Genomic DNA, 72,089 nt, shown 5'->3' with positions numbered 1-72,089 from the left:
GCCTCCGCTGCTCACACAAATTATTATGAAAGTGGTTGAGGGAGTGGAAGAGAGCTAGAGCTAGCTGTGGGCTGTGGCCATGATTCATATCTACCATCCACAACGTAATACTTTCTTTCGTAGTCCAAGGAATTCCAGCACAAGGTCACAATCACTTTGCAATGCCAATCCTTATGGCTTATGCTGTGTTCCCCATATGATTGTACCCCAATTAGAGATTGTAAATCACTATTGTTTGATGAATTCATAATTGAAGGCTCTGTACTTTTGATCAATAATTATGGGTTTCTGAGGGCCCATCCATGGGGCAGTGCCCTCCAATTACTCAAGCAGTGGGCCTTCTGGCCATGTTCATATATACGTACATATATATATATATATACAGGTTAGGCCTTGATCAGTTCCATTTCATCCTCAACACAATCATTGCAGCTGGCAGCCGCTTCCCAACCTCCTTCTCATCATTTCATGTGAGAAATTAAGCACGTACGTACACACCTCTGTATTTATTTTCTGCTTTCATGATTAGCAAGTTAAGTTCGTTGTAATAATCATGAGTCATATATAGTACTTTTGGTTCCGTATATAAAACATTTTCCAAGTGTTTTTACCTCCGTCCATCTATCCCTCTACTCTTTCCCTATCACTTTGAATTGATTTAACAAGGGTGATGGGTGGGCAAACCCTATCAGTCCTTTGTACCATTAAGTGTGCGGTAATTGGAATTGCGGGCATGCTTTATAGTAAACCCCAAATATGAGCTAAAGCCCCCAAAGAGGTTTCTTTCAACCTAAGAATTGGATTGCATTTAGCATGAAATGACAACAGATGTCGCAGTTTGAACCCAACTCCAAACCTTATCCGACTGGACTCGCCATCATTTTTAGTAACTAGGCCACATGGCATGCCGCACTGCCATAATTCTCGACCTTGCAGTGAGAAAATGGCCACAAGTTAGGTGTTTTGCACGTGGTTTTTTACCACAAGAAATGATCCACCATGGCTCCGTGACGATGACAGTGCAATAGTGGCACATGGCCGGAACATCCGATGCCACCTTCAAAGAGCGTTTGTCCCTGTACACAATTCTACCCATCATATTCACCTTCTTGCATTGCTGGTTGCCACTATGCATTGCACTGAATCGGACACATCAAGCGGATCGCGATCGCTACCTTCATGTGATGAATTATGCAATTTGGCGTGACTTCATGTCTGAGTATTGTCCAGAGAATGGAGTTACTGCTCTTTCTACTGCTCATATATGTCTAACTAAATTTGATATTCAGCAGGCAAGTTCGGCACGGCCTGTTTCTAAACCAGTTTTTTTTTTCTCTCTCTCTCTCTCTCCTTTCCATCGCTCTTTGACAAAATGTTACTTGTATTTATTAGTGGCACACCCAAGTAGGTAAAGCCACCAACTGATGCTTTTAAAGTGGTTTAGTGTAAGTTGGAAGGCTTTGAAAGGAGGAAAGACTAGTCTCAGAAATGTAACGTCTTTTAGGTTTGAAAGTACTGTTCAATCTACACGTGAAAAATGCCTTTCATTGTGTGTTCAACCTCTTTGTCGCAACTTCGATTAGGCTTTCACCAGTCGTAAGTTGGTAATGTAAGGATGAAGATGTTATCATTATTATTCAATTTTTAATTTATTATTATAAGGTCTAATCGGTTCGACTTTCGAGAAGACTCAAATTTTTTAAGCTTAATAAGAGTTTTTTTTATATGTTTAACTAATTTTATTTAAAAACCTTATAATTTAATAAAAGAGTTTTTTGACTTGAAAAAAAGTTTAATCTCTTTCGTATTTAGAAAGTATTTGATAAAATTTAATGGCTTAAATTAACTTTAAGTTAAATCATATTTAAATTGTTAATTTAAATTTATTGTATAATTCTTATTTTTAAAGTATTAAAGTTGTTTGATAAAATTAATTTAAAATTTATTTTAAATAATTAAATTGATATATTTAATATCATAAATTATAATTAAGGTAAAGGGGGTCAATTAACAATGAAAATCGTAAAGTAATGAAAGACATCATAGAGGTAATTAGGATAAATTATGATAAAAAAATAAAATAAAGATGTAAATTTAAGAATAATTTAATTATTTTTACTTATTACTTAAAGTTGTTTTTTGCTTTTAATTCATAACATTAAATTATTTTACTAAATATATTTAATGACTTAAATTAAGTTATTAAATCATATGTTGGTTTACCAAACACCCACTTAGTTATTATATTAAGTTTTTATTTTATAAAATAAAATATTTAAATACTAATAATTTGAAAAAAATAATAATTACCATAGTTTCAAAGATCCCAAAATACAATAATTTACTATAATAATAAGAATTTTATAATGATTTATTTAATTAGATAGAAAATTGGTAATTAGGTAATAATTTAGGTTTTGAATTATAATTTGTTGCTAAGAAAATGTTGCAAATTTTTAAAATTAAGTTTCAATGATCATTCACTAATTTTAGTGTAAAGTTATAATTTTTAATTGAAATATATATTATCGAGATTAATTCATTAGAGTTCTAATTTAAAAAATTCATTGAAATTAACAATAGTTAGTTTACTTTGTGTATAGTAAAAGGTTGAGTTTTGAAATTTTGTAATAAATTAAATTTTAATTTAAATTTTATGATTTTAGTATCATTGTTTTCATTTTTGAATGTGGAACATATACAAATTTATAAAATTTAATTTTATTAAGAATTGAATGAGTTATGAGGCAAAAATAATAGTAACATGTAGTATATTTTGGTTTGGTTTTGAAAGTTTATAGATTTATTTTAGATTAATTTATTATTTAAATTAAGTGATTTTTATATTATCATTTTCTTTTTTCTTTCATTAATAATTCATTAAAAAAAATCATACTTAATTTTTCTTAAAATAATAATAAAAAGGCTAAACGATAAAATAAAACATATTTTAGTTATTTTGAGTTTTTCTTACTCGCCAACTTTCTTAATTTATAAGTTGCAGAAAATTGACATACTTTGATTTGTTTTTGAGAAAATAATTATTCAAAATTTTCAAAAATGAGTTTGATTCAATTTTATGTGAGAAATCAAGCTTTAGGTTTTTTAATTAAAAAAATAAATTAAAAAATTGACTTTTCTATTAAGATAAAAAAAGTAAAAAAGACAACAATATTTTAAGACATAAATTCAAAAGAAAAAAAAAACACTCATCCCTTATTTAGAAAGCCCACCAAATGTCATCCCACAATAACTCATTGTCCCACCAAAAACTAAAAGGATGATGATAATAATAACAACTGAACAAAGAGAGTGATGTCATCAAATCCCTAATATCGGCACACACGGTCTACTATTTCCTTTCTTTGAACAAACGCCATCAAGGTGTAGTCACATGAAATGTCTCGATGCCGGTTGACTCAAAGCTCTTTGCCTTGGGCGAAATGAAAAAGGCTACGTTGGTAGCTAGCCTCGAGACGCTACTAGTATATCCATATTAAAGAGAGCAAAGTTACCTGACCGCATGGAGCAATTTTTTAAAGCACGTGGGAAACAAGCTTTTAATCCTTAGGACTTGATGGAGTTGGGTTGGGTTGGGCCTACGCCTTCCTTCCTCCGTTGCTTTGGACGTGTACGTCGAGAATGTGGTGGTGATGGAGTCACTTTAGACGGCCAGGAGCGTGCTGGGTTTGGGAGATGGTCTTTGAAATGAAATCACATCATTGCTTTCCTTTTCCTGAATTTGCATGGGCAATGATTTCCCTTCCTCTCTGTTTTGTTTCTTCTACTTGCATCTTTCTCCACTTTCCACTCCCCTCCTATTCCCTAATCATACACATTTTTTCTTTTTTCTTTTTATGTACGTCCACGCCTTTGCATTTAAAACAATGATTTTTTTCTTAAATAACAAAAATTAATTGTGTAGTATCACAAAAGTCACTTGCACATATCTCTTTTTCTTGTATCTTCCTTATTTTCAATGCCTAGTAGTAAAAGCTTTCTGATATGATAATAGATGTTTGGTAAATCAATTTAATAACTTAATTAATAATTTAATTTAATTCATTAAATAAATTAAATATGTTTGATAAAGTAACTTTAAGTAATAAATACAAATAATTAATTTATTTTTAAGTTTATATTTTTATTTTATCTTTTAACCCTCATTTACCCTCATTACATCTACAATTTTTCTTTTTACTATTTTATGACATTTATTGTTATTTAACCTTTTTTGCTTTAGTTATAATTTATGAGGGTAAATATGTTAATTTAATGCTTTAAAATATCTTTTAAGTTAATTTTATTAAACAAGTTTAATACTTAAAATAAGAATTAAGATATAAATTTTAAGTTAATAATTTAAGCGCAATTTAACTTAAATAAACTTAAGTTATTAAATAATAAGTATTAAATTTTATTAAACACCCAACTTATAATTGAAAATTATATTTTTTAGAAGAAATTTCCTGATCATAATGTTATCATGTTTTAAAATTAACAATACAAATAATTTTAATTTTATTAAGATAATATATATATATATATATATATATATATATATATATATATATATATATATATATATATATATATATATATATATAACCAAGTATATATATTATGTTTTCTATTTCTAAAATAAAAAATAACACTAACTTTTAGAGTTTACTTTTAAAAAATATTAATTTTAAAAACGGTTTATTATTTTAAATTTTAAATTTTAAAAATGATTTTTAAAGGCAAAATAAATTTATATTTTTTAAAGAAATATTTAAGTTTAAAAATAAAACATATTTATTTTTTCTATAAAATGTTTTTTTTTGAGGTAAAAGTTGAAAAAAAAAAAAAGAGAGAAAGAAAATGTATCTAAACATATGTTAAATAGTTTAGATGATATTTTAAAAAATTCAACGATGTATTTATTAAAATGGGTGGGACGTAAAGAGGAGTTGCATATGGAAACAAGAAAAGGTACCATTATTTCTAACTTTACTATAAATGGATCTCATTAGTCATTTCCTAATAATCATAATCATCACAATCATTAACAAATGAATCCCATAATACCAAAACAAAAGCTACAAACCCCGATTTATCAAAATCCCATCCAAAATACCGGCAAACGATAAAATGCACTTACTTTTGGACATTGTATGTGTACTTCCGCTAGCTAAGGCTTCAGAAACGCCACTGCCCCTCTAAGCGCTACGTCTCCTGCAATCAACAACCGTTCAGACTCCGCATTAACCGCGTTGACCAACTGCTGTCAGTTGATCAAAGGGTGGGAGAAGAAGGGAGACGTACTCACGAGATAGAGGGCGAGTGAGCTAGTGTTGAAGCGCTGGACCCTCCGAGAAAACCTCACTCGAAGTCACTTCTTTTCAACTCCCGAGGTCGCTGTCTCTCAATAGCGAGTGGTGGTGGGCACCGTGCGCCAGTGGGCACAGTGCGCACCAACCTCCACTGTCCAGGGAGATCACACACTGATAACAAAAGAGAGAGAATGGAGAACTCCTCTCTCTCTCTAGCTCTCGCTTTCCTTGTTCAACTTCATCAATGGTCACTTTCACTCCCTTCCTTTTCGAAGCTACTTAAGAGCGACTGAGTTACCAATTCTGTAAAAAGCTTCGGATGAGTTTATGGCGATTTAGTCCAGCTAGGGTTTCCAATTTTGAATGTGCGATTAGTTTGGATGAGGAGTTGGTGGTGGTGACATGGATCCTCCCACGCTCATAAACCAAGGGGCGTCTTATCATTTGGCTGAGATCTGGAACTATCCGATCAGTGGTGGTGGCGCTGGGGAGGCTGGAGGTGGTTTGGAGCTGAGGGGAGGGCATCTTGGACAGAATTTGGGGCACTTTGGGGATAATGCTGGCGTAGGAGGCGCGAATCGTGAAGCGTCTGGTGGTGGTGATGATCCGATGGTTTTGGAGCGTAGTGGAGGGAGGAAGCGGCGTGATGCGGCGACAGAGGATGAGGGGGGGAAGGCCGTGTCAACCAGCGGCGGCGGCAATGTTGCGGTATATGTTGATTTAACTGAATTTGGAACTCTGGTTGAAATTGAATTGTAGAATTGTGGATGGGTTTTAATTCCTTGCTTCCATTTGCTTTTGTGTTTCTTTTCAAATCGGTTTTGTTTTTTTGATAGTTTTGTAATATCGATGAAGGAAAGTTTTCTTGTAGTTTATGATTTGAATTCTGTTTTTCGTCTTTAGATTCTGATTTGTTGATGCCGAAATAAATTTAATATGTGTATACAGGAAATTTTGTTTAGGCGGACGACGTTGTATATTAATTTGGATGGATCATGGAGTGAATTTCACCTTTGTATAAATTTATACATAATGTAAAATGCGTTTGGGATTCATTAGACTAAGATTTCTGTTTTCAATTGAACAGAATGATTGTGATGGCAAGCGTTTAAAAACTTCGGGATCCAGAGATGAGAACCGTGATTCCAAAACTGAAGTGGAAACCAGTTCAGGCAAGCCTGTGGAACAAAACCCTCAATCAGCTGACCCACCTAAGCAAGATTATATTCATGTACGAGCAAGAAGGGGTCAAGCTACTGATAGCCACAGTCTAGCTGAAAGAGTAATTTACTTCCGTCCTTTTAATCTTGTAATTTGGAGTAGTTTTGCTAAGAGTTTGGATTATAATGAGATATAAATGGAAAGGCTGGGATTTGAGAACCTGCTACCCATCATGTTAATCTTGTCTATTTATTTATGGTTGTGAATTCTGTTGGAAATTGATAGCTAAACAGTGTGCGTCTGGAAATTTTGAACAATTTCTTTTTCTTATGGAAACCATTTGGCTGACAGGCTAGAAGAGAAAAGATCAGCGAGAGGATGAAAATTCTCCAGGACTTGGTCCCTGGTTGTAATAAGGTGAGTATTAGTGTTCCATTTTGTCCGGTGTAACTTATGTAGCAAAGAAATAAAAAAATGTTGGATCTCTTCTATGTTGTTAGCTATTTATTTACCGATAGCCTTAGTCAGAAAACCAGTTGAAACTTGGTAGCATACATGCAGCACCATTGCAGTTGAGATATATTGTGCTTCCACTTAGCGTGGTGATCTTTTCTGAAATCATTTGTTTTCTTTTTGAGTTCAGGTTATTGGCAAAGCGCTGGTCCTTGATGAGATTATTAATTACATCCAATCATTACAGCGTCAGGTTGAGGTATGCAAAAATATTCTATTCAAGATTGCAGCACTGTTTTAGTTATACCTTTCTTCTATAGGCTGAGACTTGAGTCATACATTGGATTTGCAGTTCCTGTCAATGAAACTTGAGGCTGTCAATTCGAGAATGAACTCTGGCATTGAAGGATTTCCTTCAAAGGATGTAAGTCTTAGTTTTACCAATTTCCAACAAAAGTATATGGAGTTGTAAAGGTTTTTTTTTTTGGTCTTTCTCTGTTTAATGTATGCATACCATCAACGATGCACCTTTTTCTTCTTCTTCTTAATGGTGCCTATTATCTTTTGAAAAATATTGTGGGGTTTCATATCCTTGTTGAAACTGTTCATCATATATGCTGTAAACCATTTTACAAACCTTGCCCTTTCAGTGAGTGAACTTCTTTGAAAATTAGTAAACCTAAAATTAGAGGAAAAGGGTCCCAAACTGCCTGAGTATTTCATAACCATGCGTGAGATGGTTAGAAGATGCACTTATCCATTTCAGTTGAGGTAAACCAAATGAACGGCTTGGAATAAGGTTTGTCGAGGATGGTGGACCATATTTTGATTCTCTAATTTGGTGGGTTTTTTCCTTTGGGATTTTTTTGTATGGCATGGATGATTTTGTTATTGCTGGCATGGTCTCTTTGGTTTCAGGGGGCCTTTTTCCCTTTTCTTGCGTACAACTTGCACACTTGGGTTTGTCTTCCTTGTTCTTTGATGCAATATTCACCTATTGTTTATCGTAGGAAGTTGATCCTATTACAAAGAAAAGGAGCCGTGCTAGCACACTCAGTTTACCATTAGAAACAAAAAAACTCATTGTAAAGACACTGAAAAATGCAAGAAATAAGAGGATTTTCTGCATGATGTATGGAACTATGTGTTTTTCTCAAATATATACTTGCCACAGAAAGAATGAATTGAATGGAGCTTTCAACTGTTGTTTGACGTGTGACTTTTCTAAATTTTCTTTGGTGTTGGATTGGTTGCTTTATGCATACAAAAATATGTACTTAAATAAGGATAAGAGTGACATGGGGTTGAGCTAATGGTTAGGTGACAAAATAAATGTACTTAAAAAGACAGTGAATTTACTCTTGTATTTCGCTTCTGTTGAATTCTTACAAAAAGTCATTTGGTGTTTCAGTTTGGTCAGCAAACATTTGATGCTGCTGGTGTGGCATATAGTTCACAAGCAACAAGAGAATATGGCCGGGCCTCATCGCCAGAATGGTTGCATATGCAGGTTGGTGGTGGTTTTGACCGAACATAATTTACATAATCCTAGTAATTTGGTAATAAGAGCATTTAGAAGCTGTTCTTCCTCCTTCAGTGACTTGTCAAATACTATCATGTTGTTTTTAAGTTAAAGAGAGATCTATTTCCATTTTCGACATTGGGCATGGAGGTGTAATTTCTGTCTATAAGACTTCTTTGATTTAAAATCTGGACATCTCCATTTCTGTGTGTTAGAAAATGATTTCTTTTATCTCAAAATATGTTGCAGCAGCTTGATGTTCTTCTTTGTACTAATATCCAAACAGAACCCCCCAGAGTAGGTATTGTTCTTGTAAAAGATTACTGCTTGTTCAGAGTTTGTAATTCTTAAAGAGTTTAATCCAGCCGGTGTTAACCTTGTTTAGCGTTGGTTACTACGAACCTGAAGAAATCGATGCCAGTTTAGCCCTATGGTTAGTTAAAAGCCCTTAATAAGTCGATAAAAGGCATTTGCTTGGTGGGATTGAAGCATCCAGTCTCTTGCCAAAAGAACGACACCAAGGGTTCATTCTGAAGCATTTTTTTTCTTTTTTTGTCCAAGTCTTGATAGGTTTAAAATGTTCATGTATCCTTCCATTTTACATTAAATTTTATTTTTAGATATAGATATGCATTTAAAATGTAAAATGTTAAAAGGTACAACTTTTATTTTAAATTTTAGATGTGAATTATATTTTTACATTAATTTTTATTTAAATTTCAAGTAAACTCATATCCATTCAAACTTTCCCCAAAAAAAAAGTAAATGCCCAAGGAAGTGTAAAACAGCTATGTATGTCCCGTCTTAGCCATCTTTGCCTCTCTTCAATCTCGAAGCTGTTTCCAGATCTTCAAGGACGGTGTCAAAGGAATATAAATATATAGTACTCAGTACTGAAAATGCCTTATAAAAGGTGTGATGCTGCCACTGGGGTTTCAGTCTAAATGGTTGCATGGGCGAACAGCGACTAACCACGCGCTAGGGCTTCCATCAGGATGGCAATTTCTATTGGAGTCACATGGGTTAGTTCTGAGTCTTCTGACTGCCACCTCTCACAGAACTGTTTATTTATTTATTTTTGTCGAACTTTTTTTATTAGTTACCACAAATATGTACAACTAGATGCATCCTTTAGGATAAGGATGAGGATGAGGGTGAGCATCCTCTGACCAGGGCGCTGCTACGACTAGGCATAAAATCAGGTATTCGAATGTATGTTTCTATACACGCAAAGCACAGTATCAAAACTCAGAAGTGGAAGCTAGCTAACTATTTTTCTGGTAACCCATTAAAATAGCTTCCAACTCACGTCTTGGGAGACAAGGCAACTATGCATAAAACAGCTGTCCTCGATTGTCCCATCATTGCCAGAGTTCAAGAGGAGGATTCTATCTGCACCTAATTCAAGTTTTAACTCTGCAATTAAAGGTGGATTCAATTTCCATTTTAGCAAACAACTCCCTCCCATCTTCCTTACAAACCTCAAAACCGAAATCTCCAATGATTTTCCCCAATGTCCACCACGACGAGGAAGCCCCCCTGAATACTATGGTTATTGGACGTTTCTTCCCTTACACTCACTCCCGGTCCAATCGTCGCCATTGCTAACTAATCACATACATGCAGAAAACATGGTTTTCCCTAGTTTTTGTAACGGAGAACCCAAACATACAATATCATTTTATTTTATTTTTCTCAAAATTTATTATAAAATACCTAGAAGTACTTCAAGTTTATTTGAAAAAAATAACTTATTTTTATAAAAATTTCTCATAAAATTATTTTAGCTTAAAACATTTGTCAAAGCTGTTTTTTAACATTGGATAACTACGTACTTTTAAAAACAGCTCCAAACAGATACACGATGTCTTCATTTTTTGTTTCTCATTGAAAATTTGAGTAAATGAGAACAGACCTGGTTAGTCGGTTTCATGCCTTCCCCCGACAACCCACCCTTTCATTTTTGGTTTTTTTTTAGCCTGTAATTCACTGCCAAATTCTGCATTTGAGTCATTGAAACAAAAATAAAACTCTGGTAAGAGGTGATAGTGCTGCAGGGGAAGTCCAAGTGTCCAACGGCCGAACCATATGCCAAAGCGGCCTCTTTACCAGGTTGGATGTGGCCTTTCAGTAGAATGGGAAGTTGAAAATAACAGGAAAAAATAAAACATAACCAAATAAATTGAAGGGGAAAACCCAAAAACAAAATGATGAGCGTGCCTAATTAGCTGTTCAACCTCAAATTTGATTTCATAGATTCACTTACTGGACGGAGTTTCTAACTATAATTCCTACCTACGCTTCTAAGATAGACATTTCTTTCACAAATACCACTGGATGTTGCCAGGTCTTTGTATAGGACCTTTTTTGATAAAAAAAAAAATACCCTTCAAGTTAGGCGATTGATGTTGCGCATTGCAAAGCAAGGGAGCAAGGGAAAAACAAGCATTTAAAAGAGTCTATAGACATCAGACCTTTCAATGATTTCTCTTTGATGTCCGGAAGGAATTTACTTGATCAAAATTATCCAGTGGTATGTGGCTTGAAGTAAAGAATACGCCATTGCTTTCACAAAGAAAATGGAAGAAAATACTAAGATGAAGCGTTCCAGAATTAATTACAGGAGGAAACAGGAAAAAAAAAATGGAGAGGTCTCTAAACAATAATGAAATCATGTTATTGGTTGTGTTGTACCAAAGGAAGTTCCACCCTGGCTGAAGCCATTCCCACTCGTTTGGAAATAGGAAACGGTTGCCCAGATCACACGTAGGAGTAGGATTACCACAAATACAGTACCTCCAAGGGTGCAAAACACCTGCAAACAACATTCACTACCAGATCAGTTGTTGTTACCACACTTTTATCTCGCTTGCCTCCTGTCCAATTATGAAATAAACAAGAATGCTCCAAATAGTATTACCAGGAACTGCATTTGTTACAGATCATATTAAGAATTTTATCAAATACCGGATTGCAAGTAATAAAACTGATACCACTTGGGCAAGGCTTTTCAACAATCATTATTCCCATGCAATAGTGAAAGAAAAAGAAAACTCAGCTGGAAAAGCAAGCCATTTCAGAGTGCCCCATTACATTGAGCATTGTTTACTTCAAGCTAAATTTTTCCAGGAATCATGTTTGACTGGAGAACCACATCAAATGTTTGTTTTCTGTTGGTGGGAAGATTTGGACTGTATTTGGAACAGCTTATTGTGCTAAAAAGTGCTTGATGAAAATGTTTTCATGCAAAATCATTCTCATAATTCATGTTAAAGAGTAGGTGTTTAGTGAAGGTTAATGTTTTGAGAAGCAAACATCAGTAAGTTCAAAAATGGGCATCAGCAACTGTCTATCTTATCATCAAAACAATAAAACAAGTCTCTTACTAACAGAACCAGTCTTCTGTTCTATAACCTCACAATTAATTTATTAGAAAATTACCAAAGATGTAAATAACAACAAACAAAACACAGGTGACAGAAAATAAAAAACAAAAATATCTAGAGAATGAATCTAAAGCAGTAAGGGCTCCAAAAGCAATAAAGACCCGAGTTGGATGACAAACTTGTGCTTCAGAATCCCACAGAAGTACATTGCTCTTCAGAGTGAGATTTTATTCATATTGGGAAGAAATTACTGTATGTGTTTCATCTTCTAAAAACCTAAAGAAAGTGAATCACAAATTTCAGTCTTTTTAGTCATCATTATAAATTTGAACTTTGAAATATCCTGTGACTATGAGGACTTAAGAAAAATCAGGATAGCCCCTACAGTTACTGTTGGAAATAAAATAGGATTTGTTATTTTCTCCTCGTAGCAAACACAGAGGATATAGTTGTCTTTAAGGGTAAATTTAATTTCATTTTTTTTGCATCCTCATCTTGACTTCCAAAATGCATTTCAAGAAGCTCCCTTTGTCATTGCTTCTCAAGATGGACCTTTGGAGAGTGGAGAATTCTTCTGGAAGCCCATCTGATAGACCTCACCAAACACAAACCTTTTAGCATAAGGTTCTGTGTGTCTTAAAAAAAAAGCCCATTTAGATTCAAAAGCTAAGCAAAACAATAACTTATATAAGATCAGATGATCATAATAATGCTATAATTATGGCCTAGCGATCTTGGATCTGATATATGCTTGTGAAATGTCTCCAAAGTTGTATTTTGAGGCAGTAGATGGCATCTACACTAGTCAGAATTAGTAATGACAAAGCAGTACCTCAAGAAGTGCTTTAATAATCGAAAGGGACGCCAAAATAAGAACCCCATCAACTGCAAAGGACACCTGCAAACCCCAGACAAGGGGGAAAAAAGGGTTATAGAAAACAACTAGCAGCTACTTGGGAAGATAAGAAGGCATCCAAAACTAACTTGTGGTAACATTTTGAAGTAGAATATGACAGAACAGAGATATTTGATAGGAAAATAACAGATTCTCCGCATAAACCAAATACAAGAAGCACGGTTCAAAAGTGTCATTATACAGAACCCGACATAAGCAAACAGAAGCATAACAAAAACTAGCATGATGTCAAATTAACCTCCCAGCCAAAAATGAAATTAGCAACCAAAGAATCCTGAACAGACAGAAACAAAACCTGTAGCAGAAGTGCATCAGATGAGATAATTTACACAAGATATATCTAGAGGACCTCAATATTATTTCCAAAATTGCCTTAAAGAATTCCATTAAAATTAATTACAAAAAACCCCAAATCTCTAAATCAGGTATTACATAATATTGCTTCAGCTTGTTTCTTCAGTCCTTATTTGTTGATCCTATGTACTTAAAGGCCTTTGGAGATTTTAGGAATTTTCTCAATCCCGTCATGTTTTACGGGGTACTCAAAACGCAGGAATCCATGATGAAATTCAGGCTTTGACAGAAGATAATAGATATGGCAAGAAGATGAATTTTCACCTTAAGTGCAATGGAAAACAAGATGGACCGTATTGATATGCGTTCAACAATCAAATGCATCCTCGAATAAGTACAAAAGTATGGATTTCTCCAGAAATATGAAGAAAAAACCACTATAATGAGTCCGTTTTCATGAAATTCTAGGCGTGATGAGGAAAAAAATTTTTAAAAAGGCGAGAGCAGTGAAGAAAAGGAGACACACCAACTGAGGGGAAATTGCCGCCGGTAATACAGAGCGTGAGGCCTTCTTGGCATGCTTTGACGCCTTCTTAAACATGCTTTGAAGGAATTTGATTAACAAATCTGCACTGCTCTCTGTCTCATCCTCTTCATCACTCTCAATTAAATCCTCATCCTCAAAGAAAGATTCATCAATCTCCTCTGGCGCTTCGCCCGCTGAACCGCTTAACTGCCAATACACACCTCATTAGGTAATTCCTTCCGAATTTCAACCTATTTTATCATTACTTTCTGTTTTCTTTTCTTGCAGAGAAAACGAAAGAAAATAAAAGCAAATGAACCGCTAGTAGAATTGAGCTAGAAGGATAGCTTATTTGTAAGAAAAAACAAAACAATAATACTAAAAATCTCTTTTCTTTTCCTTTTTTTTTTCCCGCATTTTCCCCGTAGCCAAACGGAGCCCCGGAAACGCAAGTGTTAAAAGTTGAAATATATAACAGCATATATATATATATATATATATGTAGAGAGAGAGAGAGAGAGAGAGAGAGAGAGAGAGCGCGAAAAAGAGACCCTGGCATGGGAGGTGAGAGTTGTAGGGTTTCCAGTGGGTGAGGTACGGTGACGGAGATGAAGTGATTGCGGGGGACATGTGAAATTTGGAGATGGTGTGAGGTTGAGGTTGAGGTTGAGCTTGGTTGTGGCTGTTGGATTGAGATTTATGGTAAACCCTGATAACCTTCCCACTCCAGCCATCATCTGTTGACAGCTGAGTGGAGTTTCTTATGGAAAAATAAACAGAGCGCGCACACCACCCACACGAATGGGGGCATTTCTTAATTTAATGAAGATAGGGCATTGTTGATATTACTTAATATAAGATATTAGGAAAATTAAATGGAGGTGCGGGGGATCGAACCCCGTGCCTCTCGCATGCAAAGCGAGCGCTCTACCATTTGAGCTACACCCCCATGTCATGAAATTTATATCTAAATAATAATATTTATAAAAAAAGTATTTTATAAAATACGAAATATATGACTTTTAATGTCTTCTTTTCAAAATGAGATTTTAATATGAGAAAAATTTACAAACATTTTATAAAATATTTATAAAAATATATCATTATTTAAATTATCTTTGAAAAAATGATTTTGACATATAGTTATAAGGAAAATTTATCTTTTAAAACACAATTTTGATGTGAATGTAAATTTTGTATTTTTGAAAACGGTTCATTTCATTCACTTCTCTTCAGGTTTTTGCTAAGTATGCGAGACTCTTATTAATTTGAAATTTCATGAAATATCTTCCCTATTTGAAGTGAAAAGGAAAGTGATTAAAAATGACAAATGAAAAGAATAGAGGAGACATTTAGGCTATGTTTGGTTCTCGAAAAATTTGAGAGAAAATGCAAAGAAAAGAAAATAGAGATGAAAAAAAAAGGAAAAAAAAAAGTAAAAGAAAATAAAAATATAGTTAAAGATAAAAAATTATTTTTATTTGTTACTTCAAACTCATTTTATTTATTTTAACTCATCAATATAAAGATTACATAATTTTAAAATGTTTAAGTTTTTAACTAATTTTAATTATATTTAATTTTCTTTGAAATATTTTATAGGATAACCAAACATGAGAAAATCATTTTCCTTAACATTTTTTTTCTTTCTTTTGTACTTTTCGAGCACCAAACATAACCTTAATGAAATTTCAAATCAATACATGTTACATGTATTTAGTCAAAATCTCAGAGGAAGTGAATGAGGTTAACTTTTTTCGAGAATAGATTCATAACTATCATTTTAAAAAAAAAAAAAACACATGTATTTGAGCAATAAAAACCCCTCATGCCATCTCATTGTTTCGAATTCCGTTTTATTTCAATTTCTCATTTCTTTTTTGTTTTTTCTTTTGGGAAGATTAGTGGAATATTAAGTAGTTCTTTTTGTTTAAAGATTATAAAAAAATTAAAAATATAGAGACAAGTTTTAAATCATAGAGAATTTAAGAAAAATATAAAAAGAAAATGTAACATAAATTTAAGATGAGTATTTTTAAATTCAATCTTTAATGAATATAAAGAATTTGAAAATTATTATAAAATATGGGTGTTTATGATACTTGTAAATAATCATCCATATTGATTTAAATATTTTTCTAACTCCATGTAAAAAGAAAGACTTGCTAATAAAAATATATTCATTTCTCTCTAAGCATTCCAATTTATTCTTTTCTCATTTCTTTTTCTAATTCTTTTATTTTACAACAAAATATAAATTTTTTCTCTAAATAATTTTTTTATATGTTATTCTTTAATGAGGATAGAGTGAAACAAAATTTACAATCTTTTATTGAGTGAATCATAAAAATGATATTTTCACTATGTCTTAGTTTAATCTCTAAACATTTTATTTAAGTAGTATTAATCTTAAAGCATGATTGCTAAAACTTAATTCTAGATACTTAAGTACATAAGGTATATTTAAGTTAAATATAAGTTTAAGTTAAGTCATTCGATTTATGTTTGGTTGGTTGGATATAATATTAAATAAAATATAAGATATGATAATTTATTTTATCTCATATTTAATTGACAATGAACATCCATTATCATAACTCATATCCAATCAAACATGAGATAGAATAAATGGTGAGATATATTAACTTTTATTTATTTATTTATATATATATTTCCCTTCTACATTGAATATAATAATCATAGGTTATATATATATATTAAATTATTAATTTATCCTTCTCATTTATTTTCTTCATTTTGTTTTTTTTTTTTCAACTTTTTATTTGCTCATTTTGTAAATAAAGAATTTTGATTAAAATAAATAAATAAATTTGTAGTCCCAACAAAAACTAAAAAAATGTATAAAATATATTATAAAATAATACTAATATATCAATTAATTAATATGACATATATAATTTTTCATATATTAACAACATAATATAGTTTTTTTATTTATACATTTTAAATATTTTAATCATGATTATTATTAAAAAAAATACAAAATTACTTATTAATATATATTGTTACAAATGATTTCCAAATAATATTAAATATAAGAGAGATTTCATACTTTTTTTAATAGCAAATATTGTAATACAATATAATTTTTATTTTAAACAAATATTTAACATTGAAATGCAATATGCTTTCCCTTTAATATTTTATTCTTTTTAATGCAAATAATGTTGAAGATAAAACAATTTATATAAAAGTATAAGATATTTTAATATGGTTCAATCAAATATGTTTACGTTGACTTATGAAAGAGAATCATGAATTATTCTACTATCTCATAGAGAATATCATAAATGACAAAAATCATATATAACTACTAGGTTTCTCAAACATTTACAACTAATGGGCTCCTCAAAGACCCTATATTTCCTACTTTTTATATCTACATCCTGAACGATAAATCTGCTTTCCTCATCAGGTGTCGTCTATAATTCCTTTTATCTCTATCCATCTTGTATAGTTTTTATACGTTCATCATTGTTTCATAACTTTTTCCTTTTCATGAAATAGAATATTTATAAAAATATAAACCAATACCAATTAAGAATTTGGGACACTTTATAAGATACATGTGAAATGAAATGAAAATAGAATGAGAAAAAAGGTGAATAATAGATCTGTGTAGAAGAGGAATAAAAATTATAGTGAGAGCAAGATTTATTTTTTGTGCTAATAAATTTTGGTTCTCAATCTCATTTTAAAAAACAATTAGAATACATTAATGGGAATTAAATTGATTTTTGACTTCCATCCTTTCTTCCAATGTTCCAAATATTACCTAAATGTATAGCGATTTTGATGTATAACATTCACATTTCTATCAAAAACACTTTTATAATAGTTAGAGCATTTAAAAATATTCTAAAAATTTCCATTTTATAATAATAAAATTGATTGTTTTTTAAAAAAGAAAATCCACCAAATATTAATTTTAAAACCATGCATGTTAAGCTATTTTCTAGATTAAAATTTTTCTAAATATTTAATTTTTATAAAAAGAAAATAACTTTTTTCCAATTCTTTAAGAATAGCTATAAATGAATTCTTATTTATGTTTGGCATTTTCAATGTGTTTAATTAGTTTTTGCCTTGGTTGACTTATAACCACATCACTGTTGAGGCAAAATATATTTAACTTTAAAAGTTACTTTTTAATAAAATTAAAAATACGTCTTTGAAAATTTAAGGGCTTTTTAAGAAATGTTTTAAAACACAGTCTCGACAACTATTTTGAGAATAATTTTTAAAAACAATTCTCTTATGTTTTCTAAAACAAAAATATGTTTGGGAACGTGAAATATCCTCAATATCATTTTTACGTTTTCAAATGTGTTTTAGAAATAATTTTTATCTTTGATATATTATTTTCAATCATTCTTCGTATTTGTATAATATTTTTTTTAAATCAATCCTTAAAAAATAAGAAAAAACAATTGAAAATAATTCTGGTATATTCTTAAAAAACAATTATTTTCAAAAAATGTTATTAGAGAATTTTTTTTTTTGTTAAAAAATTACTAAATATGTGTTTGAATCTAGAAAATAGTTGCCAACACATGCTCTAAAATTTGTGTACTTCTTATTTTCTTTATTTTCTCTTTTTTATAATATAAAATTGAAAATTAAATTAATGTTTTTTTGTGTTAGGATATGTTATCTCTCATGGAGATGTTGTCCATTTTGACCCAAATTTCAAAATATATCTATATGATTAAAAAGAGTTTATACACATATAAAATTATAATTTTTTACTTCTATTTGATACAGAGTCTAAATCAAAAGTAGATAATTTAAATTAGGTTTAAAATATAATTCCAGCATACTGTTTGGAGAACTTTACACACGGTGAGATCATCTTCTAATCCTTTTAAGTAATTGACTCTCATCCATAAATAATTAATATTTTGCATATAAAAACATAAAAAAGTATATTAATATATTTAATAAAACAATATAACAAAATGTTTTATAAAAGAGCATAAAATTTTAGTATGAAAATTAATGTGATAAAATATTATAAATAATTTACACTGACAAGCAGTCTAGGAAACGTGGGGAACCCAACAAGGCACTTGAAAGAAAACCAACACTAGCCGCGTGTCCACGACCAACTCAACAACAGAAAGAAGGAAGGAAGGGCAATGAAGAAGAAAAGAAGAAATGAACTTCTATGGCTACCATCACAGCCCTTCTTCTCTTCCTTCCATTCCTCTTTCATTCCCATTTCCTGCTTTTCTTGTTCGACCTCATCTATGGAGTCAGAGATGCTATTACCTCCTTCAGAAGGACCAAAAAATCTTGCTATTTTTTCTGATACAGTTTGTAGGTTTTCATCAAATGATCTCTCATCTTCATCGTAATCATCATCATTTTCGAAAATCAGATGAATCCCAGATTTCTTCAGCTCTACCCCTTTAACCATCGGTGGATTTCTCATTGTCACCTGTATCTTATCGCCATCTTTCAGCATAGAGACTATGGGGTGAAACTCACGATATCTACACAAGTATAGATGATCTTCATCCGTCTTTGGTACTCCTGTTAAGTCCAGCATGGTGCCGAATATCTGTCTGTTCATTCTAAGGATCTTCGCTTCGATGCCTGGGACTGAGGGAAGTTGATCTCTTAATTCGTCCTGTATGTGATGGTTGAGAGAGACCACAACTCCTATAATCACAGCTTTGATTACAAGGTTTTTGCGCTTTGAGAAAATGGCAACATTGCGAGAAAACCAGTCTGGGATATTGCTTCCAGGAATACTTAAAGTGCGCAAATTCTTCAAAGCAACCTGCATTTTGTAATTGTCACAAACGAAACCTTCAGTTTTTCTCCAAAACCTAAGAGCTTGCAGATTAAGAAATAGAAAGAGAAAGAGAGGGAAAGAAGTACAACCTTACTGAGTCTTCTCTTTACCGTGGAAGAGCATGAACTGCAACCACTCATAAAGAAACCTTTCAATGACTTCAAGCATTCAACGCCTGGAATATCCACTAATTTCTTACAGTTTGTAAGATTCAGCTCTTGTAAACTCTCCAAGTTTGACAGATCAGATATAACTTCCAAAGCATAACAGTTTGCAGCATTCACCTCCATCAAACTTGAGGGAAGTGGAGGGAGAGCCTTGAGCTCTTCACAATGGGGCAAAAGAAGCTTTCTGAGAATGGAAAGGCCCCTCAGACTAGACGGAAGACTGCTGAAGTTATTACGACCAAGATTCAAAATCTCCAACGATGACAGCTTATCAAAATCATCAGGAATTTTACCAGATATTTTCCAAGCGCGAGCATCCAATTCATACAACAAGGAGAGATTTGAGAAAGAAGTTGGAAGTACAATGGGCTCCGAATTCTCTTCTGCACCAAGGACTTTTGTCTCTGTTGGTCCAAGGGCTTGGGGCAGCTCAAGATGAGGCCGCTTTGCCATTAACAATCTCATTAAGCTTGTGAGCTTCCCAAAACTTTCAGGTAGTTGCCTAACAGCAGTTTCCTCCATTTTCAAGTGATGCAATGACTTCAAATTCCCGATTGAATCTGGCAATCTGCGTAGCCGTTTACACTTGTTCAAATTTAACATGATGAGATTTTCTAACTCCCCTATGGATTCTGGCAACTCAGTCATGGGGGCATCCACAATGATCAAAGTATTAAGAGACCCCATGCTTCCAATTGCTTCTGGCAATGATTCAAGACGTTTACAGAACCTCATCTCAAGCCTCCTAAGTGTTTTCAATCCACCAATCTGATCTGGTAGGTCCATGATTGATGTCCCATCCAACTGAAGCTCAACCATTGAAGCTAATCCTTCAATTGAAGCAGGCAATTTGCTCAGAAATCTACAATGACCAACTGATAAGTCCTTCAGATTGGATAATGAACCGATAGAAGCAGGCAATTCATTGACTGGGCTACCATTCATTAAAAATTCTGTCAACAATTTGAGATTGCCGACAGAATCAGGAATTGCATAGATGGATTGACACCTCATCAAACTTAGTCTCTCAAGGTTTGTCAAAGATCCGAAGGAATCAGGTATTGCTTCTAAAGCAGAATCATTAAATGAAAGTTCTCTAAGGGATTCCAGCTTGCCTATGCATGTAGGTAATTGCTTTAATGACTGGCAATTATTTAGACTAAGCCTTTCAAGTCTTGTGAGACGGAGTACAGATTCAGGTAGCTTCTCTATAACAGTTCCATCAAGAAGGAGTTCTCTTAAAGATTTCATGTAGCTTATGTTCTCTGGTAATTCCTTCAGTTTGGAGCAACCAGAGAGGATAAGGGTATGGAGATTTTTCAGCCCAGAGACATCACTTGGAAATTCAACAAGGTTGTTACATTCGCTCAGGTCCAAATGAAGTAAACTAATGACGTCCCCGATTGACTTATGAATCTTAACTAGGCCATGGCAGTGCTGAAGAATCAACTTTTCCAAGGCTTGATTTCCAGATAAATCTGGAATGGCAGTTAAATTACAGCAACCATGGAGATTCATGACCATCAAGTTCTCACCCACCTGGTAAACAAAATAAGGATAAGACGAAGCACCATCAGTAGCTTTAGACTTTAGTGTGATATGGAAATAAATAAGTTGAAAACAGAAAAATTATAAGGAAGCATCCATTCTTGCAGTTTCCAATCACAATCTACCACATCCTAATAAGGAAGAAGCAATGGACTGATATGAAATCCAAGTAGCGGAACTTGTTCTTCATACATGGTCAGGGGCACTCTGATTGGTATGGGAAAAATACCATGTTTGGTAACACTGCAATAGAGAATGGAAATGGGAAATCCATTCCATTCCTTTCCATTCATTATTGTGTTTGGATCATGATTTAGGATACGAATAAAGTAAACAATTCATTAATATTGAAATCAAATCTCACTCTTATTAATGTTTTGATTCTACTCTTCTAAATGATATTATAATTTAGCTTCATTCCCACTTTATTTTCATTTCTATTTTCACTTACCAAAAGTGTCAAGAAATAAGAACCGTAATAAAATTTAATTTCTATAAAAATCATTTTTTTATTCTTATTTTTAATCTATAATTCAAACATAATAAATGAAAAATAAATTCATTTCTCATTCCCATTCCCCTATTCTAATATAACAAACACACCCTAACAGATGCTTTCTATCACATGGATGGATATGTTTGAAAACCTTGACTGAGGACATCAGTAATTCCTACGGACATGATAAAAGCTTTATCTATCACTGTGACCAGTGTTTTATACCACACGGAGGGTCGTCGTGAGTCGCGACTACTTCAAGTTCACATGAAGGGGACCATTAGGATTGTCAAAGTGAAAAAATACTTGACCAAGTCAGAACCATGACGACCCATTATAAGCTTAAGCTCTTGGACTTCTGTTTTCTAACGGTTTGACATTTTTTTTCTTTCTCAAAATAGTTTTTAAAATTATGAAAAATATTTTGAAAAATTTGACATTATATATAATAAGTACACATTACCTTTATAGTGAATAATTAAAAAATTAGTTTTTATATTTAAATTTTGAAACAAAAAATTGTTTCAAACTGATTTTCAAAAGCAATTTTAAAAAACCCATTGATTTTGCATAACATTGGAAATTCTAAATGACAAGGCAAAATTTGAAGTACGTCAAAGCAGCTCACAGTTGACATTAAAATTCAAATTCACAAAGGTTAATGCTGTGAAGTGTTCTTGTAGTTAAAATTTTATCAATTTCTTTGAAAAAGGTTGGTGCTTTTCCTTTGCTAGATCCTTAACATCCACAATTCAATTACTACACACAAAAATACATTAATATAATACCCTCCTCTCTTATGCTTAATTAGGGATGATAGTAAGATAGGTTTGGGATAAATCACCCTATGCTTAATTAGGGATGATAGTAAGACAGGTTTGGGATAAATCACTTGATTTTGACCTCGTTATGTTTGCTTAAGTAATTTTCATTCTCGTTTTTTTTTTTTTTAAATTAAATAGAATTAGGCTGGGTGGGATGACTATAAGAATTTCCTATCTCTATCCATTTGTATTGTTTAATTTTTTCTTTTAAATTTAATTTTTTTAAAAATTTAATTATACTAAGAATAAATATATTTTATAATTATTTTATGTGTTAAAATAGGAAAATAAAAAATTTAAATTGAATTATTTTTTAAAATTAGTTATATATATAATGGGGTGAGATAAAGCAATAGTCAAACCTTTCTCATGTTTTAGAAAAAAAAAAAAAATCCCAAATCTACTACCCTTATTATTTTAATTTCAAACTCCACATTAAGCCTAAACTCATCCATTACCATCCCTAGTATCATTAAGGCAACATCACATAACAATTTCCTAGGATTCTGATGAGCAATTACATCATCCAGTGCCACACCGGCGGAAGTCATCTACTGTCACTTTTAATACAACTGCAGCAGTCCAGGAACCATAAAGCAAACTGCCTCGACAGATTCTTTCCTAGGATATTCACCTTCATGATCACAAGGTGCAATTCTGCCATTTTAGTTCGACCGTCCATGACTGACAGCTGTCAACCTCACTCATTACCAAAAGACTTTTGGGCCATTAAAGGACTTTGTGAAAGAAAAACTATGACTATGATTTTGAATTAAAAAAATTCTTAATGTAATCCATCTTGGTCAGAAGACTCAGAGAACATCCGCATTGATTGAGAATGCAGCTCACTAGTGTAGTTACATATGGAGATAATTAGAAAACCACAACTCCAAATTGAAATTGGAATTATTGAGATAAAAAAGAAAAGCAGAATATGGTTTTACCTTAGACAAAAAGTAAAATAAAAACAATTTATTCGCATGACCATTGGCATGTAAGATTGAAAATTATTTGGGAGTTTAATCTACAGGTTGGTTTTTTTTCTTTTAATTTAACTATCTGGCCCAAAACTCCAATTATATGCTATGTATTCATATGCCATGTATTCATGTTAAAACCCATGACTCTCCACTACTGTGATTTTGGAACTGCAATAATTGCAGAAAATTTGGATAAGAATCAGACCATTAAAAAGAAATGAGCAAAACAATAATTGTAATGGGCCTTACTAGTGATCATACCTTGTTATTGTGCCACCTCCACCATCTGCCGCCCCACAGTCGCTCAATATTCTTGCTTTCGGAAAGATCTAGGACCCTAAGTCCTTGAGGGCAGAAATCAGAAGGAAGAGTTTTCAAAGGGCATCCTCTCCATTGTAGCCACTTCAGTTCTGCAGGCATGAGTTTGAATTCTCCTTCTAATTGTACATTATCGATTTGAAGCAGCCTTAGGTTAATCATGGATTCAAATGACTTAGTTTGAAGTATCAATTCCCTCTCTTTCTCTGCTGCATGTTGAAAATATTCCTTATATGTTTCCTTTAGCCATGTAACTGCTGTGGTGAAATTGGGTGTTCCTCTAAAGCGACCCCAAGCAGCAGCAGAATCCTTCATAAAGATATCACTTACAAAATCTAGGACCATACCTTGAATACATCTTGATCCCTGATGCCAATCATAGAGAGAGTATTACAAAATCAGAAATTGAACCAAGTGAAGATGAGGACAAATAATCAGCGGGATAAATATATTATAAAAAACTTGCTGCTGAAAAAGAATGGAAAAAAAAAAGATAAGGTGCCTTAGCTATGAATCATACCAAGTTATTCTGCAAGACACGCAAAATCTCACTGCGATCCCACAGCCTGCTACGCATTCCAAGATCTTCATGGTTTTCATGGAGAACGATTTGTCTTCCCATGTCTCTAAGCTGGTCATGCATCCACAAAGTATAGTCCTCTGCAATCTTAAGGAGAGATTTGTCAACAAGTACCTTTATTCCTATCTCAGCCCGGAAACCACAACCCTTCAATATATCAATGGCATCTTCTTTCTTCATTCCCATTTTAATAAACAAACATGCAATATCAAGGAATATACACTTCTCCTGTTCATCCAGCCCGTCATAACTTATCTTTAAGACACCCTGAAGATCCATGGGCCTTATCCATTTTAACTTTTGCAGAGCATCTTCCCATTCCTCTATTTTCCTCTTATCATACAAAGAAGAACCAAATACTTCCAGAGCCAAGGGCAGTCCTCCTGTAAGAGATACAATTTGTTTGGACAGAGGAAGGAAGTCTGGGGTGGGTTTCACTCTCCCTAATGCATAGTGACTAAAAAGTTGTAGCGACTCAGGGGAATTCAACTGTTTCACCTCATAGAGCTCGTTCTCATGAAGCTCATGCAGAACCTCTCTATCTCTAGTAGTGATAATGATTCTACTTCCTTCATAAAACCATTTTCTCCATTTTTTCCTGCCAGCAATTGCCGTGAGTTGGCTTGCATCATCAACATCGTCTAATATAATAAGTACTCGCTTCTCTTGGACTATGCTTTTGATGGCAACAAGACCAGCATTAACTTCATTTACATGTGAAGCCATACCGGAAAGATCCCCAATGAGTTTGATTTGGAGAGATAGCAGACCATTTTCTTGTGCCAAATATTTTTTGACATTTGAAATGAAACTGCGGTTTTCAAAGTGGGCGACAAGTTTATTATAAAGAGCCTTGGCAAGGGTTGATTTACCAACCCCACCTGGTCCATAAAGTCCTAAGACTCTGATGCTGTTGGATTTAAGGTCTAACAACTCCAACACTTCTTCTACACGAGAATCGAGTCCAACAGTAAAGGCAGCCACACCGCTCCACTTGCTCAATTCAGCCAAAACATTATTCAACAAAGTTTGAATCACATCTGCTTCGTCGCCAAACCTGCCAATAGACAGGAACTTTGATGATTAAATGACTCTGAGACGATGCCCGAGATATGAGAGAGTTGGAGGTAGCATTAATTGATAACAAATTTCCGCAGCAATATAATAGTTAAAAGAAGTGAAGATAATAAAAATTGTCCCCCACTTGTGTATAGACTCAAAAAATTCCGCAAATATGATTGATCAAAACTTGGAACAATAGCAAATTGCGAATAGGGAAAACATATTTCAGAATCAATTAATTTATTAAGATTGGTGCGAGGTATGTCTACTAAAGGAGTTCCGTTGCTGTTCCCTCTGGTCTTGGACCTTGTGCTCTGATGAACTATTGCGAAGGTGAAAGATCTTCTCTTTTGTCAATACCTAACTCAAGATCCGTGTAAGGAATATAAAATGAAAATAATTACAAAACCCAGATTAGTTTCTTTCTAAACTGCATTGTCAAAACCAGAATTAGGGCCGAATCGGATGAGGTTGTTCTCTAAGAACTGAATCTGAAAACCAGGATTAGATTTTTATCTCTTGAATTGAAATCGTGTTTCTCTCTCTAAACTAAAGGTTTGAAACAGAGAAGAGGAAGGGTTACCCATTGACAACAAAACCGGCGAGTCCGCCAACATATTTCATAGCTTTTCTCCATTTCGAAACATCCTCTTCATCAAACCGTGCCTCCAGGTCTTTAAAATGTTGAAGGAAAGGCCCCCTCTGTCCCCGGACGTGCGAAGGGTCCACGTTGTAGAAAACGGGAAGAATGAGCCGGTTGCACTCGCAGACCTTGGCGAGTTCTTCCAGGCACCAACGAGAGTTAGCGTAATTGGGTGAAATAATAGCAATGAAAGCCGCAGAGTCCTCGATGGCGTCGAGTAGACAACGATCGATCTTATCACCTCGGTTCAAGCCTTCGTTGTCTCGAAAGGCTCGAACGCCTTTATGCTGAAGACGGGTGTAGAGACGGTCGGTGAAGGTGCCGCGAGTGTCTTCGCCTCTGAAACTGAGGAACACGTCCCACCGGCGTCTGACTGCCGGAGTTGAAGCTGTCGGCGTGGATGAAACGGCGTCGGTCGTCATCTTCGGCTTTGGTAACAGTACTAACGCGAGAGTGGTATAGATCTTTCCTAAGAAATGAATGCTTGTATTAGAGTACTCGGTGGGTGGAGCCGCGGAGGTTCCTTTCTTGCCGCTGCGTTTTCCACGGAAAAGATTGATTCCACCTAAAACTTTGAGGCTGAATTTCGATTTTCAATTGTGCCAGTGGACCAACATCGTTAACGTTTGATCCGTCTAGAAAAAGATGACAACGAACTTTAGTTACTGTCACTGAAGGCTCTTTCTCCTGCCAACATTTGATTCCTTGGAGGTTAATATAACTAAACTTTTGTTACTGAAAGGTCTTTTCTTCAGAATTCATCCATCCCACCATAAATTACCACGTCATCCTGTATTGTTTCTCTTCGTATCCCAGATATTTTTTCTGTGTCTGACGTGTTTGTACAATCATTCCCGCTGATGCAGATGGCAGTATTCAGATTCAACCATATTCTTCAATAATATTCACCATACCATTTTTCTTTACTGAAGTAATTGGCATGATAAAAATATTCTATTCCAGCATTTTTGTCTGCCTTCCCACATGGCAAAATGTGTTTCTATCCCAGGACAAAGCGAGGAGCACAAGTTACCGTGGGTAGAATGGGCGTTGTACTTGCTTCAGCACAAGGACCATGTTCAAAGCAACACCATCTTTTTAGGCCAGCCCCATCCAAAAATTGAGAATAAAGTGTTTAACCCAATCACAGACGGTGGAAGTGGTGAAAATTTTGAGGTGAAGAGGCTAGTGGAGCACCTGAAGTTCTAAATATAAAAATACACCTCTGTTTGTTTATCATATAGGTTAATTAAAAGGACCCAAAATGAAGACAATAGGAATTTTTGAGGTTCTATTGTAGTAGTTTGTGATTTTAATCATGTATTATTAGTTAAAACTTGTCTCGTCAAGTAGGTGGGACATTTTTTTTCTCATTATTGCTTGTTTGGAATTTGAGTATGTCCGTATATGCAAAGAACACGTAAGAGGTTAATGTCATGCTACCAAAGGTTGAACGTAGTTTTGACCTTAATCCAAAAGATGGTGACTTGCATACCTGCATAGATCATTATTGTCACGCCCCAAAACCCACTTCAAGGGTATGACAGTCATTTCACATCTCAAGTCCAAAGGCTCAAAGTGAAAACGACTCAAACATTCGTATTATAACTGAAAAATTACCGATTATCAAATTCTTGTTCAGAGTAGTAGAAAAAAAATTCTAAAATATCCATATAACAATTTTTGAAACTAACACATCAAACCAAGTGTTGTTGTTCAAATAACTCCAAACTCAAATAATTCTAATGAAAAATAAATTTTAACATTTAAATAATGTTCAAAATAAAGAGAGTTTTGACAAAAGTTCTAACAAGTTAATTTCCCCTCCTCACCATCACTCCTCACTCTAACTGAGGGTACCTGAAAAGTTATCAACAAAGGGGAAATGAGTTCAAAGCTCAATAAAGAATATTAATACAATTTCATAGATAAAATATTTTAATTATACTTACAAATAGGAGATATAACATATACTTTATTTATAAAACTTTTGAATCAAACATGTGTGGACCCCGCATTTCGGCTCATGCGTTACCCCACTCGATGGCGAGCTCGATTTTTTGAAAAATTATGATTTTATTTATTCAAAAATGACTTGGAGTCGCCACTTATTTTTGTTTTATTTTTAAAAGGGTAAACAAAATAAGAAAGAAAAATCCTAAGTGTGACTCCTTATTTGGAAAAGGTGGTTTACGAAAAACCAGATCGGGTTCGGGAGTCAGGTTACTTATCGGGAAGGTACGGTAAAGACCGTAGCACCCCTCTAAGTCCCTAAAGTCAAGTCTCTACTAATAGAATGAAGCAATGGTGGCAATTAATTAATCGAGCATGGATACTGAAGGAATATCACTCAAAACAAAATAATTGAATGAATAGGAGAGGCAAAGAATGCACTTGAGTGATGAACCGGTTTACTTCAATGAAAGCGAATGTTAGCAATTAAACACAGAATAATCACATGCATGCCATAGAGTGGAATAAATCAATCGCGCGTGACAAACAAATCGATAAATAAATCAATCAATCATAAAATCATGTATGTGGGGCCCTCACCAAAGCTCGATTGATCTTGCATGAATTAATCTCACAAATTCCATTATTTTGGAATTATGAAAATTCATTATTCTTGCTTATGTAAAACCAAGAAAAACATAAGGTTTGAGAATCGGAGTAGAATTAAAATTGTTCAAGTGAAAATTGGATTTTTGGAATTTATTTGAAAATTGGAGCTTTGGGAATTAAATTTGAAAATTGGAATTTTGGGAATTAAATTTAAGAATTGGAATTTTGGGAATTAAATTTGAAAGAAATTAGAATTTTGGAAATTAGAAATTAAGTTCGAAAATTGGAAATTTGAAGAATTGTTTAAAGATGAAATTTTAAAAATAAACAAATAAATAAATGAATAAAGTGATAATGATTAAATAAATTGATATAAAAATTGAAATTTCGAAAATTGGAATTAAATTTAAAAGTTGGAAATTTGAAGAATTGTTTAAAGATGAAATTTTTAAGAATAAATAAATGAATAAATAAAAAGAATAATAATAAAAACGAAAATAATAATTAAATAATGAATGCGAATATTGGGATTTTTTTTAAATTGAAACTTCAATTATGAAAATTGTTTAAAAGATGGAATTTAAAAATAAATAAATAAATAAAATTTGAGAATGGAATTTAAAAATAAATAAATGGATAAAATAATGATAATAACAATAACAATAGTAATAATTACAATAATAATGGTAATTAAACAAATAAATATGGAAGTTGAATTTTGGGAATTAAATGAAAATTGAGGTTTTGAAAATTAGATTTAGAATGAGATTTTCGGTTGGATATTAAAATATGGAGACATAAGTAATAATATTAAAATATAAGTTGTGGCTTTGTTATTAGGAGTGGTTAGATGGCAAAGAAAGAAAATCACCCGGACCACCATATATTTAAGAGATTTGAGAGCAAAACATGTGGTCCCCACATATTAAATAGGTTTGGGAGCAAAACATGTGGCTGCATGCATAAGAGAGAGGATGGAAGGATATTTGAGTGGGGGAAAAGTCAAGGAAAAATATGGGTATTACGCATGAGAGAGAATAAGAAGACGTTTGAGTGGTAAAAGAAAAAAAACGCCCTGGTGACAATGCAAAGGACAACTTCTTCTCTTTCTTCAACCTTTCTACCTCAAGCTTCAGATTATCACCAAGAACTGGAATAACAAGGAGTGCGACGATTTTGGAACCAGAACTTCACTTGCCTAGTCTCCAAGCAAAGCCTTTTGCGGAGTCTCAACCCTTGCTTTTCACCAGGATGAAGACACTCCTGGAGCAGTGCTTCAAATTCTTGGATTTGTCGAAGAGCGTGTCGGTGGTATCTCTTCTTCCTTGGTGGGTTGTCAGCAGCAACCTGATCATTCCCAGAAACGTCGTCCATGTTATCAGTTCTAGATCTGCCCTCATGCTCATCTTTTCTCTCAAGCTTGTGGCTAGTTCTTCCTACAACTCCCTCTCTCTCTCTCAAAATCTCCTCACATCCCTCTGAGCCGAGACCAGTCCCACAAAAAGAAGGAGAAGAAGTCCTCGTGTCCCCAAGGAAGAAACAGAGAAAGAAAAAAAAGAAAAAAAAACAAAATGCAAACTTATGGAACCTCATTTTCATATGTGAATCCATGGGCCATGAACGAGAGCATTAACATGATTTGGATGAACCCATACGCATGGTAGCCCCAAACAAAAAACAAAGAGAATGAGAGAATAACAGAATAGTCACATCCGAGTAGCAAATGAAAGCTAAAAGAACTAACAAGAAATATGCATGAATAACAATGTAATCAGAAACATGAACAATAAAAATCCACAATACTGCACTTGGGAGAGCTCCTCTCTAGCCAAAATGAGCAAAGAAAACACCCCGTATGTACCTCCAGTCCTCTGTTTTTTTCTCTTTGCTTTTGCTCTCCTGGGATCCCCCCACAGACTTGCCAAAAAAACCTTCCCCCTTTTTTTCTTCCTTCCTCCGTTTTTTCTTCCCCAGCAAACCATCACCCACCTTCCTGTTCATGCATCAGCCAGCATGGGTTTGCAACCGCCCCCTGCAGTTGCACATCCGTGCCTAGAGAAGGGGTCCATCAGTCAGCCGCTGGGGGTCCCCTACCCCTTCTAAAATATAATGATAAGTCCTTGAGAAATCACTTCTCCCCGGGCCTTTTTCCACCAAAGGGGGTTTACAAATATGCCCATTTTCGGTAGAGTTCATGAGTGTAAGGAATATGAACATTAGAGTGATAAAGAGAGTGTGAATAGTGAGTTGAATGGAGTGAACTCTACCGAAGAACAAAGGAGACCCCCAAAAGGACACGAGTGAAACCAGAACTCACTCAAGCCAACAAATGAACAAAGGCTCTAATCCTAAGGGAAAATAATATCTCAAAATGCCTCTGAAGCCACACTAAGGACCCAGACTTCCTCTAAAACGTCTCCGAGAGTGACTCAAAAAACCATATCAAAGATGAGTAACGATTGAACCACTCTGAAGTATAGAAAAGACTACGCTCAAAGGAGACTGCCCTAGGCGAGCTATATGAGGATGTTGAGTGTAGGGTGCTCAATAACATGACCAAAGTATGTGTCATGAACTCAAAGAACTATGTCATGTGCAGTGGAAGAGGAAGTCTAGAAGAGCAATGACAATCAAGCAATAAGCACCAGAGTAGCCAGGTGAGGAAAGTGACTCTAAATGCCCAAAATGGATGATACATGGTGACCCAAAAATGCCTGGATGAGTATGCACAATGGCTCTAAATGCCAAATCTGGAAATGTGACTCTAAATGTCATACTGAAACAAAGGCCTAGACGTCGAACTGACTTGATAGGAAGAATGAATGACCGATCTATATGGGTGCGGTCCCGACTCAAACTAAACACAAACTAATAGGAAAATGACCGATTGATATAGGTGCGGCCTTGACTCAAACTGAACACGACGAATGACCGATCAATATAGGTGCAGTCCCAGAAACACAAACTAGTATGACAAGGAGATGGCCGATCGATATAGGTACGGCCCCGACTCAAACTGACACGATAATGACCGATCGATATAGGTGTGACCTCGACTCAAACTGACACGATAATGACCGATCAATATAGGTACGGTCCCAGAAACTGAACTGACATGAGAAGGAGATGGCCGATCGATATAGGTGCGGCCTCGACTCAAACTCAAACTGATAGGATGATGACCGATCGATATAGGTGCGGTCCCGACTCGAAAACTGACACGACAGGGAGATGGCCGATCGATATAGGTACGACCCCGACTCAAACTGAAACTGATAAGATGATGACCGATCGATATAGGTGCGGTCTCGACTCGAAAACTGACATGACAGGGAGATGGCCGATCGATATAGGTGCGGCCCCGACTCAAACTCAAACTGATAAGATGATGACCGATCGATATAGGTGCAGTCCCGGAAACTGAACTGTCATGACAAGGAGATGGCCGATCGATATAGGTGCGGTCTCAGAAACACAAACTGACATGACAAGGAGATGACCGATCGATATAGGTGTGACCCCAACTCAAACTGACACGATAATGACCGATCGATATAGGTGCGGTCCCAACTCAAACTGACACGATAATGACCGATCGATATAGGTGCGGTCCCAGAAACTGAATTGTCATGACAAGGAGATGGCCGATCGATATAGGTGCGGCCCCGACTCAAACTGACACAATAATGACCGATCGATATAGGTGCTGTCCCGGATACTGAACTGTCATGACAAGGAGATGGCCGATCAATATAGGTGCGGCCTCGACTCGAACTGATAAGATGATGACTGATCGATATAGGTGCGGTCCCGACTCAAACTAATACGACGAATGACCGATCGATATAGGTGCGGCCTCGACTCAAACTGACACGATAATGACCGATCGATATAGGTGCGGTCCTAGAAACTGAATTGTCATGACAAGGAGATGGCCAATCGATATAGGTGCAGCTCCGACTCAAACTCAAACTGATATGATGATGACTGATCGATATAGGTGCGGTCCCAACTCGAAAACTGACACGATGGGGAGATGGCCGATCGATATAGGTGTGGCTCTGACTCGAAAACTGACACGATGGGGAGATGGCTGATCGATATAGGTGCGGCCCCAACTCGAACTAAACTGAAACTAACAGGATGAATGACCGATCAATATAGGTGCGGTCCCGACTCGAAAACTGACATGACAGGAAATGGCCGATCAATATAGGTGCAGCCCCGACTCAAACTAAAACTGATAAGATGATGACCAATCGATATAGGTGCTGTCCCGACTCGAAAACTGATATGACAGGGAGATGGCCGATCGATATAGGTGCGGCCCCGACTCAAACTCAAACTGATAAAATGATGACCGATCGATATAGGTGCGGTCTTGACTCAAACTAAAACGACGAATGACCGATTGATATAGGTGCGGTCCCGACTCAAACTGAAAAGAACAATGATCTGATCAAGTGGCCCAAAGCCAAAGGATACTAAAATGAAGATACCAACAGACTCGGTCGGAGGGGATATGCCCCAGTATGACAACTCATGAGGATCAACAACTAAGTTGAAAGATAATGAAGCCTGTGAAAGGTCCAATGATCCTAGGGAAGGAAGGTATGCCCCAGTATGCAACTCAAGGGAGTCAACAACTAGATCAAAAAGCGAATGAAACATGTGGAAGGTCTGATGCTCTCGGAGAATGAGGATATGCCCCAGTATGCAATGATGAATAAACAGATATGCAAAATGCCTCCAAACCACTGTACTTTGAAATATGCTCATCCATCATGTAATGAAAATGTCCAACCTCAGATGGGTAATGCCAAACAGGACCATGTGTCACGACACCATGCTGACAAAACAAAATTAACTGATGGACAAAACAGTGATGACTAGTGCTCGAAATACAAAGAACAAGTAAAACAATACTCAACATGCCAACTGTCAAAGTGAAACCATCGTCACTAATAAGTCAACAATCTGTCAGGCCCTGCCATCATGGAAGATGTTGAACCTAAAGTCCAAAAGATGTATGAAAACATAACCAAAGTGATCGAGGACTGATCTACATCTCCTCCTAATCGAGAAAATGGTGAGGTCATGTGTCACGGTGGGATGTGTAGGATAAAAGAAGGTGATGATCAGGCTCTGGTAAGATAGAAAGTACAAAAAGTATCAAGGGTGAAATGTCTGAGTATGAAATGAAAGGTAGAGAGATATCCGAGATCATCCAAGTATGCCAAGAAAACTAAACCCGAGGTGTCGATAACTCCATAACCCATCGTAAGCAGCAATCACAAACAGGAAGTCAAGCCTGAATGTCAAAACCTCCAACAAGGTGGCTATGCCCCAGTATGCAACGAGAACAACATGAAATAATCTAATAATCTCCATATCACTCGTCGGATGCTCCAACGTCAAGAATCAATCTGATCTCCCTCCAAAAGATGGATATGCCCCAGTGTATAGGATCCAATAGGGTGGCCATGCTCCAATGAAAAATGCTCTCCATCCCGACTATGCCCCAGTGTAAAGTAGTGTATCCGAGTCAACAAATCAATCAATCTCTACTCCTGGTGCTAAAACGAAAACATCTCAACGTAATCCATATGAATCAAAATCCTCGGGCTCCATGAATGTGAATGTGGTGGCTATGCCCCAGTATAAACCATCTGAAGTGACTATGCTCCAAGATAGATCAAAGTCCATCACCGATGAGAGGGCTATGACTCAAAATAAATCGTGATCTCAAAAATCAACCATCAATGAGTAGAGTGATTGTATCTCCAATAAAAGTTTATTATTATTATATACTTTTAGAAATCATCCAATACATTGAAATCTTATAATTTTTTTCTTCTTAATATTTTCCAATCCCTTAAGCCACATATAATCATATATTTATTTACTCATTTAATTTTTGAAATTTCATTAGATCTAAGAAATTTTGAATTTCCCTATTTTCATCAATGGAACAACCTATATTTATTATTTCAATATTTTTAACTAAAATTTTTAAATAGATTAACCATAGCCTAAATCGAAATCTTCCAAATAATATTTTTTTTCACGTAAAAACTTAAGATTTCCCAATGAATCAACCCATAACCTTAGATTTCCAATATTTTAATATTAAAATGAATTAAAAAAAAAAAAACTAACCCAAATCTAAATTTAAAATTTTTAAAGAATATTTAGCGTGTTCAGAACTAACTAACAAATATAATATATTAATTTAGGGTTAGAATCTTACCTAAAAAATCTGAACTTCAAACTCTAAATCTCTAACTCTTGAACCTTACGATCTCCAATTCTCTAATTTTGGTTGATAGAGTTTTTTGAATGAAGAAGGCAAAAGGAAAAATCTAATTTATACCTAGGATTATTAATTGTAAAAAGACTCTTTCACCCTTAATGAATTTAATTAATTAATTAATTACTTGTAATTTACTATTTTGCCCATGAGTAAATTTTTGAGGTGTTACAATTATGCCATAAATAAGAGCATTTAACGTTTAGATGACATGCTAAATTAGTTGAAAGGTTTATAATTATTTTCAAAACATATATCTACAAAGGAGGTATCACCTAATTGATATAAATTATTTACTAATTTGAAGAAGTGTGGAATTATGGCTTGGATGTTGTTATTCCCTTGCTATTGTTAGGGCCAAGGTTTAAAATTGCTTCATTTTGGAATACAAATGATGTCAACTTTGATATGAGATATGAGATTGGATGCAATCTCATACCAAATATGATGTTTAATCCAACATCAACACACAAATCTGATAATGACCCAAAGTGAAGAATAGATATAAGATTTGATGCCTAAACGGAGGTGAAATACAAACTCATAAAAGTCAGTGCCAAATTTAGCATTAACAAATACAACATTAGGCAAGGGAGCACTAGTCGGTGCAAGACTTAACTCCCAATTTGATATTATGGTGAAACCGACAACAAATTTCACGTCTAATATGATACCACACAAGAAAGGAAAAGAACCCCCGATATAACATATAAACAAAAGAAAACAACTGATATCCATAATAATACCTTATCTGATATTGTACCAAGATTGATCTCAAATGTGGCACTAAAACTAACATCAAACATGTCCAATACCTAATCCTATACTAAATCCAATATATAAAAAAACCTCATTTCCCCATAATTGACACCAAAATCAATATTAGTCCTGTGGTATAAAAAAATTTGACCCCAGATTGCCATTTCTTACATTCAAATAGTTTTTTTTTTTCTCTTTTTTCACTTACAAGCATCATATAATGGAAAAAGTTTTGAAAATAATTAAAGCATGAAAATTAAAAGAAACAATTGATTTTCTTCATATCTAAATTTGAAAAACCAATTTGATACGTGATTTTCACTTAAGCCTTATGCATCCAACCCACCCATGGGCTACATGCAACTCAAAATACAAACTCCAATATCCATCAATGATACCACTATTTATAGTACCAATATTTACAAACAAGGATATTAAACCCATGGACTACATGCAATTCAAAATACAAACTCCAATATCATCAATGATACCGCTATTTATAGCACTAGTAGAAAAAAGTAGAAAAAGATGAAGAGGAAAAGGAAGAGGAAGAGAAAGAAGAAGATTTAATGAGAACATTTGTACTATTGTTTAATCAAGTTTAGTAATCCTTGAATTAACAATCAAATGGATGATACACCTATTATTAGCAAATATTTTATTAAGGGTGCTTTTATAACATTTTTAAGATTAAACATAAATTAGGCATATTATCATTTACCTCAAACTTGGTGTACACAAATAAAACATAACCATAAATTTATCTTAGGATTGAATTTTATTCGAAGTTGTACAATAGTGATAAAATGAGAACATTTTCTCATTCAATTTTTTTACAAGAATGATACATATATATGTTTATATATATATATAATCAGTACAAGGTTGAAGTTTTTGAAACTATATTATGCTAAACACTTTTTAAGACTAAAATATCGGTTAATCCTTGAAGGAAGGGATCTGATAACAAATAAAGAAAAAATTGATCCTACAATTTCTCCCATAGGTATAACTCATACCAACATTCCCCCTCAAGTTGGTGCATAAGTATCTTTTATGCCCAACTTGTCAAGTGAGTGGTAAAAGATTTTATTAGAAAAAACCTTTATGAGTATATTCGCCAATTGTGGTCTTTCAAATTAACAAATGAGAACCAAATTATCTTGGCTTCTAGGTTCTACTTAATGAAGTGTCGATCTACCTTAATATGTTTAGTATAATCATGCTAATTGGGTTATGGGAAATATTAATGGTTGCTTTATTATCACAAAGCAAGTTCATCTTAAAGCTAGGAGCAAAACCAATCTCGATTAGTAACCTCTTAAGCCATAGAAGCTCATAGAGACCTTTAGCCATTCTTCTTAACTTAGCTTCAACGCTAGACAATTTCACTACTTTTTGCTTCTTACTCCTCTAAGTGACAAGGTTACCTCTCACAAAGATAAAGTTGCCTAATGTGGACTTTCTATTAGAAATATCTCCCACCCAATCCACATCGGTATAGGCATTGATATTGAGGTGTTTATTCTTGGAAAACATGAGCCTTTTTTAGAGGAATACTTTAGATAATAAAGAATTCAAATTACTACATTCATATGGTCTTTACTAGGATAATGCATAAATTGACTTACTATGCTTATAACATAAGCAATATCGGGGCAAGTATGGGATAAATAGATTAGCTTGCCAACTAACTTTGATACCTCTCATTGTTGGTTGGTACCTGATTTGAATGCTCTCTAAGTTTTTGATTTTGAATAGTTGGAGTATTGACTGGCTTATAGTCCAATAGTCACACTTCTAACAACAAATCTAGCACATATCTTCTTTGAGAAAAGAATATGTATTTTCTCGATCTAGCTACCTCTATTCCCATAAAATATTTGAGATATTACATTCATCATGTAAGGTATGGCTATGAAAAGAGAAAAAAAGCGAGCTACAAGAAAAATTCCTTTTGCTACCATAGTAGCAACATTTATAAGAGCCGAAATAGGAGTAGGCCCTTCCATTGCATCGCGTAACCATACACGAAGGGGAAATCAAGCCAATTTAGCAACCATACCGACAAATAAGAATAAAGCACACAAATAACAGATTTGTCCCATTATTATAAATCAAGTTACTAAATATTTCAAACAAATCCTGAAATTTGAAACTACTTGTTACCCAATAATTCTTCATTTCAAATTTAGTCGCCAATTGCACCTAGAGTCTATCAATCTCTTGTATGTCATCCTTTGTAATAATCATGTCATCTACATAGATTATTAAAATTGACACCTTTCCCATTCGATGTTTCAACAATAGTGTGATTTAAGTTGCTTTGCCTGAATTTCATAGCCATGCCAAAATGCCCAAAGTAGGCACAAGGTGATTTTTTAAGCCTATACAATGCCCACTGCAACTTGCATATAACATCTGTTTTTTAGGATGCATATCCATGTGAACTTCCTTCTCAAGATTTTCATGAAGAAAGGCATCTTTAACATCAAATTGATGCAATGTTCAATCTAAATTTGCTATAAGAGATAACAAACTCTAACCGTATTTAGTTTTGCTACTGGTGAAAAAGTCTTCCGATAGTCTATGACATATACTTGTGTATAACCTTTCACCACAAGTCTTGCTTTGCGTCTTTCAATAATCCCATCTGCCTTATGTTTAATAAAGAAGACCTAATTGCACCCTACTATCTTCTCTCTTCCTAGTAGTAGAACAAGAACCCATGTTTTGTTCTTTTGTAAATCTCATGTTTCTTCTTATATTGCTTAGACTTACTTAAGTTTTAAAAATATTTTTTGATGAATGTTGATGCTTTGAATTTGTATCTTGCTAATACTATGCAGTTATATGTTGTTCCTACATTTTGTACTATACATTCATGTATCTATCATTTAAGTTTTCTGAATATATTAACTATTCTTATATGTTTTTCCTTGGATAAAACACTCCTTTCAAGGACAGTGCAAAATGCTCACCCCTTCTCCTCCTTTAGAGAATGAAGATGTACTTAGAGAATACTCAAGCTTGAAGATTACTTCCTCATTTCTTAACTTGTGGAACATGTAGGTGAATTTTCTTGGATTGGTGATCATATTTGGTATTTTATTGTAATTTACATAGTCTGTACTTTGGCTCTTGGTCATTGGAATTAAAATCAAATTTGAATTGCAATTTTGGCAAATGGGGGGTATGTGAATCATTTCGTATTATTTTGTTAAGATGTTTTTGGATTACTTCATGAAAGTTATAAGGTTATGTTTATTAGTTATGTTATTGTAATATCATTCATGCTAATGTCTTCAATGCATGTGGATGGTTCGGCATACATGTGGCATTGAGCATGATGTTGGGTTATTAGATATAGTATATCATGCACTGAAAGCAAAGGAAAAAGGAAAAATAACTGAAAGTTCTGAAGACAGTAGAGAAAAAGTAACAGAATGAACTCCACCATCACATGTTTTTGAGAAATTTGACTAGTCTCTCTGATATCGATTGTTGGGATTCATCCAACCCTTCTTCATCTTCATCTTCATCATCGTCATTTTCAAAAATCAGATGGATCCCATACTTCTTCAGCACAAGTCCATTATAACGTGGTTCGTCTCGCACAGCCACTTGTATCTTATCACCATCTTTCAGCATAAGGACTAGTGATTTGAAGTCCAGAAAACGGCACAAGTAGAGCTGATCTTCATTTGTGTCAGCAACTCCCTCTAACTTCAGTGTAGTAGAATGTACTGGTTTGTCCTCGTTACGTCTGAAGAGCTTTGCTTGAACATCCACTATTACTGGGACCTTATCACTGTAAGCATTATGCATTTGAGGGTTGACAGAGACACAGACCACGACACCGATGACCACACCTGTAACTTTAAGGTTCCTGTGACTTGAGAAGCAAGGGATTTCTTGGACAAACCAATTTGGGATTTCACTTCCTGGGACGCTCAAATTGTACAAATGCTTCAATGCAACCTGTATTTTCAAAGAAAACCCATGAATAAATGACCTTTTCTATAAGTGCATGCGGAAGAAGATTCTGTCAACACATATCAAACATAAGAACTACTTTGCATATATGACAATGCTAGAAAAATGAAACATAACTAGTATAATGCGTGGTTGATCTTCTCATGCTTCAGGGCAAAATCTCTATAGAAGATCCCAATGGAGTTGAGATATTAGGAAGATGAAAATGGGGAACCCGTACACTAGAGCCTGAGAAATGAACTTTGAGCGAGAGATGTATCTAAATGCAAAAGAACTAGCTATTTGAATATACGTATTAAGATGAGACTCTGTGGGAGTGTACAAAGGGCACCCTATCATAGGCTTATCTCGTCATGTATCCTATCAAAATGACTAGCTTAACATGTAAGATCCTAAAATATTCATGCCACCTCTTCTTAGTTGATGAGAACAAAGGGTAATTCAGGAAATTCAAATTTGGCTAACTCAATCACCATGCCCATCACATAAATCCCATTAGCCATTAACTCTTCATGCTGTGGAAAAGAAGATCGAGATGGTGGATTTTTCACTTTCACTGTTTCAAGCTCCCACTGAAGATGGCGGATAATGTAGGGTGAGCCAATATGCAATGCAAATGGCATGTGTCTAGTATTAAGATGAAGAGAAGGAAACATTGAACATCTTAACATTAATGAAAGAGAGAAGGATTCATTCCTGATGTATCACTAGCTCATTCGTAAACAGATTCACATCTAGCATCTCAAGACTATGCCATGTGATTTTCCTAGAGGTTTGACAAAGCTATGTAACTACAGCTAATTAACAAGAATCCAGAAGATTGAACATAAGCTGTGGCTTTCTTTGTATCTCTTGGACCCTTTGAAACAGGAAAAAAAAAAACAATATCTAAGATACATATATATATTTATATATGTTAAGGAGCATGATATGTATATTGAATCCAAATCTTGCAAGTCTAAGTTTTTAGGAAAATTGGTTATTCAACATGGTATTAGAGCTTGATTTGGCAGGAGGACTCATGTTCGAGCCATCTCTCTAGCCGCAAGTGAGGGAGGGTGCTAAGGAACTGTAATACTTATACAAGGGCCTTCTGTTTTGTTTGTTTTCAAAAATCTTCGCAAATAAATTATAAGCTTTAGAGATATTCTTATCTTCTGAATAAGTGTCTTTAGCAGCCTCTTGAACCTCCTGTGCCTTTTTTAGAAATATAACATTCACGGTTAATGCGGATTCTTGTGGAGGGGGATCTTTTAACAAGTGATTCAACTTTCCCATTGGTCTAATGTACACCATTAAAACGGTAGCCTAAAATAAATTGATAAGGCATTCAATTTTAGAGCAAGTTATCTGAACAGGAATGTTGTGTTCCTGCCGTTTTGTTTGCATCAATTGTGGACATAATCACCAACTAGATAATGAAACACCATATTCTGAACTTTAACACTGAAGGGGGTTAGAGAACAGTAATCTTAACATTTGGTACTAATTTCAGCACACAGCAATTCAGACAGATGGACAAGCACCATAGACATTGAGATCATGGCTTACAAAACAGCACAAATTGAAATCAGTGCCACACACCAAGAGAAACAAATAAAAATCCAGATTGATCATAGCAGAAACAAAACTACCACAGCCTCAGAAAACTGCAGTAACCACTGAAAGAGGGTATGATTGTGGCTCAGAGAAGAGGAGTACAACAGTAGTTAAGGAGAAGGAAGGGGAGAAATCTGGGTCTTGGCAGCAGCAAAGAGAAGGATCTTACTACTGCTCTTATAACATGTCGAAACAAAACAAACACACACACACACGCACACACAAGGAACCCCACTTTTCATACTTCTATTACAATGATATGTAAAGAAAATTGGAAATCCTAGAAGTTTTAGGGATTATAGAAATATTAGTAACCTTCTTATTACAAGAATTGACTATTAACTAAACCATTCTTAGTAGGATCCAAATACAATTACATGCAATGTGCGTGTGCATGGAGGAGGAGGAGGGAGGGAGGAAAGACCATACCTTAGTGATCCTACTCTTTAGCGCTGGAAGACATGCATTGCAACCACTTGCATAAAACCTTTTCAATGACCTCAAGCATTGAAGGCCAGGAATATCCATTATTTTCTTGCAGTTTGTGAGGTTCAGGTCCTCTAAACTCTTCAAATTTGACAGGTCTGACACACTTTGCAATGCACAACAATTTGAAACATTCAACTTAATCAAACTTGAGGGAAGTGGAGGGAGAGATTTGATCTCCTTACAGTGGGGCAAAAACAGATTTTTGAGAACTGAAAGGCCCTGCAAACTAGATGGGAGGCTGCAAAAATTATTATGACCAAGGTTTAAATCTTCTAATGAAGACAACTTCTCAAAATAAGAAATACTGCCAGATATTTTCCAAGCACGAGCATCCAGTTCTTTTAGCATGAAAAGATTTGAGAAAGACATTGGAAGAACAACAGGCTTAGGGTTCTCTTGTAGTATTAGATTTGTCAGCTCCATATGTTCTCCAGTGGCTTCAGGATCTGGACGTTTAGCCATCTTTAATGTTCTTAAGTTTGAGAGCATCCCAAATTTTTCAGGCAATTCTGTCACAGCAGTTCCTTTCATTAGCAAGGAGCACAAATTTTTTAATTTTCTAATTGAAGCTGGTAGTCTCTGAAGCTGCTTGCAGTTGTTCAGCATTAACATGTTAAGTCTTTCCAAATTTCCTATAGACTCCGGCAACTCCGTTATTAGAGAATTATCCAGGATCAAAGTAGTTAAACTCGACATATTATTGATCTCAGGAAAAGATCTGAAAATTTCACAATTCCGCATCTCAAGTGTCTCTAGCATGTTCAAGGAGCCAACCTGGTCTGGTACTCCAGTGAGTAACGTCCCATCTAGCTGAAACCTTGCCAAAGACACTAATCCTTCAATGGAATCAGGCAACTTGATCAGAGATCGACAATGACTTAATGAAAGGTATCTCAACTGGGATAGTGAACCAATTGAAGCTGGAAGTTCTTTGATAGAACTATTACAAATAAAAAGTTCTATTAATGATCTGAGCCTGCCAAGAGAATCAGGAATTGCAGAGAGCAATCTACACCTCATTAAACTTAGTCTCTCAAGGTTTGTCAGAGAGCCAATGGAATCAGGTAGTTCTTCTAAAGCAGAACCATTAAGAGAAAGCTCTCTCAGGGAACTTAGCTTCCCTATGCAATAAGGTAGTTGCTCCAATGATGAACAAGAATCTAAACTGAATTTTTCGAGTTTCTTGAGACGGAAGATTGAATCAGGTAGCTTCACTATTGCTGTTTTATCAACAAGAAGCTCTCTCAAAGATGTCATACTGCTCATGTCCTCTGGTAATTCTTTCAGTTTTGTGCAACCTGAGAGGTTAAGGATCTCAAGATGTCTCAATCCAGAAACGTCACTTGGAAATTCCAGGAGGTTCGAGCAGCCCATCAGATTCAAGTGGAGCAATGTCCTAAGGTCTCCAACTGATTTATGAATTGTAACCAGAGATAAACAACGCTCAAGAATCAACTTTTCCAATGCCTGATGACCAGATACATCAGGAAGATCAGTCAGACTATTGCATCCACTGAGATTCATAACCATCAAGTTCTCAGCCACCTGCCAAGGAACTTTATTTTCTTATGGTAAACAAAAGAATCATTAATGAAAAAAAAATTGCAATCTAAGCAGTTCTGTGAATTTGGATAAACATGAAAAGAAAAGACCATGATAGAACGGAAATTATTAAAAAGTGTCTGGCTGTAAAGGGCAGATCAAACAGATCACTTATAGCGAGCAAGCAACTATCATATCCTTGCAGTTACCAACTATAGGTATGAGAAAAAGAAAATATGTCAACATAAAAGCAAATGGCATAATTGACCTCTAACCTGATCTGGGCAGTGTGATGAGTACAGGGTAAAATCAGGTCTTTCAGCACTCTCCTGTGGTGGTCAACCCGTATCGACAGTACCTAGACTCATCATCTATCATGGTTACAGGTATTTTCAGGCACACGGAGGGTTCAAGAAAGGTTCACATAACCAACCATGGTTCCTTCCTGGTCAGATCAAAATGAAATCCCAAAAATTTTTCGAAATCACTAGACATTTTGTGGATCACTACAATAATTCAAGAAAGGTTCACATAACCAACCATGGTTCCTTCCTGGTCAGAATCAAAATGAAATCCCAAAAATTTTTCGAAATCACTAGACATTTTGTGGATCACTACAATAATTAGAGTAGGTATTAAAAGTTTTAAATAAAAATTTGTCGAAATTTAAAGAGATGGAGTATAGCTGCCATTAAAAATTTTATTTTCTTTTAAGAAAAAACTGAGCTATATGCGGTGGTTCAATCGTTCACATTGACTTCATAGCTGCCGTTAGTGCCTTAAAGAAAAACATAACCCTTTGTGATTGAACACAAGCCCCAATAAAAATTTCCTGGAATTCTGATTAGGACAAGCATCATGCAATGTTACAAAAGAAGATACCAGGTTGGCCCCTGTCAAGTCATTTATGGTTACTTTTTCTACAACTATTGCAGTCACCAATCATGTTACAACTTGTATTTATGGATTATAAGTATGGCTAATTTAGTCACAGAAACCTTGATTTTGCCCTGTGATTCTGGGATTGCAATGGTTGCAGAAATTTTAAAACCTTACATGATTAATTTCAAATCAATACTGAGTCATGCCATTGAAAAGTAACAAACAAAACAATAATTTAAATGAGCCTTACTACTGAAACATACCTTTTTATTGTGGCAGCCCCACACTCGTTCAATCTTACTTTCTGAAAGATCAAGGACGGTAAGTTTCCGAGGACAGAAAGTAGAAGGAAGAGTTTTCAAAGGACATCCTTTCCATTGTAGCCACTTCAGCTCAGCGGGTATATTTTTGAAATTCCCTCCCAATTGAACATGATTAATTTGAAGCAGTCTTAGAGTAACCATGGGTTGAAATGATTTTGTGCAGAGTGTCATTACCCTCTCTTTGTCTGCTTTGTGGTGAAAACATTCCTTGATTGTTTTCTTCAGGGGCAAAATTGCCCTGGTGAATTTGTGTTTTGTTTGAAGTTTATTCTGAGAAGAACTTTCAGGACTAGCATCCTTCTTCTTAAATTCTGGGACAATACCTTGAATGCTTCTTGTTCCCTAATAGTCATATGAAAAATATTTTAAAAGCTGAAATGGAGCCAATTGAAAGGAAAGTTTAGAGTACAAGACAACTTTAGATACCCTGTCCAAACACAAGTCTCAGTGTTTGTATGTGTACATCTATGTGCATGTATGTGCCAATGCTGTTTCATGACAGAGAGGTTTCATTAATCATTCCCTGAACCTATAATGCAAGAAAGGAGGCCTGAACACATGCTGCCCTTCCTTTTTTTTTTCTTTTTTTCTTTTCAATCTATGATAACTTATATATAGCCTGAAAGATCAGGTTTTCACCAGCTCACCTTCTCTTGATGTATCCCAAATTCCAAACCATGCACATACAAAATACCTTAACAGATTTTTCATTTTTTAATTTGTGATAGCATTGTAGGAGAGCATGCTGCAAAAATTATGGTGCAGTTAGTGCCCCATCTATTGGGGCCATGTGGATGTGGGTATAGATGAGGGTATGGCTGTGGGGGGTGATTGGTCTTATACAGCAATAAAAAAGTGCATCTCCAGGAATGAAGCAAAACTTCACCTATTGGACATATTTATAAACCTTCGCATAGACTAGAAAAGTAAAAGTTGCAGGAGAAAAATATAAATAAAAAGATGAGGTATGATGATACAACTCTTACCGTCTGATCCTGCAAAACACTCATAACTTCATTGTGGTCCCACAGTCTACTACGGCTTCCAGGATCTGAAGGGTTTTCATGTTGAACAATCTGTTTTCCCATGTCCCTAAGCTGATCATGCATCCACAGAATACCATCCTCATATGTCTTAATGAGAGATTTTTCTGTAAGGACCTTGATTGTTATATCCGCCCTGAAACCACAGCCCTTCAATATGTCGATTGCATCTTCTCTTTTCAATCGCATTTTAACAAAAAAACATGCAATGTCAAGGAATATATCCTTCTCCTGTTCATCTAGCCCATCAAAACTTATCTTTAACACATCCTGAAGATTACTTGGGCGTATCTGTTTTAATTTTTGCAAAGCATCTTCCCATTCCTTTATTATCCTTTTATCATACAGAAAGGAGCCAAAAACTTCCAATGCCAAAGGTAGTCCTCCCGTAAGAGACACAATTTCATTTGACAGATTCCAAAAGTCCTCTGTTGGTTTCTCTCTCCTTAATGCATGATAACTAAAAAGTTGTAGGGACTCAGAGAAATTCAAACCTTGCACCTCAAAGAGCTCATTCTCATGAAGGTCACGTAGGACTCCTCTATCTCTTGTGGTGATAATAATTCGACTTCCTCCATAAAAGAATTGTCTCCATTTTCTTCTGCCAATTACTACCTCTAGTTGACTTGCATCATCAACATCATCCATAACAAGAAGAACTCGCTTCTCATGCATTATCCTTCTGATTGCAACAAGACCAGCATTAACCTCACTGACTGGTGAAGCCTCACTCATGGAAAGATCATTGATAAGTTTGTTATGGAGAGAGAGTAAACTATCTTCATCTTGTTGAGCCAAAGTTTCTTTAACATTTGAAATAAAACTGCGACATTCAAAGTGAGCAACAAGTTTATTATAAAGAGCCTTGGCAAGAGTTGTTTTCCCAACCCCACCCATTCCATGAAATCCCAAAACTCTGATGCCGTTGGATTTAATGTCTAACAAATTCAACAATTCTTCTATACGAGAATCAAGTCCAACAGTATATGCAGCCACACTCAATGGAGTGTTGTTCAATTCAGCCAAAACCCTTTTGACTAAAGTCTGGATCAAATTTGGTTCTTCATCACTGGACCTGCCATCACTGAACATGATTATAAGTTCATTAGAGTTCAAATTGACATAGGGAAGGGAATTACATAACTTTGCTCAAATGGCACAAGTATGATGATGACTCAGATAAGATGTTTGCATTGCCATCTAGATGCTACAAACTTCATGGCATTCATCTATACCAGTCATTTAGATAATGGTCATTATTACCTAAATTAACTGCACATTTTCAATTTCTTTGAACACAGCCTGGTCAAATACAGGTGGAGGTAACATCAATTGATAACAAATATTGACAACCAGCAAAAAAATAAAAGAAGAACATTATTTCTTTAATAAAGCATACTAAATGATAAGGATAGTGGGACTAAAAAACTCCCCCAACTAAGGAAGTTAACATAGATGGAAGCTATCTTTAGACTAAAAATACTCCAAATATGGATGAACACAAGTGAGGAGCCATTAAAGAGCAGCAAAGTGCACATAGGGGAGCATCTTTCAAGACAAATTTATTTAATATGAAGTTTCAAAGATTCCTGGGTCATATTTATATTTCGAATGCCATACTGATTCCTCTTCCCAAAAGAAATATTAAAGATAACTTTGGAATTTTCAACCAATAAACACAGTTGAAAGAGAATGAATCTCAACCATAGAGGACCATTCCTGCTCCCTCTATTTTGAATGCCAAATTCAGGGCTTGTTTTTCAATAAACACTGCTGGAGTGGTCACGTCTTCTAGTTTGTCAATAAGCCCTGACTAATAGCCCATGTAAGAAGAATTAATATAAGATACAAGCAATTACATTAGCAGGCTAGTTTTTCCCTCTTAAGTTTGATCAGAATAACCTGAATTATGGTTTCAGTCGAGTCTCTCTTAACTGAATCTGACCAGATTTTGGCAGAGCTTCTCTCTAAAAACTGAATCGAAGGACCAGGACTGGAGTTTTACTATGGTTTCTCTCTCTAAAACTGAATCCATATCTCAAATACTAGTGTTTCTCACCAAACCTGAATGAGAAACCCATAACAAGTGCCTATCTTCCCAGACCATGGATCAGTTTAGATAAATAAAAGTAAATAAATTTCTTCCCGGTTTCTCCTACAAAGTCTCATGACCCAACCGAAGACAAATCGTGCGAAACGCGAAAAAAAAAAAGAACAAAGGGTTACCCATTGAAAACCCAGCCAGCGATTCCGCCGGCCTTTTTCATAGCCTTTCTCCATCTCAAAACCTTGTCTTCTCCAAATCTTGCCTCCAGCTTTCCAAAATCTTCGTGGAAACGTCCTTTCTGTCGCCGGACGTCCGAAGGGTCCACTTGGTAGAAAACGGGAAGGATGAGTCGGCGGCATTCGCAGACCTTGGCAAGTTCCTCCAGGCACCAGCGAGAGGAAGCGTAATTGGGTGAGATAATAGCGATGAAAGCGGCCGAGTCCTCAATGGCGTCGAGTAGACCGGAATTGATATCGTCGCCTCGGTTCAAGCCTTCGTTGTCACGAAAGGCTCGGATGCCATTTCTGTCGAGCTGGGTGTAGAGATGGTCGGTGAAGTTGTGGCGAGTGTCCTCGCCCCTAAAACTCAGGAACACGTCCCACCGGTGTCTGAATGCCGTAGTAGAAGACGTCGGCGTTGATACAACGACGTCGTACGACATCTTTGGCTTTGCTGAATAGTAGTCAGTCTAATGATAAAAGTCGAGGCCGCTTTTTACTTAATGCTTGAACCTTAAGCAATCCGGAGTGGATATTCTCCTCTGTCATCGCGTTTTCCCCACACCTTCCATTCCACTTCACCTTCGACAGAGTTTCAACTGTATCAAATATAAAGTATAAAAGTAACTTTTTTGAGTGTAAAGGCATTCACGTTCCATATATAATTCAAATTTATTAAAAGCATTAATCAACCAACTACCCCAAAATAAATGTCGAGATATAATTCGTGGGAGTTGAATTCAACCTCTGAACAAAAGTTGCATTCGTTATGAGTTAAAGTCTTACCAGCCGGATCTTAATGCAAAACTCCATGCAAAGTTATTAATACTTTAGTGATGATTGTATTGTGTTGGCTCCACTTGATTCCTATTAACTTTTTTCCTATAATCCTTCCAATAACCGTGGTCACAAGGGCTTCCCTTGGTCAACTAGCTAAGTTTGCAATCTAGAGTGAGGAAAGAGACAGAAAAGACCATGAACCAGTAATGTATGTGTGAATCAAGGCTAACCAAAGTTTAGAAGTGAATCCTGGTTAAGGTCATATGATCTTCATTAATGAACCAGGAAAATACAATGTTCATTAAATATTTGAGAATATATCATGTTCATTGAATAGGATGTAATGTGTCTCTTTCTTTGCCAACGCAACTAATCGTCTTCCCCACGAACACAACTAGTTTATGGGGACCGGTTCGATATGATGAAGGCAGTTAAAAGGCTAACCTATCTATCAGTATGTCTAACCTGTGTTAACTCTAACTTGAGGTCAGGTTAGGAATTACCAACCTAAGACAAGGCCATAAACATTTCTAGTTACGATAGGTTACCAAGGTTCTCGTGGGTTATTAAATAAAATAATTATTTTAAAATCTATTCCATATAACCCATATTGTAGAATAAAATGTTAAAAACTAAATGTCTTAAAGCTCTAAAATACGTCCATTAGTTATTGGTTTAATATAAATGATAACCAACAAACTCAAATTTTAATATTCTAAAATACTTTAAAATTAAACAAAAATGACATAATCATTAGTAGAAGATAATTAAAAAGTGATAAACCTAGTCAAAGATAATTAAAAAGTGAGAAATGTTTTATTTTATTCCATATCATTTTTATATTTTTCATATTTTAAATAAAATAATAGATTATATAATTTAAAAATAATGATGTGAAGGTTGTGAGTTTGGGTGGTTTGCCCAAACCTTCAACTTACATCATCTCTAATATTTTTGGGTAAATATTTTTCTAACATGAGCTTGACCTTAACTCATTCAAACCTTACCCATGGTAGCCCAAACCTTGGGTTGGGTACGTTAGACACACCCAAGTTGCAACCTTAGATTCTTCACACACCTCACAAGGCACCTCTCAAATATATGAGGTAGAACAATTTATTTTCTCCTTTATCTTTGCTTTCCAAATCATTCTCGGTTTTTAGCAACAAAGGTAAAAATATTGGTTTCAATGGATATATTAGTAACCCAATTTTATGGATATATTAAGAAATATTCATGGATATTTTAATACGAAATATTTATAAAACAAAAATTAATCAAAACTCATGAAAATATAGAGAAAAACTCTTTAAAATGACATAAGAAGTAAAATAGACATTTTAAAGTTATTTTGTTGAAGAAATTAATATATTTGTGATATAATTTGTGATATTGAATTTAATTATATTGTGTGATATTAAATTGTGTCAATCCCATTCAATAGCTTTTAAGGCTCGAATTACAACTCAATAAGCATCATGCTCATCACAACGCATAATTGTTGGGTACATTTACACATCATCATCATCCTTATCCTCATGTATGATATATCTTTGACTTTCTCCCATTGTGTCATGTAATTGAGCTCCAATTTCTTAAATATTTACGGCTTTCACTACTACAAAAATAATTTATGGTGTCATTATTTATGGTGTCACTTTTAAAATAATGACACCATAAGGTTTATAATTAATAAATGTGACACATTATATTAAAAATCTTCAATTGAGGTAGTTAGATAATGTTAGTTTTATATTAATAGTGTCATTTTTCGGGAAGTGACATCATATAAAATAATTTTTTTTAAGTATTATAACTTAATGAGCCTACTTGAGCCCACTTTTAGAATTAATAATGAGGGTCAATATATAAAAAGCCCATTGTTTCCACATGACACCCACAATCCAAAAAATCTCAGTATACAAACCCTATATATAATAAAAATCATAATCTTCTTCTACCTTTTCTCTCACCCATAGTCAACAAGCTCACAACCGATATTCTTCTCTTTGTGGACTCCCAGGTAAGCCAAAATCTCTTAGATCTATCATCTTTTTTCTTTTATTAATGTCATTATATTGATTGTTTCAACATTTTTGTATTATGGTTTTTATGAACTGCGTTTTTTTGAGTTGTAGGGAAGAAAAACTTAGGTTTAAAGTTCTAGCATAGAAGAAAAAACCTATAGATTAATTGATTTTTTAATCTAAACCAAACACACGATCGATTCCATAAAAACAAGTGGAAAACAAGAAAAAATGAATGATTTTTAATATGTATTTGTGTGAGAACGATAGGTACAGATTTTTTTTTAGATATATTGCCACATAATCTTCATCCCTTCTCAAAAACGAGAGAAAGAAAAAAAAATGATTTTTCTGTTTGTATCTAAGTGAGAATGAGATATAGAATTTCGTTGAGAGTATCCAACCCCAAAAGGACCAATCCGGGAAGACAATATCCAAAGTGTCATCACTTGTGCAGTAGCGAAACAAAGATGGCACCTTCTTATGCAGATGCATTAATTTTATCTTATACTGCCATGCTAGACCAAATCAGCCCTTAACAACAGCCACACTGTTTTGGGGGGGGCTACTTCTGTTTCATTATATTTAAAAGACCGTTTGGGGTTGTCACAGAATCTTCAAATCCATTCTTTGGATTAATCTACATGAGGAAATATGTTACTGTTAATGATGGAAACCTGTTACTGTTAGTATCGGAGTCAATTGTTTGATTGGGTGGGTTCCAATCAGACCCTAAGGAATGGGTCCAAAGGTCATCCATTAGAGTTAATGGAATTCATTGTTGTTCTTGTGCCTTGATGTGTGAGCCCAACACGCATAGATGCAATAGTATGAGTCATGTGCAGGTAGATTTAAGTAAACACGTCTTGACATCGGGATGGCTTGAGCAAGGTGTAGTCTCCTACAATATGAAGCATGGTGAACTGATGCATCACATGAGCAAGACTCCTATTGCATGAGACATACTCCTATCACATGAGACTTCTAGTCAAAGTGGGAGATTGGGACTTGATACAGGAAGAGAAAGGGACTCTTGACATGAGAAGACTCCTAATCGGGATAGGAAACTAAATCTTATGCATAAGGAGATAGAGAGATGTGGTATGAGAGTTTTAGATTCAGTAGGACTTGGAGTCCTACTCAAATTTGTCATTTGTTGAGCTTGAGTTAGACTTAGACTAGGACTCAAAAGTTAGTCTCCTAGTAGGATTAGGACTGTTTGGTGCAACCTTTATAAAAAGAGGGCTTGAACTTCTAAAAAGCAAGTGAACTACTTAGTAGGAGTCTTTATAGAGAGCCTCTTGTATTCTGTTGGAAATCAATAAGTTACAAGTTGGGGAGAGCCCCATAATTTGTGTGTGTACCTTGTGGTTTGGAGGAAGGCTGGTCTAGTGTGTGTTTAGGTGCTACACAAACACAAAAACTTAGACCCAGAATTTGTGTGTGTGACATTTAGCAACAACACATGGTGTCATTGTTTCAACACTCTATCTCTCACACACACTCACTCTTTCTCTCTCTTTCAAACTTTATGCTCTTATCTTTTGTTTTACTATAGGAAACACTCTTAACACGTTTTTTGTTGTTTGAGTTCAAGTATGCAATAAATGAAATTTAAATTGAGTGATGTCTTCGCTCTTAATTAACACATTATAATAGTTACAAATTGTGTCATTTCTATTCGATCTCCCCCACATTTGTATACAATGCTTCCAAGCAAGATCTCGTCCTATTGTACCACTCCCATCTACATTTGCACTTGTACTTCCACTAGTCATTTTTTTACAACTTGTAAAATTAAACCATTAATTTAATTTACTTAAATATATTGAAAATGTACTAATTAGGTGCTTTAAATACAATTAACATTTAAACTTGACTAAATAATTAAAATTTAATATTAAATTATTATTAAAATTAAACTAATAATTTCAAGCATTAAAATTATTAAATTCTAATAATTAAATAATCTAATTGAAATAAAAACAAATATTAAGTAATTGAGCAACTGTGGTTTGGAGTTAATCCACAACTTGAGCATCAAATTCCCAAATTTATAAGATTTTGAGAGTAATCAAAAATAAAATTTGAGTAATAAGAGATCAGGAGACTTTGAATGAATTATGGATAAAATGGATTGAGAATATGGTATTTATAAAAAAAAAGAGCCAAAATAGCAATTGGAATGTCATTTTAATGTTATAATTCATTTCTGATCGTTAGATCAAAATTTGGATGAAATCCGATCGTTAGATCTTAAAATAACCATTGGAATCACTTCTCAACTGTTGGATCATATCCCAAATTGAATTTTGCCCCTTGGATAAATTATTGTACCATTGGATGAGCTATAAAAAACATGGGCATAACTAAGGTTGTTGGATCAAGTGGATGCCATTGTTCATTTATCCCCAATTTATCATTGAAAAATCAATGGTTTTTCTAATCCTAGAGCAATTTTCTCCTTGTGTTGTCAAAATATATCCAATTATCAATATATCATTGATATATCAACGATTTTTTCCAAAAGAAAGAGAAAAATCGTCTGGTCGATGTTTCTTTCTTTCATATCACTTTGGTGGCTTCCAATATATGATATTTCTTCAATATTTTGGCAAAATATCATGATTTTTTTTTTATCCTTAGTTAGCAACATAGGTGTCTTAGAGAGTTTCTCCTTCACTATACTCATCTCTTATAGGTATGATTATTTACTTTGGTTATTTCTTTTCTTGTTTGTTTCTCATGTTTTGGCTTCATTTTTCCTCAAGGAATCATAAAAATATGAGCCACTAAATCTTAGGCATGTACATCTTAGGATTTTTCTTTTAGGTTTTCTTTATTTTCAAGGTAGTTATTGGTTTATTGTTGGAACAATGCCTTAGGGGTTGCCATAAAGGTTACTAAGGTTTTAATTTCAAAAAAAGAATGTTATCTAGGGTTAGAAGCTCCGTGTAGTAAAGTCTTTCAAATACATCTTGTTTTTTTATTTGTAACTAAATTTTTTAGGAAAAAAGTGAATTTTCATATTGATGTTTATTTTATTTTGTTTTGTTATTTGGGACTTGTGTCGTCTCTAAAATGTCAAAGTTAGTTGGTTTGAGGTTGAGTTATTATCTAATTTCATGAAAGAGGGTGATGGAATAACCTAATCAAAGAACAAAGAGAATAATTTTCTACTCTTAAGAGCTCAAATGGTTCGATAGCAATGATTTAAATAAGGATTTAATTTTGCTTGAATGGCTAGAATAGAACTTTCATGTTTATGACATCCCTAAGAGCATTAGAATAAAATTTCTTAAAGACATGGATAAAGTTTTGGACATGTCTCCCTTAAGATTTTCATCTAATTAGACCTACTTTACTTGTAAACACTTTAGATGTAAGATTAAGTTGTTTCTAGCCATTGTTCAATAATTCCTATTTTACACTCAAATTAATCTAACTCATTGTCATTCGAAAATAATGAGGACACTGATGGGTGTTTCTACCTTAAACCACTTGCATTATCTAAACCTAGGACTAAAGGAGATCTTGTTGATATATACCATTAATGTTGAACTCACATGGGACATTTTTTATTTTAGTCGATAGTTGTTCTTTGCAGTTCATCTTAGGATTGCTTAACACCAGTAAAGGTTATAATTAGGGAAACATAATCCTTTTAGCGGCTTGAGAATGTATTTTAAGAGGCTTCTACTTAACTATTTGTTGACTAGTCTAGGTAAAAAGAAATGAGTTATTTAAAAATTAGATATGTTTTCATTTTTCTTGTCATGGTTGTTAACCAATCTTATCAATGTTGCAAATCAAAGTCAAAGAGGGAGATATGGTAAATAGTTTAATAAGAACAAATTTGATCAAGTGAATTGTTCATTCCATACCAATGTAGTTAAGCATCATATTAATGTGTACCTCTAAAAAAACTACAACGGTTTTAGAAATCTAGTTTGATTTAAGACCCAACAAATTCCTCACTTACTATCCACAATCGTTGAGGTCACTTCAAAGTTTAATTGGTAGTTAATACACCTAGCCAATTATTAAGAATTAAAGAAGTAAAGACATTAGAACATCAAGCGGAATCAAATAAGAGAGAAAAACAAAGAACTAAAGGAAATATTTATCGAACTAAGAAACAAAAAACAACTACTACTTTATTTGCTTCTTTAAGGCAAGATGTTGATTGAATTATTCAACTTTAGTCTTCAACAAAAAGCGAGTATTGATATCATTTAAGGAAACATGAGAAACCTACCACAAGCCGTGGGTGAGCTTGCTAGAATTCCAAATGTAACAATAAGATTAACCTTTTGCATAAGTGACGAAAGTGCTTGCCAAAATTCTATCATATAATAATCAACAAGAAAGACAATGATATGTGTCAACACTAAATTTTCATCTTCTACTCGCTTACAAGAGGTGACATCAAAACCCCAACCCTCCTCCACCCTAATCGTTTTTTACATAAATTTATTTCTCTTCAAGGTAAATCAAGCCATAAAATCTCATCAAACTGAGATAAGTGGCCCTTGCATTCTTGATCATCGAACTCAATAGTGGAGACTCTAGAGAGTTTTTTTTAGCTAATGTGTTCTTTTTTTTGCATGTAGAAATTCTTTCATTCATCATGACTGATACTTGGTTGAATTTTTCATAAAATTCTATTTGTCTTGATTATAAAGTTTGATGCATGCTAGAGTTGAAAAGTTAGGCTCCCAAATGCAAGAACCATGTTAAGAAAACCAAAATCATTTTCCATGGGGATTTTAGTGATATTTAGTAACCAAAAGATATTGTCGGCTCTTATGAAAGAAGAAAAAAAAATGCAATATGTTGAAAAATAAAAATAAATGAAGTACATTAATGGTGGAGAATGGTCATTCATTAGTGTTAAAATGAAAAAAGAATCGAGAAATAATTGAATTAAATGTTTTCATTACCTAATTGTTGCACAATACTATAAGTGTGACCTATATTTATGATTGACACCATTGGATAAGTTCCACTCCCTCGATTAATCTAATGACTTTGTAGTTGATTCGAAGCCAACTATGTAGAGGCTCTTCACCATAACCACTACTCTACCAACCACCATATGCTTAGGGCTCTTCAAGCAATTGCAACATGTGATAACAACAATAAAGTTTATGTTCCTTGCCCCAATTAGTCCAAATTCAATGTAGGAATAGTTGCTCTATGTATCCTAACTCACAACAATAAAGCATACAATTCCCTTTTTCCTTTGATTCAATTTAAACACTAATATTGACTAATTCAAAATGTACTAGTTTGAAAACTAAAGTGCATAAAAGAAAATTTTAAATTCAAAGCAACTAAAATACATTTGAACTAAAATTGAAATGACAATACATGGAAATAGAAATGAGAATTTCAAAGTTTTATAAATCAAATTTACATATAAAGTTCTAAATGGAAAATCCCAAGTACCTGCAACATAGAAAGGATTGCTCTATTACTAACTAGAAATCAAAAGAACAAAGAATGTTCTATTTCCTTTATAGTTCTTACTTATTCTCTTTCTCTGGTGAGGACTATTTATAAGGAAAACTATGGTTGTCAGATTCGTTCAGGTAGTTCAAGCTCAACTTATAATATACAAAAAGATAAGTAGACCATCAATGAACTCATCTCCATTTGTGTACAAAAGAAAGATAGATTAAAGAAAGAAGGATTGTAATCGATTCACATGATATCACAAGGTCATAATGGAAATTATCTAAGGCCAAAGGTTATGAGATAAAATCACCAAATAAAGGAAAGCATGAAGGAACATCTTCAAATTACCTTAAAGATGATAGATGTTTTTCCTACAAAATGAAGAGACATGAAAAACAAGATTGCTTAAAACAAAAGGCATGGTTTGCGAAGAAAGGTAATTTCATTTCATCAGTATGTTATGAAACTAATTTAATTGAAATATCTTCTAATACCTAGTGGTTAAATTATGTTGCAACTATTCATGTTTCAAATACCATGTAAGTATTTCTTACAATCTGCAAACCAAAGATACAAGAAAGGACAATAGTTATAGAAAATAAAGTAGAATTACTACTTAAAGCAATTGGAACTTACAAACTTCTTCTTTCTATCAAATTTTCTTTAAACCTCCACAACACATTTTATGTTCTTGATTTGACCAAAAATTTAGTTTTCAAGCACCAACTTGATTTGAAAGAATATTCTTTTAAAATTAGAAAATCATCATTTGGAATTTATAAAAATAACAATGTGATTGGAAATAGAATATTGTGTGATGAGTTATATAGGGTTAACCTTGATTCTTCTTTTTCTAAATCTCTCCTTGTTTTACATGTTGATGTAAAAGTTGGCATCAAACATAGTTGTAATAATGAAACTTCATCAATGTTTTGGCATAAATGCTTGAGTCATATTTCAAAAGAAAGACTTAAGCGATTAGTAAAGTATGAAGTTTTACCAACTCTAGACTTCAAAATTTTTTATACTTGTATTAATTGTATTAAAGGAAAACAAGTAAAAAAATACCAAGAAATGTGCCACCAAAAGCTAAAGACTACTGAAATAATACATACTCATATTTGTGGACCATTTTCTCTTTTTGGTTTAAGTAGAAAAAAATACTTTATTACCTTTATTGATGATTTCTTAGATTATGGTTATATCTTTCTAATTAAAGAAAAATCCAATGCTTTGAATGTCTTTAAGATTTTTAATGTAGAGGTAGAAAATTAACTAGATGAAAAAAATTAAAGTTGTGATCTAACAAAGATGGTGAGTATTATGAAAAATATGATGAAATTGGTCATAATTTACGTTCATTCATTAGATTCATTTAAGAAAATGAGATCGTTGTGTAGCATTCAATGTTGGATACCTCAGCATAATGGGTATAGCTAAAATGCAAAATAAAATCTTATTAGATATGACAAGGTGTATGATTAGTAATTTAGTCTTTCTCTAATTCTTATGGGGTGAAGCCATGAAAACTTCTATGTATACATTATATCAAGTTCTTACTAAAGTTATTTCAAAGATCCCTTTTAAATTATGAGTTGGTAGGAAACCAAGTTTAAATCTTATATATATTTGGAGTTGTTCAGCTGAAGCGTATGACTTTACAATCCACATGAAAGAAAATTCAATCTAAGGACTATTAGTTGTTTCTTTGTTGGATATCTTCAAAGGTCCAAATGATATAAATTCTATTCTCCTAATCAATACACTAGGATAATAGAAACAAATATTGCCAAGTTCCTAGAAAATGAGATTTCTTGTAGATGATATATGAAATTACATCTATAAAAGTAAATCAAGTCTAGAAATTGGTTGCATTACCTAATGGATTTATCCTAGTATAATGTAAATGGGTATTCAAAACTAAAAAAGACTCCAAAGGTAATATCGATTGATACAAGACTCGATTAGTTGCTAAGGATTTACTCAAAGAGAAGGTATTGACTATAATAAGACCTTCTCTCCAATATCAAAGAAGGATTCATTTAGAATTTTTATGGCACTTGTAGCTCATTTTGACTTAGAGTTATATCAAATGGATGTGAAACAACTTTTCTAAATGAGAATTTAGATGAAGACATTTATATAACATAACTAGAAGGGCTTGAAAAGAAAGGTAAGGAACATTCAGTATGCAAGTTAAAAATTCCATATATGTCCTTAAGCCAACCTCTTGCCAATGGTATATTAAGTTCCACAATACCATAACAACCTTTAATTTTCAATAAAATAAATTTGATAAATATGTACACTTGAAAGTTAGTGGGAGCAAGTTTATCTTTTTTATGTTATATGTGGATGATATCTTATTTACCACTAACTTAGCCTTGCTACATGAAACTAAAAGTTTTCTTTCAAAGAACTTTGAGATGAAAGATATAGGTAATGCATCATTTGTACTTGTAATTGAGATTCACTAAGATAGGTGTCAATGTCTCATTGACTTATCTCAAAAAGCTTATAGAAACAAAGTTCTTGAAAGATTTCAAATGCAAAAATATTCACCAAGTCTAGCTCTCATTGTTAAAGGAGATAAATTAAATCAAAGTCAATCTCCTAAAAATGAATTAAAGTATAAGCAAATACAAAATATTCTTTATTCTTCTATTGTTGGTAGATTAATGTATGCTTCAATATGTACGCGCCTAGATATTAGTTTTATGGTTGGAATTCTTAGTCAGTATCAAAGCAATCTTTGATTGGATCATTGAAAAGAAACTAAAAAAGTGATGTGTTATCTATAAGGTACAAAAAGACTATATGCCTACCAATAAATGTAATGATTACCTAGAGATTATTTGTTATTCTGATTAATCAGACTTTATGGGGAGTACCGATTCTCTAAAATCCACATTTGGATATATTTTTCCTTTAGTCGGTGGTGATATATTGTGGAAGAACATTAAACAATCATAATTGTTTCTTCCACAATGGAAGTTGAATTTATAGCATGCCATCAAGTAACTTCACAAGTTGTTTAGTTACAAAACTTTATTTTAGGCCTTAAAATTATGGACTCTATCTCTAAATCAATTAAGATATATTATGATAACTCCGTCGCAATTTTTTCTCTAAAAACAATCGGTACTCCAATAAATCAAAACATGTTGAGTTGGAGTATCATGTGGTGAGAGAAGGAGTCCAGTTTCAAAAAGTGTCTTTTAAACACATTGGTATAGATATGTTGATAGCAGGTCCTTTTACAAAAGCTTTAACGCCTAAAAAGTTTAAGAACATGTTCATTCTATGGATCTTACAAATGTTGTATAATTGTTTTTGGACATACAATAATAGAATTTCTTGCTCCCTTGTGCACATTTTATGGGATAATGGTTAACATGATTGTCAAATTTTTTCCATTAAAGGTGGGACTATCTAATGGATATTTATAGGGTATTGCTTCCTCATTTAAGTTATCTATATTGAGTTACCAATTGTGTGATGCATGGAAGGAATTATATTCAATTAAATGATATATAACCGCCATGATCCATATTTATAACTTCGTAGGATAAGCATGCAATGATTGTACTATTTTATGTGGCCACTTATCGAATTCATAAAAGTTTAAAGTCTCCATGTAGAGATTTGTCCAAGTCGGAGAATGTCGGAATTATTGTCGCCTTCATGACCGCATAAAATTAATCCACACTATTCTAAAGGTTTATGACCAAAGTCATAAACCTAATGTATTTACATTTCCCATATTATACATCTAATCTATGTGTGAAGATTAAATGTATATTGTATATGGAAAAATACAAGATATCATGACCAAAGTCATGAACCTACCAAATTATGTATAAGGTACAATGACCAAAGTCTTGTACCTACATTAAAGTTTTCATATACTATGAATGCTACATGAAATTGGAAAAAGTGGATTCATATAATCTAGTAAAAAGTGTTTATTTGTGACTTTTGATGGAAAGTCACTTGATATGATATAAAAGGGTTATTGGTCCCTCTCTCCACTCATCTTAAGTTTATGAGGTTTCCTGTCATTTGTATAAACATTAAGTGAGAGAGTAAGAGAGGGAAGATACAAGGTGACAATACCAATACATAGGAAAGTTGATACCAAAGTGACTCAATATTTTAAACAATCTACATAAGATTATAATCTTTATCACAATGTTACAAAGTGAGTTTTGTAGATCTATTTTGATTCATTAAACTAGAATTCAAGAGACTTTATTTCCTTAATTTTCTAACATCAACATATATTATTAGGTATAAGTAGTAACTATAACACAAAGTTGTTCGTTTTCTCTTCGAAGTTGCTTAAAGGCTTCCTATGCCGCCTCAATTTAGTAGTGATGTTCAGCTTGTTACGCCTCCATTTGAGACTATAGGGCATGCAAATGATCTGCAACACTGATTGTCTATAGATACAAATATGCTATACTGACAAGATTGATAGGTATAGTGGCAAAAGAGCTAAATAAGTGCAAAACAGAATATGCTAGGATTTTGTTTTGCATTCCCATAAACAATACCAAATTATGGTGGCTTTACTCAATCTCGAGCAACTTTATCTAACAAACCGGTTTCACTAAGCCACTTGCCTCCACTTGTCAAGCCAACAATCTAGATTGAAAGGAAGAAAATGAGAAAGAAAGAAAGAAATAGAGAGAGAGAGAGTAAAGAGTTGGTTTCACTAGGCCACTTGCCTCCAATTGTCAAGCCAACAATCTAGATTGAAAGGGAGAAATGGAGAAAAATAGAGAGAGAGAGAGAGTAAAGAGTTAGTTTCACTAGGCCATTTGCCTCTACTTGTCAAGCCAACAATCTAGATTGAAAGGGAGAGAGGGAGAAAGAGAGAGAGTAAAGAGAGAGCTTCCATTCTTTAGATAAAAGAGCTTTTTTTTGAAGAAAAAATTATCCCCTTTAGTAACTTCATTTTTTGCTTATATGGCAAGGAACACATGTGAATCTAGGTGAACTAGAGTTTAGCGATTAACTATAGTGAAGGTCACACAATCGTCATTAATAAGTAAGAAAAGTAGAAAATACCATGTTCGTCAAGGCCCTATTTTGAAAACAATTTTCGAAACTTATTCTTTAATTTGTTGTAAAACAAAAGTCTATTTGGAAACATGAAATATTTTTAACTTGTTTTTAGTGTTTTTAAATACGTTTTAAAAATAATTTTTATATCTAGTGTTTTACTTTTATTCATTCTTCATGTTTGTATAATTATTTTTTAAAACAATTCTTAGAAAATAAGTGAAAACAACTAAAAAATGTTCTCTGAAAATACTATAAGTCTATTTGATAACTATTTTTGAAAAAAGCTTTTAATAATAGTTTTTTAAAACTATTCTTTAATGTCTTGTAAAATAAAAGTTTATTTGAAAACCTAAACTTATTTTTAATATTTTACAATAAATTATATAAAAATACTTTTTATATATATTGTTTTATTTTTAATCATTTTACATATTTGTATAATTTTTTTTTAAAAAAAAATTGTCCTTAAAAAACAAGTGAAAACAATTGAAAACAACCAAAAAAATGTTCTCTAAAAACAATTTTTTTCTTAAGAAAAAAATAGAAAATGGTTTTTGTTACCAAATATGTTTTCATAATTTTTGTTAAAAAATAAAAATTTGTTTTTGAAAACAGTTACCAAATAAACTCATATTTTCTATTTTTTAAAACAGAAAATAGAAAATAGTTTTCTAATTGTCAAATGTGTTTTCTTGTTTTTCTATTTTAGAAAACATAAAACAATTCTCTAAACAATTGCCAAACAGGAGCTAAGTATTCTAATATTCAAGAAAATGTCATGAGTATTCGATGATGTGCCATGTTTGCTAAGAATTCGAGGATGTGCCTTGTTCGCTAAGAACATATGGACCCTACATTGATAGGCCTCGTATATCTTCGCTTGGTTCAAATTCATTGACATGAATAAAAGATAGAAGATAGAAGAAATGAAATAAAATATGAAGAAAAAATAACTAACCTTCATTAACTATAAACATACATTTAATTAACAAATAAATGGATACAATGTTAAATGCGAACAATTTTTTATTCAATTCAAGATTGTATTGGCATATGTCATCAATGACTGTTTAGGCTCAGACTTGTATTGGAGGCGTCAAAAAGAACCAGGCGTTGGGACATCCTCTCATCCCTTAGAACTTTTATGTCAATGCCAATTGTTAGAACATTAGCCTGGCAGTGATGGCAACAACTAACACAAGTAGTTGCATGTCCTGCCGATGGCTGGTAGTTGAGTCTCTTTCTTACTTCCGCCATTTTTTGTGAAGGGACATCCCCTGCCACTGCGGCTATCATGTAAAACTCAATTCTATGCGTTGTAGCATTATTATTATTTTTTCTGCACGACCAAAAGCTTAGGCGAGGAGTCCTCTCTTTGGAGGTTAGAACAGTACACTCAAGCAACGCCATTGGATTATTTTCAATGTTACTATATGCAGTGGCCATTGCTCAGGCTAATGGAAGCACAGGATCAATCGAGGAAAGAAGAAAAGGAAAGATTTTGCCCTGTTCATACAATTCATCCTCAATTTAAATTAGTCTAAATTCGGTCATTACAACGTTTGAAACAGCCCAAAGTCATTGCATATTGAGCCCATTTCTTCAAGTTAAGGGCAGGTAAAGGAAATAAACCAGTAAATCCCCAATCTGCCTACATTAATCAAAAGATGCCTTCGATTTGTGCATCTTTCTAATAAGAAACCAGTTCCGGGAAGAGAGAGATTTCATGGGAGTAGCATAAACAAAAGAGATCTATTTTAATTGTATCTCTCCAAGGCAGCTGGGCTTATGGGAATGAAGCCAGATGGGGATACTAGAGCATCCACGGGAACGTCAATGGGGGTAATGGCTATGGCACCCTCTCCTACCACCTGTAGAGAATATGACAGTGCAACTGCAACAAATAACAGGTAGACCAGCAGTTAGCCTATTATATAAATCCTACATACATAACTGATAAAGGGGAGACCAAAGTCATTGGGTCATTACCAAGAAGGGGTTGCTTCCATTTCCACTCCTTGGTGAGCTCTTGGTATTCTTCAAAAATACATCATAATAACTGTTGAATTTTTACCATGCAATGCAATGACAATGCCAAAATTAGAATAGGATACCAATAAACAACTAGGATGCAAGTTCAACATAGTAATTGAAAATTTCGGTATTGTGGTGTATCGTTCTATCAAATAAACAATTGGACAAGATGGCATTGAATCTCATGCAAAAATTTGTTAGACTCTGCAGCAAACTAGTGGTCTGGTATGTTCAGAAATTGCGAAGGGCATATGTAGAATTTAGAACGAGTATGCTGGAGAGTGTAGTGACAAGACTGATTAAAGTGCAGATTTTAGTAAAGAAGTTATAGTGACCATAACCTATCTATAAAGAGAGAGTGATGAGATACCATTATTTCTGTCAGGGTACTTCCCTTGATTGGGTTGTTATCTTATAGACTATGATTGGCAGGGTACTTCCCCTGTACTGATGGTGCCATGCTGGCCACCATGTTTGACACCTCATGTCCATGTCAGAACATGAAACTCATGTAAGTATTGCAACGAATTACCCCATCAGAGATGATGATTCATTTGTGTCAGCTTACTAATCTGATACACCTTCTGGATAGTCCAGATGAGTGGCAAAGTATTCTGCCTTCCATTGAGTGTATACGCTTCCTCACTAAAAGGAAGAAGTGAAGTTTGAATACCCCCACCCAGAAAGGCATGTTTTCCATTTTATAAATAAGACATGTAAACCTCTTTGCTCCTGGTGGCTCATTGGAGGTATCATGTTCAAGTCTCTACTACTGTTTATTCCCCATCTATTTATCATATCCATGTGCATCAGCAATTTGGGCACTTGCAAGCTGTCATCTCTATCTACTCTCTAAATTTAAATTATACCTTTTACAATATAGAACCTACTATAGAATTATTTACCTCTGTAATATCATCTTTCTATGGTTCTGGGCACTTGTAAGAGGTCATCTTCATCTACTCTAAACATGTAAACCATGCCTTTTACAATAGAACCAATTATAAAATTATTTAACTATGTAATATTAACTCTCTATTGCTCTGGGCACTTGCAAGAGGTCACCTTTATCTACTCTAAAACTGTAAACCAAGCCTTTTACAATATAGAACCTAGTATATAATTAATATCTATGTAATATTGACCCTCCATGGCTCTTCTCTGAAAACATGATTCCTCAAACAAATATATAAGTTGAATATATACATTTCATGATGCACAAATCTAGTCATGTCTATGTTTCTATGTCAGAGAGTTCCCATGTTTGACACCTCTTCATCAAAGTTGATGCACATGTCTGTTTACAAATTACAGTGATGAGATGAATACAAGAACTGAAAATAACAACAATTAGAATTACTGTAATTTCTACTCTCACTTTTTTACTTCTAGCAAGGATTTTATTTTTTTTTTACAATGGTAAATTTTTCCTTCAACTTAAGTAAAACAGACGTGCTATATTTCATGCATCAACCCACCCTCCAATGCGGCCAAACGTCTTCCGGATCTGTCAAATGCAAGCCCTGGCAGGCAAACAGATGAACTAAGATAAGAAATATTATAGTATTGGCCTCCTGAAATATGGTCCCCGCTGAAGGTGATGTACAGGAAGGATGAACAAATTATCAGGAATGATAAACAAGTCAACTGGGTTGCTTGCCTGCATAGCTGCAACCAAGAAGCCCTTTAATATAATAGCCTTTACCAACTGCCCAAAAACAAACCAATACTCCAAAGAGAAGTTCCAAATTCGATCATATCATGGGAAAAGCAAAAGATAAAGAAAAGAGGTCATCAATCTAGATAACAAGAAAGCTTTATTACAAAGCAGTAGCAGGTTTAGGTGCAAAGTAGGCTGCAAAAACTATTACCTCCGAAATTAAACCTATCCTAAAAAGTAGAAAACAGATGCAAAACTCAAATAGTTAAATAGGTGTCAATAGTCCCAATGCTTCCTTGTTGGCATGGACTTACATATTTCTAAAGGCCTATCATGACCGGAAAGGAATAGTGTGGTTTAAGCTAAAGGAACTACAAGAATGAGCAAATGCCAAAGGAAATTTGTGTCAAGTTTAGGAAGCAAGACTTGATGGCCTATAATTTCACAATTTGAGTAGATTGATGTGAGAGAGCCAGTGGCTGCAGCTAATTACCAGTGAGCCTGGGTCAAGTCATTGTTGAAGCATTAGGAATCCATATTAATCTGAGAAATGTTGCATATTTGATCCTATAATTGACATGGCAATTTATATAATCTCCTACCCCAATTTATCATTACAAGTTAAAAGACAAAATGTAGACACGTCACATAATCTCTATTCTTACCCCATGTTGTGAAATAAAGTTTGGTGATCTTACTTTTGTCAATTAAAGAAATAAACAAGAGAAGTAAACAAAGGATGAACCAGTAAGAAAACAATTCATAGATCTCAACTGAAAAGATGGGGATAAAGCTTGATAATGATTAATCTTAACAATCAGTAGAGCTAGTATCGTGGATCAGGGAAAGGAATGCATACAAGGAATAATCAACTATCAATATAAATGTGTGAGTGTGTCAAGGAACAATACATAAGAACTTGAAACTGTACCATCTTCACGATCATTTCCATCACAATCTACTGGGGCTGGTTCCAAAATATTCATTGAGCTTGCAACTAGATCATTAATACTTGATATTTTGAGCATTCTCATGTTACATTTCCTGTCTTCCAGATGCAGAACATAAAGCTTTTTCCTGACCTCTGTATAACCCACTTGGGTAGAAATGAACAGTAAGAATCACCAGAACAATTACAACAAATACATTGTATTGCATTTTAGTGAAGATGTTATTCATAGTTAAGTTCTGAGAACATATAGGGTAGCATCTCTGAGAAATTTTAAGCAAGGTCTGACAAACATGTGCATGCAACATGCTGGGAGAAACGAAAGCTAGACCCATATGTGGTGGGTCCCACCTAACATATCTTGCATCACATGCTAATGTGCTTTTGATTATTAAAAATGTGGAAAAAAAAATCCAAAATCACCCCCTTAAACTTTTCAAAAAATATGCTTTGTTTGGATTGATACAAAACTCACTATCACATGACACAAGGGCCTCTAAAACTTACTAATTTGACAACCTATCTGTTGAGGGATAATTACCATTCTTCTTGAACGAGTAAAATCTACTAGGTGCCTGTTGAAACATAAAACAGACCTTTAGCTGGGCTGCATAAACATTCTGACAAAATTCTTGATGTATCAACTTCTTGCAAAGTAGCACAGCTGACATAAGCAAATAAGCTTTTACTAGATTTGAACCATGGAGCTTCTAAAACAATACTTTGGATTGCATCATCTGAAAAGATAAAATTTAGTAAGTGAATGCTGGTATGGTGCAATTAAGGAAGCAACATGTATTTTATGTAAAGAGTTTCAACATAATGTTACATAACTGCTCATTTCAGCTAGTTATAGTGAACCACAGTAATCCATGATCGGCATAAAAATTGGGCAGAGATGTAATCCATATGAAAAAGGAAAGATTATAAACCACTTCTATAACTATCCACCAGTTTAACAAGGAAAGGTATTGGCCCACATTAGAAATAAGCTTCACTTCACATGTTAATACAAGCCATCTAGTGTCCTCAAGACACAACTTCCCCAATAGCCACCACCTATAACTACAAATAGGGGACCTCTCATAGCATTTCTGATTCGCTCAATACATTCTTTCTAACCCTTCTCCATTTTGTCACTCACCTTTCAAGTCTAATTAACCATTCTTTCTAGCAATCAAGTCCAGTCAAACTTTCATTCAATCAAAAATTCAAAAGAGTACAAATCATCGAGTGACTCGCTCTTTCTTGTAATTCGGAGTGTCACTATTACAAGGTCATCATTGTATCCGGGGAGACAATCACCTTTATATTGCAAGCACCTGAGCAGAGTGAAATTTGTCTTAATGACATAGAGTCAAACTCTAACCTGAATCGGCCTAAAAAAAATAGAAGTTCATCTCCTTACTAGTTGAACAACATATTCTACTACAAGTTCTATAAGAGTCATCTATTAAAGGGTATTCAAAAACCGGAAACTCCACCAGGTTTAAACCAATCCATCTACTTCTGTTAGCAATCAAAAAGTGTACTTTCTGATCTAAATATGGGGAAAATCATTTAAAAGTTTTTTCCCTAACCTCCAGCTTAAAATTAGAGTAGGTTCGTTAAAAGAATTCAAAAAACAGCCTTGTTTCTTTTTTCTTACTATCATTTTAATTATTTCAACACTCTAACCACATAATCTGATCAACCATTTCAACTGTTTACAGCAATAAATACACATTCTATAATTAAAAAAAGAAAACACAATCAAGGCTTCGTTAAACAAACTGACATGTAAATGCATTTCCAATGATTACTGACGGAGCTCACCACCACTAAGAGATTTCTTCAATCAATTTGAGTTTTCAATAAAACAAAAACAGAAAAATATACAACTCAATTCAATTTCAAGAGAGAAAACCTTCTTTGGATCTCTGTATGAGGTCCATGTTCTTCAGCTCTCGGCGTATTTTGGATCTGAGAGATCCTTTTTTGTTGAAATATAGCGTCGAGCTGAGAATCGATGCCTCTGTTCATTGTGACAATGGAAGGTGGAGAATCAGATGAACAGCGTACGGTTGGGGAGAGGGGTGAGGGAAAGGGTGTGCATAGTGCTATCGTGCGCGGGGGGCTAATCAGCAACCCCTTTGCCTTGATCATCAGCCTACCTGTACTCATTCTGCAGTGACGGGGCTTCTGTTTCTTGCTCTATTTGGAGATAAATGTTCTTCTGATTTTAAAAATTAAAAATAAGCTGAAAAACAAAATTTTGAAAATGGATTTTTAAAATAAAAATAATAAGGCCCTGTTTTCCATATTTTTTATGATTGTTTTTAAATACAGCTTTTAAATTTAAACAACAAAAACGTTTTTTTAGTATTTTTTAAAAATAGGATGTTTCACATTAAGTGTTTGTTTAGTAACTATTTTAAAAAATAATTTCGAAAAATTATTTTTTAGATTGGTTTTTGAAAATTGTTCTATAATTTTTGTAAAAAAAAAAATTGTTTGAAAACATAAAATATTTTTAACCTATTTTAAATATTTTTAAATATGTTTTAAAAATAATTTTTATATATAGTATTTTATTTTAATTTTTTTTATATATTTATCTAATTATTTCTTAAAACAGTTCTCGTCCATCTGAAAAGACTAATCAAATTATAACAACGTAACCAAACCTTCCACAATGTTGGCATTAAGGCTTGTTCGAGTTCTAGTTACTTCATCCACCAAAGAAGTTGTTTTTACCTCTAACATGATCAAAAAACCCAGAACCACTTTTGAGACAAGGATTGTAGTTTTGGATGCTAGGATTAAAATTTTGATGAAAATTAGAGAATTGACCATTAAGAAATTTCTTCTTCCCTTGTTGAGATTTATGGCCAATCATTGCCATATTGGTATTAGGTTGAGCAGAATCAGGACTCTTTAGGGTGCTACTCTATACGTGTTTCTTTAGCAAGCAAAAACAATTCAATCTCATATACTATACAACAATGACCTTTCAACATTGCATCAATGTGATCCTTAACAGTAAAAGAATGACCAACTAATCCTAAAAATTCGATAAGACTTGGAATTTTCAACTATTAACCATTCATTATTAAAGAATTCTTTTTAATATTTTGCAATAGAGTTTTACATTAATAGACTTTAGACCTAATTTGATTAGAGAAGTATACCTCCAAAGTTTGCCACACTTGAGCTAAGATTTTGTAATTTATCATATGTGAGAGGATGTTTTATGACATCGATGAAAGAAATCGTGAAATTAGAAGAAGATTCCACTATTCCCAATCAAGAAACTCGTGATTCATCCTATTAATTTCTTCATTTCCTGTTTCAAGAAATTTCAATGGCAGAGATCTTATCTCAATTACGAAATGTTGAAGTTTGTAACCACGAATTTAAGAAAGAACTTACTTCCTCCATAATAAGAAATTGTTATTATTTAAGAAAACCATAAAAATGACCTCTTAGTAATGATTTGCTTCTTCAAGAAGATGAGCGCAAAGATGTGAACTGCAATTTTACAATTGCAAATAATGATCTAGAACTAGAATTTGAAAGTTAGGGTTTTGTTCTTTGGGACAACAAAAGAGATGAAAACTTATTACAAAATTAGAGTTCCAATTTTTTTTTACACCAATTTGGGAATTGAGGGTTTTGATCCTTTCAACTATTTAGGAGTTTATGAGGTTTATTCCAATGAATCAAAACACTGTATTTTGACAAGCATATTTAATGAAGAGCAATAAAGAATTTTCATTAAGGTCATTAACCCCATTAATTAACAAAGTTTGATAGAGGGTGTCAATGTGATTTTAAAATTTTAAGGGTATATAAGTATAATTATCAGTAACCTTAGGAGATGTCTATATACTTTTCCCTTTGATAAATACCCTAAATTCAATCAATTCCCAAAAGCAATATCTAATACATAAAATGTATCTATTATATTAACATAAGCATCATCTTTTAGAACAAATTTTAATGTTACCTTTGCCCTAATAGAAGCTTTCGGATTTTTTTAGAATTAATTTTACCATATACTAATTCATCTACTGTGAAAACAATTCATTGTTAATATACATGTGGTTGCTACACGCTCTATTAAGGAACTAAACATCTTTGTACTCCATATCAACTAAAAATGTACCATAAGCCAACAATAAATTTTCAACTACTTCCATAGTGTTTGCATGTTTGTTTGTTCATTTTAAAATTTTGCTTGATATCCAAACTTGTAATATATATGTCTTACATATAAAACATTGAATTTAGATATTATCTTTAAATCCAAAAATGTTGCCCCCTTCTTTAGGAAAATTCGTCACTATCTCTATCCATGTTGATGAAGTTATAATACAATCTTCTACTTCGATATGATCAAGGCCTTGTTGGTTTGTTGATCACCATGACCTCTTATGGATACCCTATTGTGTAAAGCATGTTCCAAATCGGTGTAATGAATTGTCTAATTTATTTATCGCTTATGCGAATGTAATAAACTCATCAAATTTTCAATTCTATGATTGTCGAGTTTCTTTCATTTAGTAGTTTCATTCAATAGCTAAAATTCATGTTTTTGATGTGGCATCAAGAGTTCACTTTTCTAACCTTGGAAAGACTAAATGGGAAATGCTCTCTCCTAGCTTTGCACCATTAAGCTACATTTGGTTCAAAATATTTAGAGGTCAATATTCTAGATAAAATAAGAAATCTAAATATGAAAAAAAAATTAATACTTTCTAAAATTCATAATAATTCTTAACACTTACTACTTACCTAAAATTAATATCAAATTAAGATTTTCAACATATATAAGATTCACCATTCAAAAGAGCAACAAAGTTTTGAAGAACATGTTGCATGGGGACATAAAAACTTCAACTATTTTATGGATTTTTTTTTTAATTTTTTTTAAAAGTCATTTTTAAAGGATTTTGGCTAAAGCATTTTGCAAAATAACCTTTCGAATATGATTTCTGAGTAATCTTCATTATCACGATTTTTGGAGACCTTGTGCTATGATAGAGGATACAATACAAGTATCTTAATTAGAACTTTTTAGAGATTCTTTGAGGGGTCAAGAACATTCCCTCTTTCGCTTTACATCTCATAGAAGTTCTTCCAATTGAATCCCTTGGAAAACAACCTAGAAGCAACGCTAGAAGTTAGCCCTCTTTCGAGGCCTAAGGGAAGTTCAACTTGTGCCTCATTTCATAAGATAATCAGCCACTCTCTTGCCCTCATTATATATATATATAAAAGTTAGTTTTTAGATTCAAAATACTACTCATGAATCGTAATCATAAGTTTTATGATTTGCAAAAAGGGATCAAGGTGTTGGAATTTTACACTATGCTATGTTTAGTTCTCAAAAAGTTTAAGGAAAAATGTAAAGGAAAAGTAAATAAAGAAAAAGTAAAAGAAAATAAAAAGTAGATTTAAAGTTAATAAATTATTTTTATATATATTTTTAAACTCATTTTACTCATTTAACTCCTTTATCTAAAGATTAAATAATTTAAATATATATAAACTTCTTATTAATTTTAACTATATTTAATTTTCTTTTGTATTTTTTATAATAAAACTAAATATGAGAAAATATTTTTTTTTAACATTTTTTTAATACTTTCAGATAACTAAACATAACCAATAATTTAATATGATATTGGGACTTAATTTAATTCATTTGAACATATTAATCATGTTATTTAGAAATCTAAATTGAGTAAAAGAATCGAAAATAATTGTCTTCAGTTAAAACTCCCAGCATCTTGATTCTTGCCAAGGCTCAACAATAACCATAAGCCCTTTCCTCCCATGTTTATCTTCTCAAACAAACAATCTCAAATCGGTATATTGAATTTATTTATTTAATAATAATTTTAAATCCATAAATTTGATAAAATTCTTTCTTTTCTTTTCTTTTCTTTTACGTTAATCTGGTATTAAACTGCAGTCTAATGACATCAAAATTCGTACATATCTCTCAAATTAGTGTTTAGTGAATATGTATATATTCGCTAGGTTCTGGTATTGTGCCTCCCCCGAACCACAAAAAAAAAAAAAAAAAAGATTTTATGCTAGGAAGTAGTCAATTGCCTGCACACTTGCTCTTTCTAGCTAGTTAAGGTATAAGAAGAATATTTATATTCGAACAAAAGACACCTAACGATATTATCATTCTGTTATATAGTTATTGGAACACATAATTTATCTAAAATAACCGTCCTTATATACCATATGTATATCACCTATATAGTTTTTCATATGGGTATCTGTAGTAGCTTGTTGTAGCTTTCAGTTTCAGGTTAACCCTATGGAAAA

At 33.7% G+C, this 72,089-nt stretch overlaps 5 protein-coding genes and 1 non-coding gene across 10 annotated transcripts; 1 reads left to right on the top strand and 5 right to left on the bottom strand.

The window, feature by feature from the left end:
- Positions 1-5,396: 5,396 nt before the first annotated feature.
- Positions 5,397-8,815, top strand: LOC117924727 (transcription factor BHLH089). The gene is made up of 6 exons (XM_034843449.1): positions 5,397-6,023; positions 6,403-6,597; positions 6,828-6,893; positions 7,120-7,188; positions 7,282-7,353; positions 8,341-8,815. The coding sequence occupies exons 1-6, from the start codon at positions 5,718-5,720 to the stop codon at positions 8,464-8,466; spliced, it is 834 nt and encodes a 277-aa protein (XP_034699340.1). The 5' UTR covers positions 5,397-5,717; the 3' UTR covers positions 8,467-8,815.
- A 2,084-nt stretch (positions 8,816-10,899) lies between these two features.
- LOC117915265 (protein SHORT HYPOCOTYL IN WHITE LIGHT 1) lies at positions 10,900-14,375 on the bottom strand. The gene is made up of 4 exons (XM_034830849.1): positions 14,125-14,375; positions 13,574-13,780; positions 12,670-12,735; positions 10,900-11,266 (listed from the first exon to the last, which is right to left on the bottom strand). The coding sequence occupies exons 1-4, from the start codon at positions 14,308-14,310 to the stop codon at positions 11,123-11,125; spliced, it is 603 nt and encodes a 200-aa protein (XP_034686740.1). The 5' UTR covers positions 14,311-14,375; the 3' UTR covers positions 10,900-11,122.
- Positions 14,376-14,449: 74 nt separating this feature from the next.
- Positions 14,450-14,522, bottom strand: TRNAA-UGC. The gene has a single exon. It is a non-coding gene; the product is annotated as a tRNA-Ala (tRNA).
- Positions 14,523-18,575: 4,053 nt separating this feature from the next.
- LOC117907509 (disease resistance protein RPV1-like) lies at positions 18,576-26,630 on the bottom strand. The gene is made up of 5 exons (XM_034821098.1): positions 25,953-26,630; positions 24,248-25,364; positions 23,671-24,093; positions 19,484-21,100; positions 18,576-19,379 (listed from the first exon to the last, which is right to left on the bottom strand). Exons 1-5 carry the CDS (start codon positions 26,432-26,434, stop codon positions 18,681-18,683), a joined length of 4,338 nt encoding a protein of 1,445 aa, XP_034676989.1. The 5' UTR covers positions 26,435-26,630; the 3' UTR covers positions 18,576-18,680.
- A 12,257-nt stretch (positions 26,631-38,887) lies between these two features.
- Positions 38,888-48,325, bottom strand: LOC117925732 (disease resistance protein RPV1-like). Of its 2 annotated transcripts, none has more exons than XM_034844829.1 (5): positions 47,744-48,325; positions 45,461-46,601; positions 44,415-44,816; positions 41,668-43,272; positions 38,888-39,624 (listed from the first exon to the last, which is right to left on the bottom strand). In XM_034844829.1, exons 1-5 carry the CDS (start codon positions 48,223-48,225, stop codon positions 39,103-39,105), a joined length of 4,152 nt encoding a protein of 1,383 aa, XP_034700720.1. In that variant the 5' UTR covers positions 48,226-48,325; the 3' UTR covers positions 38,888-39,102. The 2 variants fall into 2 exon arrangements, with proteins under 2 accessions (XP_034700720.1, XP_034700729.1); XM_034844838.1 differs by having other exon boundaries at positions 45,461-46,592.
- A 14,301-nt stretch (positions 48,326-62,626) lies between these two features.
- On the bottom strand, positions 62,627-67,946 carry LOC117912250 (5-formyltetrahydrofolate cyclo-ligase, mitochondrial-like). Of its 4 annotated transcripts, XM_034826880.1 has the most exons (6): positions 67,669-67,946; positions 66,359-66,499; positions 65,745-65,909; positions 64,632-64,676; positions 63,109-63,178; positions 62,627-63,013 (listed from the first exon to the last, which is right to left on the bottom strand). In XM_034826880.1, exons 1-5 carry the CDS (start codon positions 67,694-67,696, stop codon positions 63,159-63,161), a joined length of 399 nt encoding a protein of 132 aa, XP_034682771.1. In that variant the 5' UTR covers positions 67,697-67,946; the 3' UTR covers positions 62,627-63,013; positions 63,109-63,158. The 4 variants fall into 4 exon arrangements, 3 of the variants coding, with proteins under 3 accessions (XP_034682771.1, XP_034682694.1, XP_034682844.1); XM_034826803.1 differs by having other exon boundaries at positions 63,109-64,676; XM_034826953.1 differs by lacking the exon at positions 64,632-64,676.
- Positions 67,947-72,089: the final 4,143 nt, after the last annotated feature.

The sequence above is a fragment of the Vitis riparia genome, chromosome 1, assembly GCF_004353265.1.
Source record: "Vitis riparia cultivar Riparia Gloire de Montpellier isolate 1030 chromosome 1, EGFV_Vit.rip_1.0, whole genome shotgun sequence".
Taxonomy (NCBI): domain Eukaryota; kingdom Viridiplantae; phylum Streptophyta; class Magnoliopsida; order Vitales; family Vitaceae; genus Vitis; species Vitis riparia.
This window is presented reverse-complemented; position numbering and strand designations above follow the sequence as displayed.

Coding starts and splice junctions, on each gene's coding strand:
- LOC117924727 (XM_034843449.1), top strand. CDS start 5,718: ATGGATCCTCCCACGCTCATAAACCAAGGGGCGTCTTATCATTTGGCT. Junction 6,024..6,402: donor GCGGCGGCGGCAATGTTGCG/GTATATGTTGAT, acceptor TCAATTGAACAG/AATGATTGTGATGGCAAGCG. Junction 7,189..7,281: donor CATTACAGCGTCAGGTTGAG/GTATGCAAAAAT, acceptor TTGGATTTGCAG/TTCCTGTCAATGAAACTTGA.
- LOC117915265 (XM_034830849.1), bottom strand. CDS start 14,310: ATGATGGCTGGAGTGGGAAGGTTATCAGGGTTTACCATAAATCTCAAT. Junction 12,736..13,573: donor CGGCAATTTCCCCTCAGTTG/GTGTGTCTCCTT, acceptor TGGGGTTTGCAG/GTGTCCTTTGCAGTTGATGG. Junction 11,267..12,669: donor TTATTAAAGCACTTCTTGAG/GTACTGCTTTGT, acceptor TGTTGTTTGCAG/GTGTTTTGCACCCTTGGAGG.
- LOC117907509 (XM_034821098.1), bottom strand. CDS start 26,434: ATGACGACCGACGCCGTTTCATCCACGCCGACAGCTTCAACTCCGGCA. Junction 21,101..23,670: donor GGAGGTGGCACAATAACAAG/GTATGATCACTA, acceptor TTTGTTTACCAG/GTGGGTGAGAACTTGATGGT. Junction 19,380..19,483: donor TAAAGAGAAGACTCAGTAAG/GTTGTACTTCTT, acceptor TACAAAATGCAG/GTTGCTTTGAAGAATTTGCG.
- LOC117925732 (XM_034844829.1), bottom strand. CDS start 48,225: ATGTCGTACGACGTCGTTGTATCAACGCCGACGTCTTCTACTACGGCA. Junction 43,273..44,414: donor GGGGCTGCCACAATAAAAAG/GTATGTTTCAGT, acceptor GTTCCTTGGCAG/GTGGCTGAGAACTTGATGGT. Junction 39,625..41,667: donor TAAAGAGTAGGATCACTAAG/GTATGGTCTTTC, acceptor TTGAAAATACAG/GTTGCATTGAAGCATTTGTA.
- LOC117912250 (XM_034826803.1), bottom strand. CDS start 67,696: ATGGACCTCATACAGAGATCCAAAGAAG. Junction 66,500..67,668: donor CATACAGAGATCCAAAGAAG/GTTTTCTCTCTT, acceptor TTATCTTTTCAG/ATGATGCAATCCAAAGTATT. Junction 65,910..66,358: donor TTTATGCAGCCCAGCTAAAG/GTCTGTTTTATG, acceptor TTTCTACCCAAG/TGGGTTATACAGAGGTCAGG.